At 36.1% G+C, this 72089-nt stretch overlaps 1 long non-coding RNA gene across 1 annotated transcript; it reads right to left on the bottom strand.

The window, feature by feature from the left end:
• Positions 1 to 14711: 14711 nt before the first annotated feature.
• LOC143679473 (uncharacterized) lies at positions 14712 to 68247 on the bottom strand. Its single transcript, XR_013173791.1, has 4 exons — positions 68088 to 68247; positions 65235 to 65507; positions 19573 to 19649; positions 14712 to 15601 (listed from the first exon to the last, which is right to left on the bottom strand). It is a non-coding gene; the product is annotated as an uncharacterized LOC143679473 (long non-coding RNA).
• Positions 68248 to 72089: the final 3842 nt, after the last annotated feature.

Here is a 72089-nt window from a genome sequence, read left to right as displayed (position 1 = left end):
TAAATAAACAAAGTGCTAGGGAAAAAAATCTTAAAACCGTGGCCGATTATTGGTAAAGACAGTTCACTAATAGGTCTTTGGTTAATGTCTGTGATACTTTGGGCTGTGAGTTTTTCAAGCATGGATGATTGTCTCAAAATCAGAGACAAAGATGAATGCTTTCGAGAGTTTCGATGTTAATATGCCTAGTTCTTATTGTTTATTTGTCCCTCTGATTTTTTCAGACTTTGCTTAATGATCTATAAATCTAAAACTGAGTTTTAAACCAAAGATCTAGCAATGCTCTTTCAAATTTTTTTCTTCTGTATCTGTCCCCTTCTATGTACCCCAAAAACCAACTCCTTCCCACTCTCCCTTCCCTCTGCCTCAATGGTAGAAGTACAAGTAGACCTTGCCCAGTCTAGCGCCTGGAGGGGAGAAAGCCACTATCGTTTGTGGAGTGCTGTGTATGTCCAGGCACTGTGCTAACCTGTTACATATGTGGTGGTATAATATTTCAAAGTGCTAATTGCCCGGTATAACTGCCAATTCTCCCCAGCTTGGCAGCTAAATGGAAGAGCAACATGGCCACGGGGACAATTTACAGTGGGGAACAAAGTTCTTTAGCTTTTGAGTTCAAAGGGCACCATCTGGGTGTGAGACAGGAAAATTTTTTAAAAAAGGAATGCATTCGGGGAAAACAGGTTTTTCTTCCTAATTTGTGACTAAAGAGATAAAGGAGCCTTTGCTGGCCACCAAACTATCCCCAAAGTCATCTAGTTTCTGAAACACTGGACTTGGCATTATATTCTACTTCCTCTCCTTGAAATGTGTTTAGCTGCTGCTTTGTTTCAGAGGCCACCCAGAATCAGCAGTTTCTCAAAGGATGACAGACCCGAAGCTGCTTCTTTGGGATTTGTAAGAGAAAAGGAATTAGCTCAGAGAAACAATCGAATACAACTGGACGTTTACTGAAGAAGTGATTAAGCATTTTACTTGAATATACATTTTAAGATATGCGTTGGATAGTGAACCAAAATTGTCCTATTTGAGAGTTAATTAAAAACAGATCTTAATTCAGCCCTACCCTTCTTGATCTTACTTGCTTTTAGTTTTAGAGGGCTTATATGCTTCTGTCAAGATACCGTCTCCAAGGAGTATCACTATTAGGGTTTTCTAGGCTCTGTGGTATATCTTTCTTAAGTTCCCCATTTTCTTTAAACTGCACGCTTGTCTTATCCACCCTTATGCCCTCAACTGCCTGCCATCTGGCTCTTAGTCTCCCCCTGCTCCCTCTTTTTTCTACATCCCTTGTCTAGCAGGTGTGGGCAGGCAAACTCCCCTGGGTTGCAGTTTGGTTTCCGTGTAGTTTTCTGGCACTATGCCGGATGGAAGGAGCCATTTATTTCCTTTAGAAAATTGTCATTTTGGAATGAAAAGTTCGACTTGGAGTGAAAAGTTTGGCAAAGTACCAGGAGGAATCCTCCCCACTTCCTCCTTCCCCAGAAATAAGCCAAACCCTTTCATGTGATTTCCTGAGTTTCTAATTTGAAGTGTTCCTGCAACAGCCATCATCAGAACAGCAGTGCCCACAAGCCACTGGGATTATGGGAGGGATATGTGCTTTTAACACTCTACTGCACATGATATGTTGATTACTTTAATGATGTGGCCCCAGTGAGTGAGCTGGGACAGATGTTAGGCTCTTAGCTTCCTGTATAGTTCCTTGCGCTGATGTCACTTTGGATAAATCATTTGTTTCTGTTTCAGTTCTCCATCTACACGATGGAATTCTACTGCCACTGGATTTATTAGGATAAAATGAGATGGAAGATATGCTATCATTTTCAAGATAAAGATGCTGTTAAAAGGCAGAGTAGTGATATTATCCTATGGAAAATAAGGTGATTAAAAGTACCCACTATCTTTCATTGAAGACTAATAGCCTTAAAATATATGTGCTATTTAGATTGTACATTGAAGCAAGTCTTTTTTAGAAGACAAATAAATTTTGAACTGTTTCTGGCATCTTTATGTGTGTAAAATTACTTAAACAGAGCAAGGAAAGTGAGTATGAAGAACAATGACTGTTAGTTTCTTGTTATTTAATAAGAGTCATTGTTTGGTTCCATCCCTTAGAAAAAGTTTTTATATATGGCACAATCTAATGCAAGAAAACACAATTTTAAAGGAGAAAGTCTACATAAATATTTTAAAGTTTATACAGATCCATTTTCATTTCAAGGTGGAAATATTGCCAAGGTGGTTATCGTATATATATATGTATGTATCTCAGTCTGAACAATCTGAGTTGAATCTTTCCTACTTTATAAAAAAAAGTGTTAATTCAAAAAAAAAAAGAATGCTTTCCTGTCACACTGATGTCCTATGTGGCTTACATTTCAAAACTGATAAATGATGTATATAATCTTCTCATATAATCTTCTCTATCTTGTCAAAAACAATAATCAAACTGTTAGTTTGTTTTTCTTCAAATGCTGTTGATGAGGCAGGAAAACAGTAGACGATTTACTCAGGGATTACGGCTGAAAGATTAATAAAGTCCAGATAGTTGCAACATGAGAAGAGGTAAAAAGGTGAGACCATCTTGATTTCCAGAGGGAAATGATGAAAAGTGCATGAAAATCTCATTTGTCTCAGAAATGCAAAGACATCTCAGGACTCCATTAAGTATGTCCTGAGATTTAGAAGAGTCACATCTCTCATGTCATTCTCTACCCATAAACATTTGCAAAGCTGTGATGGAATTTTAAAGCTACATGTATAATGATACAAAATTTCAATTTGGAATTTTACATCTGGCTAAGGACTCAGCACTTCTCCCTTCCAATTTTTCCACCTATGATGTTTTCTGCTGTGCGTGTGTGTGTTTCTGCTTTGGTATATATTTCTATTTCTTGCATAGGATTATGAATACTTTGAGGTTTTAATAGTATCTCTGGTGAGACTTTGTCCAGTGTTTTGCACTGTGAGGCCGTAATAAATGCTTTTAATTAAAATTTAAGAAATTTGTATCCAGGTTTATACAATGCTTGTTTTACCGAACAAAAACTATAAACACATCTTTAAGATGTGCTAGATCTTAAAACATTAAACGTTCTGCCCTGCAAATACTAGAAGTCCTGAATTAGTTTGATATAAGATCAGAAGCTTAACTGCTATATTCTGCAAAAGAGTAATGTATATAAGGAAACAGCTCCAAGATACAAGATAAAAAGAGATACAAAAGTCCTTATTACTCTCCAGAATACACAGGACAATGAAAAGGAGCAGGAATCAGTAGACCTCAGGCCAAATTCAGCCTCTGGCACTTCCTAGCTGTGTGTTAATCCTGGCTTGGGTAAATCACTGCCTGAATGTCCACTCCTTCTCATCTATCTCTTCCAAAAAAATGAAAATGAAAATGGGAGGGCAATAATACCTGTCTTCACAAGGTAATTATAATCCTTGCTTCACCAGAATGTTGAGAGGGCCAAAATGAGTTACTGTAAATGAAAATGCATTAAATACATAGAAAAGTACTATGTGAACAGATGGGTAAGCAAATTTCATAGAAATGGGTTTTGCAATCAGACAGTTGCATTTATTCCTACCAATTTTCCATTACTGAAAATTTTTGGAAATTCTCTTTTGTCATGATATTATTTTGACCAGTTTCTGTTCCTTGTAAAAGAGTCAATTTTATGATGTTACAGGTGCATTTCCTCTTTAATCAGACTACCCTTACTTGGCTTAATCACACTGTTATACAACCCAGCTCTTGGAGAGCGTGGGTCAGGGCAGCCCAAAGCCCAAAGGACACGTCAGGCACAGAGTTAGACATGAATTTTACTAGGACTTACACCACAGGAGAAGATTTTCCACAGTGGTGACTGGCCATGTAAAATGAAGGTTAGCACCCCGTGATGGGGGGTTAAAGGTGGGAAGCATGCAAGGGCTTATAATGCTTTAGGACCAGGGTGTGAGAACAGTTTCAGCAAGGTCTTGTGACACAGGGGTTTGGAGATTTGTTATCAACGGTGCTCAAGGGAAGGGAGATTCAATGCTTTGGTTATGATGCCATCTGTACACACTTCACCTTGCTGAGGAGGTCTGATGACCTTCAATGTCTGTCTAGTCATGTAGGTAGTAGCCACGTGCAATTCCCTGCTGTCTGTATGGTGGGATATCCCGGGTCCTGGATCCCCACAATCCTCTGTTCATCAGATGGCTTCAAAATTACCTTTGACTTCTTATGAAAAGTTGAGTCAAATTCTCAAAGAAGAGAGCATTTGCCCTTACCGAAGATAAGATTTAAGGGAATTTGCCACAAGCTTTTTTTGAAAGTCAACTTTTTCATTTAAATAATATATGGATAAAGAAGCCACACAAATCCTACAGCTCAGTGACTTTTCACAGAATGAACACACTGGCTAACCACAATCCAGAGCTGGAAATAGAACACGAGTGGCATCTCAGAAGCCCTCTTACAGTTAGTGTTAGTAAGTTATCTTTCTCCCTAAAAGTAACTCTCTCCTGATATCCATTAACATAATTTATAGATATGAACTTTATATAGACAGAATCACAAAGTATTTTTCAATTACTCAAAATTAATAGTCATCCAAGTTTTTGCATGTATCAGTAGTTCATTAATTTTAATATGTTAATGTATTGAATAAATATATCATCAGTATCCTTTCTAATAGTGATGATCATTTGTGGGGACTATGATCAGTTTGGGGCTATTTCAAATAATGTTTCCTTAAACATTTTTTGCATGTCTTTTAGTGAACATATGTATACATTTCTGTTGAGTACATTCTTAGAAGTGGAATTGCTTTATACTTGAATGTGTATATTTTCAGTTTCTTTAGATGCTGCCAAATGGTTTTCAATTGGAGGTACCAATTTAGATTCCGTACCATCAGAACATGAGTTCCAGTTTCTTTTTTGATGATATATTACTTAATTTCCAAACGTGTTGATTTTCTAGTGATTTTGCTATTATTGATTTCTGCCTTGTTATCATTGCAGTCAGAGATGATATACTGTTTGATTTAAGTCCTTTGATATTTTCTGTGGCTTGCTTTATAGACCTGCACATGGTCAGTTTTGATAAATGTTCAATGTTCACTTGAAAAGAACGTAATTCTACAGTTGTTGGATGCATTGTAGTACATACATCAATTAGGTAAGGCTAGTAAAAGGATTGAAATAATCTTACTGATTTTTCATCTTCTTTTTCTTTTCATTAATGAGATAAGTGTATTAAAATCTCTTAGCATATTTGGGGATATTTTTATTTCTCCTTATAGTCTGACAATTTTGCTGTATGTATATTTTGATGTTATAATATTAGGTGCAAAAATTTAGAATCGTTTTATTGTCTTGTGAACAAATGCCTCTTTTATATTTAATAATGTTTTTTATACTGCTAAATTATGCTCTGATACTAATTTATATATGTCATACTTCCTTGGATTAGTTTTTGCATGGGGTGACATATTTTATCCTTTTACTTTCAGCTTTTTCTTTAATGTGTCTGTATAAATGTGTCTTGAAAGCAGAATTTATTGTTACTTTTTTAATAAACTGATAATTTTGTTTTTTATTTGCAGTATTCAGACTATTCACCTTCCTCTATATGCTTTTTGTTATTTGCTTTTTATTTACAGTATTCAGACTATTTACCTTCCTGTACATGCTTTTTGTTATTTGCTTGCTTTTTAGTTTTTATTGTGGTAAAATTTACATGCAGAAAATTTTATCTTAAATATATGATATGATGAGTTTTGACAATTGTATATGCCCATGTAAACAACACTTTAATCAAAATGTAGAACATTTCCATCCCTCACCCTAGCCCTTTAAAATTCTCTTGGTTACTTTCTTCTAAGTCACCATTCCCACAGGCAATCGTTGTTCTGAGCTCTATTTCCGTAAATTAGTTTTGCCTGTTTTGCACTTCTTGTAAATGAACTCATACAGCATGTAAGCTTTTGTATATGGCTTCCTTTGCTCCATGTAATACTTTTTAGATTCATCCAATTGTTACATGTGTTCCTCTCTCTCTCTCTTTTTTTTTTGCTATGTGGTGTTCTATCGTATGATTATTCACAATTTGTGTTTCTATTCTCCTGCTGATACAACACAGAATTGTTTCTAGTTCTTCTGTAGTATGAATAAAGCTGCTATAAACATTTGTGCATGAGTCTTTGCATTTACATATATTCTTATTTGTCCTGGGAGAAATTCAGTGAAGTGGATTTGTTGGATCATAGGAAAGGGATGTGTTTAACTTTTTAAGAAACTATCAGAAAGTTTTCCCAAACTGTTGAAACATTTCACACTTCTACTAAAGCAAATTTATATTTGATCATTCATTGATACATTTGTGATTAAATAGATCATCTAATTTTTTTCTATTTATTCTGCCTACTCTATATTTCTTTTTCTTGCTTTTTTGCGTTCTTTGAAATTAATAATAAATTTTAATCATTTAATTTTCCTTTCTTTAGTTTTTTTTGTTACACCTTAGCTAGTTACATTAGATCTCACAATATGAATTCTTGACCTATTAAAATCTAATACAAATTATTTTTTATCACTTCTTAGACAATATAATGACCTTAGAACACTTTAATATCATTTATCATTGTTCCTTGCTTTTTGGGTTAGTGCTGTGATGCGTTTTAATTCTATAAATATATTTTACCACATAAGGTAAAATTATATTTTTGTTTATAGTCAATATTTATTTGCATTAACCAGAAATTAAGACCTCATTGTTTTTCAGTATTTCCTAGTATTTCTGTGCTTCCTCAGTTATCATTTTCCTTTTGCCTGAAAATTTTATTTTAATATTTCTTTTAGTGCAGTTCTACTGGCAACAATTTGCTTATCTAGAAATGTTTTTATTTGTCTTCATTTTAGAAGGGTATTTTCACTGGATGTGGATTTCTAAGTTGGAAGGTTTTCTTTTAGAATCTGAAAGATACCATTTCATTGTTTTCTGACTTTCATTTATTTCTGTTGAGAAGTCAGCTACTGGAATTACTTTTACTCTTTGAAAGTAAAAGCTTGAAATTTTTCTTGGTTGCTTTGAATGTTATCTCTTGTTTTCAGCAGATTTTTATGGTTTATTTAGGCATGTTTTTCTTTATTTTTATTCTGCTGTGAGTTCATATTGCCTCTTGAATCAGTGACTTGATGTTTTTTGTGTTTTTGAAAAAAAATTCTTGGCTATTATCTCTTAAAATATTGCTTCTCTCTGTTTTACTCCTCCCCCCCCCCCTTTTGGTTTCTAATCACAGTTTGGCATGTTGTTACACATTCTCTTAGTCTGTTTTCTCTACTTTCTAGCTTTTCCCCACCTTTATATGCTCTAGTCTGGATTTAATTTTTATGGACCTATTTTTCAGATCACTGTCCTTTCTTCAATTATCTAAGCTGACATTATAACTGTCTATTACATTCTTAATTCCATTTCATTTTTCAGATTTAGAGATTTTATTTTGATTCCTGTGTTGAAGAGATTTCCATTTCCTAATGAAATTCTTCATTTTGTCAAAATTTTTCTTGAGTTATTTTAGTCTATGCTTCCTAACTCTACATCTGTTTATCTTCCTTACATCTACATCTGTTTATCTTGTCTATTATTACAACATCTGCATCTGTTTATTTGGTCTATTTTCTCTCTAGGTCTGGTATCTGATTATTGGGTTCCTCTCTCTGTATTTACCTTCTCTCCAGGACCTTGGCCTCTCTTATTGTGTTCCCTCAAATAGATATGGTAAAGTCCTAACGTCGGGTATACCAGAATGTGACCTGTTTGGAAATAGGGTAATTGCAGATGGAATTAGCTCATTTAAGTGAGGCCATGTTGGAGAAGGGTGGGGCCTTAAATACTGTGACTAGTATCTTCATAAGGAGGAGAGAGGAGACACTGACAGGCAAAAGAAGGGAGAATGCCAGGTGAGGATGGAGGTAAAGATTGAAATACTGCAGTTGCTATCCAAGGAATGCCCATGACTGTCAGCAAACACCAGAAGCCAGGGCAGAATTCTCCCCTCCAGGTTCCATAAGGGTGTAGCCCTGCCCACAACTTAGTTTCAGACTACTAGTCTTCAGAACTGTGAAGACAAAAAAATCCTGTGGCTTTAAGCCACCTAGTTTGTGGTTCTTTGCTATGGTGGCTGTAGAAAATGCAGACAAACCCCTCAGCTCCTGAACTCCTGCTTTGCCTCCCCACTGATGTGAGACTGCAAAAAACTCTGCTCAGCTTCTCTGCCTCTCTGCGGCCACATTCTCCTAAACTTCTCAACCTTTCTGACTGTGCTGCTTATAAAGGACAAATATCCCAGGGCAAAATATGGCATAAAATGTCAGGCTTACCTCAATGAATTTATCCCCTAACTCTGGACTGCTTTGGTAGCTCTCCAAACCCCCCACAGAGATTTTTGAAAAGTATTTTGTCAAGCTTTTCTGGTTGTTCTTGGTGAGATCTACAAGCTAGATATCTCTACCTCACGTTTGGATGGCAATGCTAAAAGATAGAATGGCTATGAAACACTGGGGTTGTACTTTAGTCCAAAAGCCTATATGACCTTTACCTTCAGAGGTAAGCTGCCATCAGGAAAACCCCCAGTCAGTGGTTCTTCTAGTCAGCCACAAGCAAAGCTCAGAACAGATCAAAGAAGCTTGTCCCAGCCATTCTGCCTCCCTAGACAAACAGCCAGAGGACCTGACACTTGATAAAGTCTACTCGAAGGGGCAGTCCCGATCTCTGCATGAGAATTTCAAAATACTTGAAGTTTTAGTCCCGAAGAAGGCAAATCCAACTAGAACATACTGTAATAGCATAGCATGAAACTAACTTAGAAATACTTTGGGACAGAAACACATGATACACAAGGAAACAATATTTTATTATATTATAGAAATATTATAAAATATGAGACAATCACCTTTCTACTTCCAGACAAAAGTAGAGATAGGTATACTTTTTTCCATCAAGCTGGGCAACATATATACTTTTTTTTACATGGGTATGCACCAGGAATTGAACCTGGGTCTCTGGCATGGCAGGTAAGAATGTTGCCACTGAGCCACTGTCACACTGCCCCATATATGCTCTTAGTTGAAATATCTTAAAATAAAATCATGCCCCTCCTCAAACACACACATGCGAAACGATAAAATGGTTTATAGTCTACATTTAAATCCCAGAATACAGCAAGAGAAACACCACAATTTCTGTTTCAATATTAATTGAATTAAAAGACTGCAAGAATCACTTTTTGTTTTCTGAGGATTTAGTATTTTTTAAAAGAAAAATAAAAAATGGAATTATTGTGACTAAACTACTAAATGTACAATTAAAATCATTGATTTCTATAATAAATAAGAATAATGGAATTAGGTAATGTTCATAAAGACAAATACTGTTCACTCATTTGCTTTCAGTTATAGTGAACTCCGTCCTTTACTATCCTACATTAACACATTCTAACTTCAAAATTTTTCAATTTTCTGGGTTCTTAAGATTAACCATAAAATTCTTAGGAAAAGAAAATGAATAGCAACAATAAAGTTTAAAACTCTGTGAACCTTTAAACTTTTAAATATACTTTTGAAACAAGCATTTACTCACAATTCTGTGCCCACTGTTTACATGGAAACTGTATTAGAATGCATTTCTGCACAGGTAATTTGATTTTTTTCTTTCTATTTAAAAATGAAATCCTATTTTAATTACAGTAGGTACATCCTCTATTGAAACAGTGCTACAATAAGTACATAAGGAAATTATTTCCTTTGGTAAAGTCAACTCTTCTTTTTCATGTATGTTTTCCAACTTCAAAACATTCTTAGGGTTTTTAAAATGGTGAATCATAACTCTTTTTTTATATAGGTATAAATAAGGAATTCTGGTACCTTGTATTCAAGAAAATACAATTGTATTTGAGGAAATATACAAAACTTTGAAATCATAATTGGAGCCTTTGATAATATAATCCTACATACGTATGGACATATATTGTACAACTTCATGTTGCCAAGGGTTAATAATGCATATTTACCTAAAAACATTTGGTATGTATATAATCCTTTATGGGTTAGTCATCAAGAGAACTACTCCATTGGAAGGAGACCTTTCTGCCTAAGGTTCTGAAAGGGAGTCCTCTATACCCAAAATACTCTTAAATGTGATAATACAAACTCATGTTTTAATCAGAAGGTTAAATGTAGTTTTATGTGTTTTCTAAGCCTTCATCCTCTTTATCCACTTCCTTTTGGTAGTTGTCTAAAAGCCAGCAGACTGCAGGTTATTTTGCTCAGAAGTGTTTGAGCCAGACTGCCAAAAATCTTTTCCTACAGCTTTTTAAAAACCATTTCTCAGATGCCTAGGAATTCTTATTTGTCGAAAATCTGCATAAATCTAAAATTAAACACAACAACAGCAATTCACATTGAAAAGAATTTATAAAGAAGGAAACCATAGCAACACAGCCATTTATTTTTAGCCACACCAACCCTCATCTCTACCTTCACCCCAAAACTAAGCACACTTAAGCCATAGCTTTTCCCACTGCTACCTTATTCCTATTGTAATTCTGCAGGAGTCAAAAATAGCAGCATGAGTTGTCATATTTATATTGCTATGTACTGCATAAGCCATGCTGCTCTTTACACTTACTTGTTCACTCTATCCTGCACATGGCCTTTGAGGAATTTCTGCGGCTTCAAGGGGAAGCTCAGATTTTGTATGCTGAAGGGTCAGTGCTGCCTCTAACTCTAAGGACAGGCTCTCCAGTGGTTAGAGTAAGGTCTTGATTTAATTTCCCAAGGATTCCACAGCTTATCAGAAGTGAGCTGCCCACAAAGGACAAGAGCAGGTGTAACTGCAGAATATCCCAACATCACACCCCTTGGCTCCTTGTACATGGTATCTGCAAAGCTCTGTTCTTGCTACATCACTGCCTTTTATATTCCAGGTCTTACATTAGCATGCCAGTGGGCCTTACCCTTATATATGCTTCCCTTAAGCAAAGGTTTACAAACTTCAGAATGTTGTGAAAATGTTTTAAAGGTGTTCATAAGAAATTTTCATGTGATCGGTAACTCCTCTGAAAAACATACGCATAATTTTCCTGCTGATAATCTTAACAACAGAAGGAAAGCCACCTCACTTTCAAGACTAGTATATATCTGAAAATCTAGTAGCCTCTTTAATCAGTTCCTTTGTCTATTTTGATTTCTGCTAGCTCAGTTGTGAGAGGAACTCAGGACGTCCAAAGATAAGCATTCGTTCCTCCTTGACTTGGTTGAGCTGTTTGTGCCAAAGGAGCCCGAAGAGAACTGCAGACTTTATTTTTCAAGATCAAAGACTTATGTAATAGAAATAGACACACGAATATATCTGAGGACATGAAGGGCAATAACCCAATAACCCAATTGAATCACATGGAAAACCGGTCTTATATTTTCTGAAATAAATGGAAAATACGATAGTTATCAAGGCACTGGCTGGACTGCCTTGAAGCACCGTTGGGTTAAATGAGAGAATGCAGGGAGGTTCTGTCTCATAATGTACTGGTTACAAGACTAGAGCTGAGGCTTGGTTCTCTGTTGGTTCATTTTACCTTTTCTCTTATTTCGCTCCTTTGTTTCTGCAGCCCATTTCCCAGAATTTCCCTTCATTAGGTCACTCCAGAGGACAATTTGCCTGTTTCACTGAAGGCTTTCTGTGGTGTGAGCTCAAGGTTGCCAGATATATTTGCATAAAAGCGTTGGCAAATTCTCACATAGAAGCTTCAAGAAAATAGTGAATATTTACCAATGGTATTAAGTGCCTCATTTTCTCTGAAGTAAGGGAAAACAAGAAAATCGTTGTTTTGAATTATTTATTTGAAACCAGAAGAAGCCAGAACTATGTTCTGTTTCAGCTTCTGTACAGAGAAAAATCTTCCTCTTTGGAGGAATTATTAGGAGGGAGACAGGAATATCATGCAGTTTCTCTATTTCCACAGCTGCAGTTACTTTATTTTCTGTGATTGCTTCTTTGTTTCCAACGTTTCCCATTTTGGGTAGCAGCCTTGAGGATTTATTCAGCAAATATTTATTTTGCCCCTACAAGGTATGAGTCATTGCCCATGATAAATGTTATCTGGAGAAGTCTGGCTGCAGAAACATGGAAACATGAGGGAATCCAGGTGTAAATAAGGTTTTGAATAGCCATCCTAGGGAGGCACACAAAAAAGAAAGCTGCTTATTCAGCAAGGAAAAAGAAAAATAAAAGCACAAAAGTAAAGAAAAAGGACATAGACTTTTTTCTCCATTTTGTAGAATATTGCTAAATGATATTCTTGAAACAAACCAAATTTTGACACTACAATTCAACCAAGAAATAAGAGAAAATATATCAAAGGTGATTTATTCTGAGCCTATTGAGAATTATTCTTTATAAATATGTGCAGCTTTTTGTTATGGTAAAGATGTATTAATTTGGATGACTTTGCACGGAAGAATTCTTAAGTTGATGAAGTCCAGGCTAACAATTTTCATTCTTTGGATAAGAAAATGGAAATCTGCAAAACATATTAATTAGGTGAGTACATGCCAGGAGATTTTTTGAAATATCTAAACAAATTGTTTATGGGTGTCTAAGGAGCAGCCATTCTTGTGAGAATGTAAGCATTTAAACCCATTTCCACAGTAAACAAACATTATAATGAAAAGAGCCCCGAAGTTATCATCAGGAGAATTATTCTTATTCTTAAAAGAATTATTCTTATACGAATAATTATTCTTATTCTTAAAAGAATGTTTTAACTTATTCTTAAAAGAATGTTTTAAAGTGATTAAGATATAATCGAACAAAAATAACAAATATGTGGGCAATTAAGGCAAATGGAAAAGCAGGGTAGGAAATGATTTGGATTAAATGAGGGCAGAGAGAAATGCAAAAGGAGAGCGTGTCAGGAGGTGCAGCAACCCTCGCCACCCGAGAGCCTCAGCTTTGGCTCTGAGCTTTCTGGCTGCCGCCCAGTAGCAGGCAGTTGTTACATGATGCACGTGTCCATGAGCTAAGTCCAGAGCAGTCGTCCAGGAGAAGCTTTCCCGGTCCGTAGACTTGAGAAAAATTCTCCTTCCCATGGGTCCTCATAAAAAGCCAGTGAGTCATCTGGTGAAGCCCCTCCAGAGCGTGCTCACAGGGGGCCCGGCACATTTCACGGAGCTGCCTTGGAGCCAGTCCCTGGGGACTCCCATCCACTCTGCCACTCAGTAAATGAAGTCACTTAACCTCTCGGTGACCGGGATGCTGCAACTGAAAAACGAGGACTTGAGCGACCTCTCAGGCTCCATCCCGCAGCGTAATTCTGTTCCTCAGATACTGATCATTACTGTAGGTACTTAAAAACTCTGCTCCGTAACATTTTTCAGTCTAGAAATGCAGAATATTCTTTAAAGACTGTGTGTATGCTTCATGTGTGTATATATTCAAACTTTTTACTCACTGTCTACTGTACCAGACAGGATCCAGGAAGAAAATGAAATCCACACCAGTAATTTGAACAGGTAAAATGTAATATAAAGAATTGTTAGTTGGTAACAGGTGAGTAGCCATGAGGAGGGGAAAAAAAAAGAGCGCTTAAAGAATACCCTAGGGCTGAGAGATAGCACCCGATGAAGGAACAAACTTGGGGTGCTTCCTTCCCAAGGCGGAGATTTAGGCTTTGCTGGAGGTAGCAAAGGAGGGCAGAAAATTGTCATTGGATTTGCCCGGGGCCTCATCTGGTCCACAGCCATGAGGCCAAGCCCGGTCATCTGGAAAACCTGGCAGTTAGGAGGTCTCCCACACGGGTCCTGGCAAACCTTGCTGGAGGACGCGCTTCTATCCCAGGTGAGCAACTGCAGTCCAGAAGCAAGGACAGAGGAAGCAACTGTATTGAAAGAGATGCTTATTTTTATTAATTAATTTTTAGTTTTATTAATTTTTATTGCCAAGAGACACTTGGCAGTCTCTGGGGACATTTTTTGTAATCACAGCCAGGGGGTGGGGGCGGGTGGGCACGGGGAGGGAGGTGGATTATAGCATCTCATGTAGAGAGAACAGGGATGCTGCTAAGCATCTGACAAGGCACAGGGTAATCCCTTTGAGCCAAGAATGATCCCATTCAAAATGTCAGTAATACCAAGGATGAGAAAGCCTGTGCCATCAGAATGGATAGTCACTGAAATAGCTGAAGCAGGAGGTGGAGGAATGGTGTGGTGGGAGGGGAGGGAGGTGAGAGTGATCATTTGAATTTCAAAAATATCTTATTCTGGAGGAATATCAGAGTGGATAGACAACGTGGTCAGTGGGGTCTAAGGAAATATTGTATTGTCTTGTAAAAACTTCAGTAAAACTTGATTTTTACTATAATTCATAGTATTTTTCTCTCATGGCTACAAAAATTCTGGACCCCATCCTCCATAAGGAAGGAGAATATAATTAATACCATTATCCAATTGGTTTAATATAAGGGAAAAAATTAAAATATGGATAATACGCATCATTTAATTATCTCAGTCAAATGACATGTTTTATAGAGTTCCATGATATTAAGAACCATTAATTAATTTCTGTGAAATGAAGAATCCATTTATTTTTTATTGATTCAACTTTTAGAATTGGAAACATTTTCAGGTTAAAAATGTAACAAAGTTCCCCAAATTCCCTTGTGATTTAGCTTTATTGAAGCCTAACTCTATAGGAAGTCATACATATTCCAGTGGAAAGGTAATGAGAACTAAATTCTGAGAGTTTTAATTTGAAGGCTTAGGAGAGATCCAAATGCTACAGGAAGTTTTTGGTTTTACAGTAACAAATATGAAATAAATGTAATAAATATGAAAATTAGGAAGAAGCACATTCAAATGGCAGAGGCAATCCCTTACATTCTTTTCAGTATCAGTTTCAGCCCATTCATTTTGTTATAGCTCTAACTCAGGAAGGAGAATATTTAACATTTGGATATCTTTTTGTCTAATCCTGTTTTTCTGGACATCAAACATGGACTGCAGATATACTTTGGCAAACAAAAAAAGTTTCGTTTTCTTCTATCCTTAAAATGAATTACAAATACTGAAAAACTTTGTTGCAAGGATTTTAACTAAACTTGTTTATGAGCATTTGGCAAACTTTTCATTTTCCCTCTGATTGAATCAGGTATATTGGCCCATCTAGAGCTACCTTCATCAATATGCCAATTTTCAGTTTATTTTCAAAGTATCAAACACTTCTTTTGAAGCTCAGAGGAAGAGAAAACTGGCAGAAGAAAAACTTGGTGAATTGTGTGAAAGAATGCCAAAAAGCCAGTGGAAATAGCTGAAAATAAAAACTTCCCCTAAAGTAAATATTAATACACTTCTTTCTTGATGTATGAAAACAGAAATAAAAATCTCTATATTGGCTGGGCAATAACTATAAAATAGACCATGAGTAGACAAATCGTAGAGAATTACAATTCAAGAAACTGTATCTGTTCACTTCTTGGTGAAAAGTATTGTTCATTCCTTGTCACGTTGAATTTTCTAGACCCTTTCATTAATCTAGATCTTCAAGCTTTTCTTCCTATTATTTGTTTAAACAAACAAGGAAACAAAATAGAATATTAGAAATCTTGTGAAAACACAAATCATTTGATTGCTACCAATCAACCATGTGCACTAAACACATTCCTAATATTATTAAATATACCATATGAGATTTGGAACTTACAATATAGGTAATTGAATATTCAATCCAGAGGGCTTTCCTATACATTTAAAAAAATATGCTACCTGGCTTCTTCAATATTTACTTGAGTTTGCTCCTACACTACATTTTACTTCCAGTGTTTATACATTCTAGTCTTTCACTCACAATCCTGATAGGAGGAATTGTATTTCTCTGGAGATAAAAGCAGTCTAGATAGCGGCTTAGAGGAAGTGTTGATGAGCGTACAGCCACAGAGGCAATCCTGCAATTTTTAATGATGGGCGTGCAAAGAACCAGAAGCACAATTTACAGAAGCATTAATCTTCCCTACCTCTGGCTACATCACATTATAAAGCCAAGAAAGATTTTAAAAAGTGAACATGTGGCTAAGTGTTAACACTGTAGTCCCCTGAAATCTATCCACTTCACTGGAGGAAACTTTAAATGTTAGAGCATTTTCTTTCATGCTTTGTGATTTTTTTCATACTATTTTTCTTTGCCTTAGTGTTGGCTGACAAATTATTTTCAAACATTTATATGACTTCTGCTTATGTATTCCAGAAGGAAAAAGACCTTTTGTTGTAGGTAGTAAAAATCAAGTGAAACAGATAGTCAGGGTCGTGATTTGCTAAAGGTCACAGGTCATGACAAGTGAATGACTCTAGAGGCCTTGAGGTCAAAGGTGCAACTGGGATCCCATAACCTCCACTCCGCTCTTTACATTACAAAGGAGAGCAGCTCTTTTCTAACTGCAGTAAAGGAAGCTTTATCCATGTTCACATTTTTCCTTGAAAAATTATTTCAAAATGAGTCTGCCCATGATTATTTTTCCCCTTGAAACCAAGTGGCATGAAATAGGCTCTTAAATAAATTGAATGTCTCTTTAGCCTTTTATTAGTATTCTATATAGGCAGACTAGAGGAGAAAGAACAGAGATTAATACTTGTTTTTAAATGGAAAATAAGCCCATTTTTTAGCAGATCAGAACCAAAACCAAAGAAGTATATTTGTCTTTTTATTTTCTTTTTCAATCCTACATGCATTTATTGAATGCACCTAAAATTTTGTTTGAGAAACTAGGCGCAATAGTGATATCTCTTGGCTTACCATTTGGGACATAACTTTATGCTAAATTTTTAACATGGGCCCCAAATAAGATTGTGTAATAGGAACCATTCTGTTATGATTATAATAACTTGTTGTTGTTGCTAATTTAAGACAACTAAAGCTTCCATGATGCCAGAGCACTTTAGGTCAGAATGTCTGTGGAAGAACTCACAATATTTTAGTAGCTCAGATATATCTATGCCGTGTGAGCTGTAGGAAAAAATGCAGAACCTTATTTTTCAACTTCATTGGTTTCTAACCCCTCATGAGCACTTAATTCCTCATAGAGAAGGAAATAGTCATGGTGTGGTATGGAATCCTGTGGCCCATGAAGGGTAATTGGATAACATCTTTTGAAAGATTTACAAGGCTGCCAAGGATTTTGCCAGCTTTAAACCTGATTGATTCAGTGTGAAAAGATCTGAACAATTCTGACCTAAAAGTTTAAAGACAGACCTTTCCTGTGAAAGTATAATTTAGAGCCTGTAGTAAAATTGTATTGGAAAACACCACATTGAAGAACACAGCCGTAAATAGCGAAACTTAGCATGATGTTAAAGACCTTTATTTTTCCCCTTAAGTCTTCTGAAAGAACTTTAATTGTTCACCAGATATTTTAATAATGAGGTGTTCCCCCTCCTCCCCACCAGAAAAAGTCCCTAAAGGAAATGCAAAGCAAGCCTCTCTAACCAAGAAGTTTGACTTTTTGGTTCAACATACAGATGGAATTTATGCAGCTTTTTTTTATTAGATGAAATAAGGAAAAGAAATTTCACTTATCTTTAACAAAGAGGAGACCAAACAGACTCAGTCCCATATTTTGAAAATTTTAAGTGGTGATTCTCATCATATATCAATCTCCACTTCAACAAAGCATATATACTAAGAATTAGTGCAATATTTTGTGGGTGGGCTCAAATACTTGAGATGACTCACATAAATGAATGATTAAAGATCTTCTAGCTAATTACTTCAGCCCATAAATTATTTATCCACATCCATAAACCTATAGAGCTATAGTAGCTCTTCTCTGGTACTGCCCTTTGTCGAAAACGCAGGTTTAGAAAAACCAAAACAAAAATTTCAAGTAAAAAGTTGAGTGCATTTTTTTTCTTTTCTCTAGAACAAGGGGAAAATTGAAACTATAGTATTTAAACAAAAGCCTATTTACTTTTAAACAGTACCCCCTTTGTAACTAACTTAGGACTTCATCAAATTTCAGTTTGGAGAGATTTAGTGCCATGTGTCCACTTACCTGTGATTTGGGTGATAAGCCATTTGCTTTTTGAAGCTTTGAATAAAATGAACTAGGTTTTGATGTTTAAAGCAGAAAGCATTATATAGGGGTACTTTGTCACTATATACATATTTACAAGTGACCAGAAATGATTGCTTTTTATGTAGGTTTGTGATAGTACTAAATTTTCAACAAATCGAGAGGCTTCTTCCCTCCCATCCTTTAACAATAAAAATAAATCCAGAACCATGACTCTAAGAAAGCAAAATTCAATTAAGACATATTTAAAGGAGAGCGGTCCTTGCAGTGTAAATTTAAAGGAGGAAGCCCTCTTCAGTCTTAACCAGTTTGCATTGTGACAGGCTTTCAGAAAGGAAGGAAGAGACAGAAAGTGCTGGGCTCTCACATTTTTTTTTCCAGAAGAATTAGGTAATAAGTTAGCTCAGATTTTCACTCCGTTTCATATTCTTTAGTTAAGCAATTTAACAAGCCACCTGAAAATGCACCCTATCTTGTGGACTAGACACATAGTTCTCCCTTTATTGAAGTTATCAAAGTTCAAATAAATTCTGCTATTATCAACTTCCATCTGGTCAGTAGCATTTTCTGCAGGATACTTTGTTTCTTTTGTTGGTCTACAACACATCTCTAAATTGGCGCCCACCCCAGGAGTTCTTCTTTGGAACACCGCAGTCAGTTAAGCTGGAAATCATGACTTCTGGAAAAGTACCCCAAGGCGAATGAAGAGGCAAAAATAGAAATAGATAATAAAAAAACTTCAAAAATAATTTCTCATCATATCAACTATCTTTATACAAGTCATGCAACCATAAAGGCTTAGAGTAGTGAGACAGCCTTTTAGTGAGTCCTGATTTTGGGTTCTGGTGCCACCTAGTGGGAAAGGGGAGGAAGAGATGATACAAAAGAGAGACCTGAGGGGTTTAAGTAAATAAAGAAAGAGTGTAGTCTGATTAATTTCCTTCCTCTGCATAAACATTTTTTATTGCTTTCAGGGCTCATCAGTCAAAGAATAAAGACCAACCCCTATTTTGCTGACCTTCCAGGCCTCCAGATTGTGATTCCAGATAGTGGCATTACTTGCAGCTATTCTCCATGAGCTTTCACCAGCCATTGGTTAAAATAGACAATGCATATTGTCTACTTACAGACAACATGCATTACCTTTGCTCTTGTTATCTTCCCATCTGGAATAGGTTCCTCTCCTTATATAGAATCTTTTATTTGGAAGGACCTTATGATTGCATTAAATGCCCTCCATGCTTGTGTCTCCCATAGAACTCCCATTAAGAAGCCCCTCCCTGTCTTCTCTAACATCTGCAGGGGCAGTGAATTCAATATGATCTGAGATGGCTTATACTTCTAGATCTTTCTGGCTGAAAGTGTTTTCCTATATTGGGCCCATACCTCCAGCTCAAGTGCTGGGTGAGTGCTAGTTATTTGTGGTGGTTCAGCACACAGACCCTGGAACCAGATGACTTACGTTCACATCCCAGCTTTGTAACTTTCTAGCTGCATGCACTGGCACATCACAGTCTTTCTAGCCCTCAGTTTCTCCACCTGTAAAATGGCAATAATAGAGCCTATTACTGGGGTTGTCTGTTAGCTCATGTTAGAACGTACTTTACATTTAGTAAATGCTTTAAAAGTGTTTGATCTATTATATTTATAACTTTGTGAAGTCCCCAGGATATGGATGATAGTTGTAATGGAAACAGACAAAAAGAGTATATCAAACAATATATCTTCAAGTATGTTCTTAGAACACCAGACCTATAAGATAGTTATATCTCCATGGAGGCTTACATTTGGGAAATGCTGCATGCTGTATACAGCTATATGCCATACATATACAGCTATGATTATTAGAATAATCAAGGCTGTTAGGTCCTGGCATGTAATGACCTCCATAGACTTTTTCGATTTGACTTATTAGACCCAAGAACCCTTTTTAATGTAACATCTTAACACCTCATTACACGTTTTTGTTTTCAGAGAGAGATTCCATATTCAAAGTCTTTAAGGACAGAGCAAATAATATAAATCAGGGAAGAAAGCCAGGTAGAATATAATATGAAGGAGTGTGAATTTTGGGAAACTAGAGGATACATGTGCCATGTGAAAAACACTGTGTAGGCTAAAGAAGAGATATCTACAAGTTGAATCTGGGCCATGTTCATCAAATTTATGATTCCTAAGAGAAAGGAGAAGTAACTATACAACCAGTTTTTAGAGATAATAAAGAGGAGCTAGCAAAGGAGATTGCGAAGGAATAGTAAGAGGATGAATTAGATTTAGGAAAGAGTAGCATCCTGGAAACAAAAAGAGGCAAAACAGAGGTCAAGAAAGAGAAAGGGTGTTAATTTCCTATCACTGCTGTAACAAATGACTACCAGTGCACGTTTATTATCTTATAGTTCTGTGGATTAGAAGTTCAATGCAGGTCTCACTGGACTGAAATCAGGATGTTGGTAGGATTATGGTCCTTTCTGAAGGCTGTAGAAGAGAGCCTTCACCTCTTTCTTCCAGCAATGATCTTCCTTAAATTAGAGCATCCTCAAATGGCAACATTCTGGCCTCCCCTTCCACCTCTTTTTTCCACTTTTAAAGACACTTCTGATTACATTCTGCCCATCCGGATAACCTAGGCTAATCTCCTTATTTTAAAATCAGTGCATTAGTGTCATGGTCAAGTTCATGTGTCAACTTGGCCAGGTGGTGGTGCCGGTTTGTCTGGTTGGGCAAGTCTGTTGCAATGAGGACATTTCATAGAATTAGATCATGATCACATCAGCTGCATCCACAGCTGATTCCATTTGTAATCAGCCAAGGGGAGTGTCTTCGGCAATGAGTGATGCTCAGTCTAATCACTGGAAGGTTTTTAAGGAGGATTCAGAAGGGACAGTCTTTCTTCCTGCTTTGGTCGGCGAGCCTCTCTTCTGGAGTTCATCCAGGCCCTTCATCGGAGTCGTCAGCTTTACAATCTGCTATATGGATTTTGGACTCTGGATTCCCATGGTTACATGAGACCCTTTAAAAATGTTGTGTCTATGCGTATCTCCTGCTGATTCTGTTTCTCTAGAGAACCCTAGCTAATATAGTTAGCAACCCTAATTTCCTCTCTAGCGTTAATTCCTCTTTGTCATGTAACCTAACATCCACAGTTCTGGGGAGTAGAATGTGGACATGTTTGGCAGCTATTATTCTGCCTAACAAAGAGAGTAAATAGAAAAAATATGGAAGAGAAGCCACTGTATGCTTCAGACCTTCCCCTCACTTGCAGTATCTGTCATCTTCATGCTCTTTCTCCTCACCTCCACCTATTCAGTACTTGGTTTACAAGTAATAGCCAGTAAATGTTTTTTGGATATTGAAATAAATTCTTGACTGGCATCTACTGTATCCAGCCCCTTATTTTATAATAGTGAGTGAGAAAGTTAGGAAAGGAGAAGGAAATTGAAACCCATTTGTCAAGAAATCATGCTCAGAACTCATGGTATGTAGCTCTAAATAAGGGCAGAATGTCTTTTCGTTCAAAGGAAATGGTCAGCTACCAGTGGTGTCTGTGTAAATTAGGATAAAGGCATCCCTCCAGATAGATGGATTAGAAAAGTGGGCCCAGAACTGGTCTAGCCAAATTACAAAAAAAAGCTGGCGTTCTTCCTAACTGGGGGTGGACAAACCAAGATGACACCTGTCTTCCTTCCCCTTGCGAGACTGTTCCTGGAGTGCTCTGTGCCAGGCACAGCTTTATAACCATGAGAGCACATGGGAGACAACCTTCGTTCTGGGCCCTTCTGAGAACTCAGAGACATATATCCTCCTTGGCCTTTGTACTTCTTGGGGTTTTCTCATATTTTCTATACAGTTTTAGATTAGCCCACCACACATGTTACATTGGTTTCTTAAATATCTTCCTTCTTGATAGTGAGCTCCCTGAAAGCAAAAGACATTTTTAATATTTTTCAACTCCTAACTCAGTGTCACTGTTATAACATATTTACCACTGGCAGGGTATATAAGATGATTTTTGGTAATATGAAGATGAATTTTAAGACAGTGCTCATTGAGTATTTAAATGTACATTAGAATAAAAACAATATCTATGGCTTCCTATTGAAAGTGTGGCTCTCAGCCTCATCTGGCAGTTTGTGAGAAATGCAGAAATGGGCCCAGCCACATCCACTTCAACAGAACTGCATTTTAGCTCTATCCCCAAGTGACATTTGTGCACATCAAAGTTTGAGAGACACTTATAGAGCATAAAACTCATGAATTGACAGGAAATATTATGTAGATTAGGGCATATTTTAAAAAGGTGTGCCTGATTTGAGCTTCATTTAAAGAAAAATGTTTTTTTCTATTTTTCTATTTTCACCATTTGCCTAAATACGGCAAATGGTGAAGAGTAAACAAGTGATTCAAGTGTGGGAAACAGTGAACTAAAATATGAAGTGAACAATAAATGCATGTTGAATTAGTTGGATATTTAATTCCCTATACATTTTGATACCACATTGATAATGCTAATCTAATAATTACATAATTTTTTCTCCCTTTCCACCTCAACCTTGAGTCATTGTTTTTTATTTTCAGTCACTAACATCAAGACTGCTTTATTCATTTCTTCCCTCAGTTAGTCCACAAATATTTATTAAGCAATCATCTAGGCCCTTTTCTAGATATTAGTAAATGATATATATATATATACATATACCTGTGTATCTATCTATCTATCTATCTAGGTATTATATAATGGTTGGTAGTAATACCTATGATCTCCAAAATTCCTTTAGGTACCTAATTACTCTTTGCCACTGACTACTTGATTAAGGATAAACCCAACTTTGTTTAGGGTTAAGTTAATAATGTAGCACAAAGAACACATGTACATGCTACAAAACTCAATTAGTAAATGAAAGTCAGCTTAGTTACATGACACAATTCTAGCTGCATATAAAACAAAATCATCAGAACAAATGGCAAACCAAAATCCCACCCTCATTCCACAGGTTCTAGAAGTGGAATCTGTGCCATATACATTCTAAACTGATAAGCCCTATCTACTGCAGATTTGGACACTTTCAGGCAAGGATCAGTAGTCATTATAAGTAAGCAAAGAGCCCTCTGAGGAATCCTGAATTGCTAATTGCTGGCTGTTGCTTTCGGGTTGCTACTTTGGACAATACAATGTTTACTCTTGGTATCCCAGACATTAATTATTCAAATATATCACCCTTAATATAACTCTTTCTAAACCAGTGATTATTTAGAGGCAAAATACTTGACCTGTAACACTGATTATTTTCCTCAGACTTTCAAAATACCCATGCTTTATGGTTCACATAAAAGAAAATGCTTATCCTACTTCTGTGTTGTCTATTTATGAGTAAATGTTTTTTATGATTTATCATAAGGGATATTATTAAAGTGTGTTATGCTGGTTTGACACTTCAAAAAGACTAAATGAAGTGATTCCTGAGTGGTTTGGAGTGTGGATTTAAGATCAAGAGATGTTAGGTCTTTGCACCCATAAGAGCATTGTTTAATTTTAAGAAGTTCTTATTATTCAAAGATTTAAGGAGATTGGCAGTCGATATTTTACTCACTGGAAAACTGATTCAACAATCCAATGCAGACTTAGTATGAACTGTGTACAACTGAAGCAGCTTTGTAATCTAAAGGCATTCAAATGATCGCTTCTGCATGTTATGTTGATATAAGGGCTACAATTTCATGTTTATCAGATGCCTTTAAATGCTGTATCTGGATGCTCTCGTTTATGGGAGAGAATGTTGAAGCAGAGTTGGTTAACCTGGGATTTGAATCCCAGCAGTCCGAGGATAAACTTCTAGTTTTTAATCCTTCCAGTCCCTCCTTCCATTAACTTAAACAAAATTTGTGGGTTTTTTTAGTTAATAGCATCAGTGAAGCATGAATCTGTAATATTAAGCAAAAAAACCCAGCCTAACTTGAAGAAAAAATAAATTGAAATGAAAAGCAATTATTTTCCCTTAATGTGAATAAAGGATGATTTAAATATTTGCAGAGAAGTGATTTCAAGTAAGGAAATTAACAGGGAAAAACCTGTTTTTCTGAATGTGCAATCATGGAATTAATCCCTCTCTCTTTTAATCTTTCTGTTTACATTTTCTACATCTTTTCTCTCAAAAATTGGTATTTCCTACCCAAACCACTAGGACATCATTATATATGTTTATTCTCCATATGTATAGGTATAAAGATATAATAGAGACACATTTATTTATTTCATTACTTATTCATAAATGACTGAGAATCTTTTCATGGGCCCTCTTTAACCCTCTTTATAAAACTCTCAGTTCTCCAGTGTTTAGAAAGCACAGTAAGGAGAAAAAGCCTGCAGTGAAAAGGCCTTTAGTTCAAACTCTTGCCCCCCACTGACTGACTGTCTGTTTGACATTTGGTATCTTTATCTGCAATGTAAGGACTGTAACAAACCTACCAAACAGGTTTATTGTGAAGATTACATGCAAGGAGCCATGTGCGTGGTACTTTCAAACTCTGGAGGAACCTTAGGAGTTGGGCTGCCACTTATTTCTTGATATGCTGGTGAAAAACTTAACCTAGAGCATGGGATGTGCTGGTTAAAATTCCAGCCCTCCCCCTGTGAGTCAATAGTAAGCCTCAGGGTAAGCCCCACCAAACTACCCTCCCTGTTCTATGCCTTTTGCAAAGGCTGTGTTCCTTCCACTGTGTGGTGGGCTTGAAGGAGATTGAAAGAGGGAAAAAACAAAGATCTAGTCAACTTTTCTGCATGCCGCTGAAGTCATATGTGGGGAGTGATGTAATCATTGTATCATAAGATTAATACACACATTTTAGTTAAGGTTAGTATATTTTCAGGTGTGGATTTTTTTCTCTTATGGTTATGACCATTGCTGCAATAATTTTTTAGTGATTATGTGCTTTATAACTGGATTGTTCAGATTGTTTTCTTTTGTGTCTTCGGAAAATTAACCATTATTCTTTTAGCATTAGAAGATTCCTTAGAGAAATATGAAAAGAGAGACATCGAAATGTCCCAAATAACTGTTTTGCATTCCTACATTTTCTATAATTAGCATGTACTGGTTTATTGATCATTTTAAATAAATTCTTTATTTAAAAAATACGCTAGGTGCACTTAGGCTACCCATTCCCTTCCCCCAAACACATCCGTTAGTTATTGAACTTTGTAATCTGACATTGAAACATTTTGACAATATTTTACTGCAACAATTTTTAAAACTTTTACAGTCTAAAGTGTGTTTTTTTTCTGAAGCAAATCAAAAGTGAATTTCTCATGACTCTTGCAATCTGCCATAGCAGCATTTGAGGGAGAAAAGAATCTCTTATATACTTGTAATAGATGAAAATAAACCTAATTTCAAATCCTTTTTTTTTAACCTTAAGCCATGTACCAAATTTTTGGTTCAAGCAGTGTAGCATCAGTTAAATTTAAGTTGCTTCCTATTAACTAGTAATTGTACTTCTGTAAGCATAGTTATGTTGGAATAAACTTTAAAAAATAAAAAAATACATAGAGTAATATTTTTTGAAATGGCTTTTTGTAAGTTGCTTTTTAGAATGACTGTAAGCATTGTGCAAAGCCAGGATTAAAGAAGGATTTTACACTTTAAAAAAATCAAATACTTTTGGCGTGTGAAAAGTCATTTACAGCCACACCTCAGACTTTAGCTGTTAATATTAACAGGGGTAGTTATGGCTGAAAGAGCCCTTATAGATGTATAAGGGAAATTTCATTAAATAGAGTCAGCATTAAGAAGTATTGAAAATAAAACCTCACAGCAACTTTTTTATTTATGATACTATTTTTGTGTGTGAGTGTCATTTTTGAGGAAACTTACACTTATCACAACGTAATGAAGAAATGAGGAAATAAGCCAAAGAAAATGTTCCTTAGCCCATTGTAGCAAGAGAGTCTTTAAAAAGACATGAATAGCCCATGAGACAGCTAGAGGTTTTCATTTTTGTCACCCTGTTGGTCAATTCAGGTCAATAGTAAGGTTGGGAAACTTGCTATTTCCAAATTGACTACAATACATTCTATTCTTACAAGTTTCAATCAGATTATATTAAAAATTATCTTGTCCTAGTACATAATCAGGATTTTCTTTACTGTAAGGTGGCAGGCTTAATATTCTTACAAATATTATACCAAAACATAAAAATTGTTTACTAAAAACATATCCCCCTTGAAGTCAAGGACATAAGAGAAGGTAAATGTTTGGTCTCTTTACCTAAATGAATGCTTTACAACAGTGTATTTTCTAAGTTTATATATGTCTTCTTTCAGCACAACCAGAGGTAAACCTGGAGGCCCCCAACTTCTAGAGAAGATAATATTGCCAGTGTAACGATACAGTAAAATCTTCTATACCAATATTCTGCAAAACACAGAGAACTCAGTAGCTATTTTTTAATTGCATTATAGAATAACAATATTTTCCTAATTGTGCTGAATCATCAAAGAAGGTTAAAGTTATTCCAATATAAATTGAGTTATTATACTCACTACCTCAGGTTTGGACTCAGAGGAAATCAGAGATTCAATCCCCGTGGCACTGCATTTTAGCTGCAAAACATTGGGCAAGTCACTTAATCTTCTCAGAGATGATGAAAGGATTAAATTGGGTAAGCTATATAAAGTCTTATAGCAACCATGGTTCATGGAACGCATTCAGTAAATGATGCAAGTTACACACATATAGTAGTGATTTAGATAGCCAAAAATACAAATTCAAGAAAAAAAATCCCCCTGCTGTATTCTTATGGACATATCATCAGTCTCTGAAATGTCCACAGTCTACCCTAATTTTTTTGAAGTGCTAAATATTTTTTTTATTCCTTGGTTTTCACAATGGTTGCAGTCATTCTGAACCAGGAATACTGCTAATTTGAATGACTGCAATGATAGAATTAACATGGAAAACTATCAATTAATTGGATTTCATTCATTCATTCAAAACATATTTAATGAATGTGTTATAAGCCAGACAATGGTCTGGGTGATGCAGATATAAAAGGTGGACAGTCCTTGCTTGTTTGGAGCTTACGTTCTAATAATAGGCAGAAACAGACAATAAATAAGTAAATAAATGATTGTCCAAGATAACTTCAGATAATGAGTTCTTTGAAGAAATTCAACCCGGGTCATATGTGGAGTGATTGGGGGTTATATCCACCAAAGATTGGGGGGCCAGGGAAGTCCTGGCTGAGCTGAGTGACATCCGAGCTGACAACTAAAGCATAATAGGACAGAGCCATGCAGAGGAAGCTGCAAATGCAGAAGACTCTAAGGCAGGAAAGAGCTTGCTTATTTGCAGAACAGAAAGAAAGCTGATGAGGCTAAATAAAGTACAGTAAGTTAAAGGGAGAGTGGGAGGAGGGGAGGCCCAAGTCATGGAAAATCTTCTTGGTCATGGAAAGATTTGGGGGGTTTTAAGCAGGGGAATAAAATGATCTGATTTATGATTTAAAGATCACTCTGGTAGCTGTGTGGAGAATAGCTGCAGGAGGGTAAGGGTAGAAACAGGAGACCGCTTAGAAGTTGTTTTGATCCAGAGAAGACATGATGTGTCTTGGATTAAGGTTATAGCTGTGAAGATGAAGAGAGTGGAAGGTAGAGACCCTATAACAAGTATTCCCCATCAGGGTGTATTTCGGAAGTAGAGTTGGTAAGGTTTTCATCTGAGGAAGACTGGGAAAGGAATCAAAGGTAAGAATTTTGGCTTGAGCAATTGGGTGACTTGTGATCCCATTTACCGAGATGGGGAAATTTGTGGAGGAAGAAGATTACGTAGGAGGAGATTTTTCAGAGCAACATAGCCAACATTATGCATGGATGTAGTCCATTTCTTTAAATGTGGTGAGATTACTTGAGAAATGAGAAAAACTGCCACTTTATTCATACCTCTAAAACTACACTCAGCTTCCAGCAAGCCACAAAAGCTCTATGCAAAAACTAGATACTTTATGCCTAATGTATGTCTACAACCTCATGCATGCAATTCTGTATTCCTTTAGATTTAAAACCCAAAAGATTTGTGTAACTCACTTGATGTTGAATGGACCTTTTTGATGTAATTTAATGACAAAATCCAACTTGAATTTAAGTGAGGCCATTTATGGTCTTTATTTATCACAATTAGTAGGATTATTCATGCATTTCACTCTAGAAATATTAACTTGATAACAGGGTATTGCCCTAGACTCATGGTGGTACCATGGGATATGGTACATGTACCATATTACCTTATTAGAATAAAAAATAATTATTAATTCTGAAACACATCTGTCCTAAGTCTTAGAGAAGGGATTGCGGACCTGGACTCTTCAAATTTAAATTGGACAGTATTTTATAATAATTTTTAGTATTTGGTATAAAAAATTGATTTCTTTATTGAGAGAAGAGGAGAGGGTTTACAAAGTGCACTCCAACATAGTGACATTTGAAGGGAGGAAGGCTAGTATTCTTATGAAAGGAAAGGTCACATAGATCAAATTAATCAGCAGTTGTTTCACTCTAATGACTAATGAATTGTGTCAAAACTACTCACTTGGTTTGTGCAGGATAACTCAGAGCAACCCAGATGCTTAATTTTACTGATTTTAAGCTACACACTTTCCACATTTTTGACTTTCCTGAAGTTGGATTGTGTCTTAAAATTGATGGAATCTTAAAATGGACTCTGACTCTGCAGCTATTGTCTCTGGCTGCATGAGGGGACAACTGCAACCTTGATATTTTAAACTGTCTGAGGATCTTAAGAGGAAGGGTTGTGCATCTTAATTTTTACCTGAAACTTTCCCTTGTCTATATTGGTTAAGACCAGCAAAATAGCAGCATCAAAACTTACAGAATGTTAGGGGCATGGATGAAAAACCCAAAGACAATATTGGGGTATCTAGTTTCTAAGGGCCTCGCTCTGAATGGAACAGAGGGTGATATTTTGTGGGAAAATATGGCTATCAGCTATCTGAGTCAAATGATTCAGAGTTGGATGTGATGTAAAAGAGTATCTGAAGAAATTTTGAAATACCATAACCAATTTATTTTAATTCTAGTTCCCTTTTTTTATAACAAAAGAGTGATATATGAAAAGTACTATATGTGCATTTCTATACAATTTTTTTCATGTATGAAATAAACATTCTAAGTGATAAGAAAGATTTGTACCATGGTTTAATTGGCAGGTTTGTTTTCTTTATTAACTGTAAATGAAACATTGGTGCATCTTACAATTAACAGTATCAGATTTGATGAAACACCATTCCTTTCGATAAACAGAGATTAGATGGATTTTGGAGTGGGGAGGGTGAAATGTACAAGGTAAAGATTCCAATCTCAGATTCTCTTGTTTTGCTTATTTTCTGAGCCCAGGCATTGATTAATCTCTTACTTTCCATGGGAACTTTTCCTGGGACTATGCTGGTGGTACTTGAGTATCCACTTCATTAAATCTAAATGTTTCCAGGAGAAAAACCTTTGATTGCAGGTCTAAGACTGGATTTTTGGTTAGACACAACTTATGTGGATGTTTTCCCAATGGTGGTATATATGTAGAAAAGTTAGACTTCATTTTTTTTATGAGAAGCTTTTACCTAGTGCAAAATAATCTTTAAATTTATTTTTCCATGGTCTTATCCAGCCTATAGGGTATTTATTATATAATTTTCATTACAAAAAAAAGAGTATTATACCATTTATAAAGGTTTTTAATATACAAAATCACATACCTATGAATTTTTAAAACTGCATATTGGAATAGATTTTTTTTGCTGAATTTTCAGCTTTTAGCCACAGCACATTAAGTAGAAGATTCATTCTGTATTTAATTTTCTTTGAATGTCATAGTGACTGGCTGTTGGTTTTCAGATTGTTTTAATTTGTTTAATCGCAACAAAACTGGGCTACATTGAGGCCAATTCTAACATGCTAATGTTCGATTTGCTAAAACCACAAATCTTAATTAAAAAGTTTTGAGAAGTAAAATGTCTTTGTTGGTGTTTTCTGATGTTTTGCAATGGCTGTAAAGTGTATTTTGTAAGTAAAATGTCTACAATATAATGGTTAAATGAATAAGCTTAAACCACATTGTCTGGGTTTGCATTTCAACTCTGCCACATGTTTTAGCAAATTGATTTTACACACTTATCTTCTGTGTTCCAGAGTTTTCTCTTGTGTAAAGTGGAGGATGCTAAGATTATATTACTATCACATGGGGTTGTTAAAATTGTGTTACTCTCTCATGGGATTGTTGTGAGAATTAAATTGAATTCATACATGTAAACCATTTAGGACTATACCTGGTGCATAATAATCAATACATGTATTATTACTTAATAAATACATATATATATAGGGCAGCTATGGCTCGAATTTCTTTTCCTTGTGTGTCTCAAAAATCTAGCCTACCACGTAAGCACACTTTCTTCCAGATCTTACTTTTCTTCATGTTTGTTTTCTTATTATTTTTCTCCCAAGTATAGCTCTGATCTCTCTTGTATAAACCAATTGAGAATTTATAGGCAAAATTTCCCATCCATTACTCTAGTCAGCCTAGTAAAAATCAAGATCTCAGCAGGTAAATCCGACATTCTTCTATGGAATGAAAGTGACTGGTACACAAATGTGAGGCTGGCTAGTATTGAGGAGTGACTATTTTTCCTACATTTTATATCATGTTCATTTTGGTATGTATTCTTGAAGGAAGTTTCTCAATTCTATTTGTAAAAGTTACTTTAATGTATATAGACTAGAACATGAAGTCATTCAGTCTCTCTTACAATGATTGACGATAAATGCTGACAGTTATTTTTTTTTACAATTAATGGAATGTAATTTAATGGTTCAAGTCTGGACTGGAAGGCAGGGTATATTATTGATTTCTTGTTGAGGCTGCCAAAGTATTTTCTTTCTTCTAGACTACAATAGGGTAAAACATTTAAAAATGACCTACAGGAAGATTTTGAAGGTTCAATGTCTAAAAATTACCTTCTATACATTAAGGACAAGTCAAAATATATTTGTACTATGTATTTTTGCAAATTGCCTTACACATGGTGGTATGCTGGTAAATATTTAACAGTTGGCTCTTCTGCCCACAACCATCCCTTTTAAATTAAAAAAAAAAAAATCTCCAGACCTGATTTGTTGCATTTGCTGATTTCCATGGTGTAAATACTCCCACCAGGGCTGATTTCAAGCTACAAACCCAACATAACTGAACATGAGGTTGGGAAGAAATACTCAGTAGGATACCATATTGGAATATTTCCATCTTACAAATAAATTAAATAACCTCAGAAACATACAAAAATAGTAAAATGCATTAATATATTTAGGAACATGAATTTTGAATACTTTCAACTTTTACTTTTAATTTAATTTAAGTATAAGTTTATATAATTTAAATTTTAATATTGATTGTGGTTGAAAATTGGCTTTCAAGCTTCCTGAAATTTAAAAATCGACTCTTAGGATGCATGGGTGACTCCATGTGGGAGACCTGGGTTCTATTCCTGGACCATACCCCACCCTCACCCCCCCCCCCCCAAAAAGAATAAATTTTTGTAAGCCTGTATGAGCCAATTCCAGGATGTCACTGAATATATATATATGATATTTAACTTTGCCCATTATAATATCATTCAAAAATAGTAAAACTTAGTGTGTATGGGTGGTTCAGTGGTAGAATGCTCACCTTCCATGAGAGAGACCTGTGTTCAATTCCCAGACCATGCACCCTCTGAAAAAAATAGGGAAGCTTAAACTCATGTGATGCTGTGGTAGCCCTATGCGAGGACCTCCTCCCAAAAGCCCATAACAAACCTGCTTTAGCCAATAACAAAGGTCAAGAATGTAAGCAATTTCCTCAGAAGGGGAAGAATGTAATTAAGGATGTAAAAAATGATTGACTGTATCTTAGTCTTAAACACTAACCTTTGTAAACATCAGTTCTTAGGTCCCTTTAATGATTATAGTAGAGACCTGATGCCCTCATACTATATGGAATGTCTTTGTTCTGAAATCGTATATTACTTTGTGCATTTCTGTGCATTTTCACAGAGTGCTAAACATCCAGCTGGACATCACCAGAAAATTCCTTCTGATTATAAGTCCCAATAGACCCATGTTCACTTCTGTGCCTGGTATATTTTACGCTATAGCATCTATCCCTTCCTTTGCTCTGTAGGAGTTTGGTCTGGGCCTGAACAATTGGCGAGCCAGCCAGGAGATTGAAACATCACTGGTAGCAGTAGGCATGGGTCAGGGGAAGGGAGAATCTGTGAGGAAAATTCCAAATTGGTCTATATCATCCATGTATGGAGGGGTGGCTGTCGTGCTGGATGAATAGGGACTGCCCTCCTGACCATATCGGAATGCCCAGAAAACTCCAGTGGGGTTACAAACTGTTTTGCAGCAGAGAGCAAGACAACTAAATCTTAGCAAAAGGAAAAGAGAATGCCAAGTAGTGGCAGCTATGGTCTTGCCTTTTTTAGGAACCTTACATATGGTCACAGAGGCAGAAAACAACAGGCTGTGATCTAGGGGAAGAATTAAAATTAGAAAAAGACACATGGGTTGCTCAGGTGGACAGGAAAGATGCTTTAACCAAGCACTTGCATCATATGGATGATCAATTAAAACATTAGCCTGCATATATGCTTAAGTCTGTGGTAGAAAATTACCCTGAGTAATTACCCAGAGAACACTAACTAATCCAGGATGGGACTCAAAAGCTTGGAATCTCATAGATTCTTCATCTGATGATAAAGAGGAGGAAAAGGAAGAGGGTTGGGGGCAGAGGATAAAGTAATGCTACCTTCGTATGCAGTGATTCCAAACATAGCCTCTTTACTAGAAGGAATTAGCACTGAATTATGTTGTTATCACTTTGTTTTAGATTTAACTGATGTTTCTTTAGTAGTCCCATAGAGAAGGCTGACTTTTGTCTTCACATGGGAAGGCCTATTTGCAAAAGCTTCACAATCTGGATGGCAATCTGGAAACAAGAACAGTGGACAGTCATTGGTTGCCCCCTATGGGAAAAGAGCTGTGGGAAGACATCTGGGATGCTGCCAGTGACAAAAAGCAACTATCTATCATGTCCCCACCCATACTCCTAATATGCTACCCTGGAAAGTTGAGGCAGATATCCTCTTTCAAGTCCTGAGTCACACTACTGGAACTTGAGAAACAGCTGAGTAACTTCATTGAAAGACCGGACACTGAGGGTATAAAACCTTATGACATTTAACCCAGCAGTTGCAGCTACCCATCACATGCCAAAACTTATAGACTTCAGACAGGAGTGCCCATTGTGCTCCCTGCAACAACCATGCCAACTACCCCACTAGATGGGATATATCGGCTGATCACAGACTCCAGTGACCCAGGGGCTAGTGGATTACATTGGCCCCCTTCCACTCTCAGAAGGGGCAAGATATGCATTCACTGCAGTAGATACTGCCACAGGACTTCAGTTAGCTTTTCCAATGGGGAATGCTAATCAGTGATCCACCATATGCAGTCTGGAAAGGGTAAGTGCTCTCTATGGAATACGTACACAAATATACAGTGAGCAGGAAACCTTTCACTGGACAAATTATCCAAGTATGGGCAATGGACTATGACGTATTGTGGACTTTTCATTTACCCTATAACCCCACAGGTGCAGGCCTTATAGAAAGAATGAGTGGGCTCTTAAAGGAACAGTTGAAAGGTGTTAAGAAATCCTTACAACAATGGACTAAAAGGCTTTATCAGGCTCTAATATACCTAAATGCTGTGTCTGGAGCTGCAGCTTCAGCTCCTATTGAAATGCTGATGCAGGTGCTGAGAATACAAATTAAAGAGCCAGCCATTTTACAGTTTAAAAAGGGGAATGATAAATAATCTATTGTTGCCTATGCTTCAGACCATACATATGGGGAGGGGGGTGGGGAATGAGGTCCTTTGGCCTTGGTGCTGACCTATGTAGCCACATTAGTTGGGACTCTTAAGCCCACAGTGAATAGGAGTCACCAAAAATATTGTAATAAGACTACAATTTATACAGAAAAATATCTGTTAAAATCACCAATGTGAGGTCTCCTATTCCCATAGGAAACTTATATATAACTATGTAGATCCATCTTATGCCTAGACTAATAACTGATGTCATAGTAGAGGACTCTCAAGATTTACAGGGAAAGAATATTTGGTATTTAAAACCACCCCACAATGTCCCTCTGCCTCATACCTTACTATCAGCCAATTGAACTCTTGCATGTATATTGCTAGATTAATAAAATTTACCCCTTGTTGTTTCCCATAAACATTTTTCTTTTTGCCCATAACATTCTAGCAAACATCTTTTTATGGTGGGCTTCAGTGGTAACCCATGCCCACAATTGAACCCAATGTTGGATTTGCATGGACTTGCCATCTTTAGTTGCGACCAGCCTTCCCTGGACCATAGCTCCTTTTAATTGAACTATGCATAATGCCTGTTGATGTGGAAGAATTTGACACACTAACAAATTTGGAGTGAAACTTTCTCTTTTAAGACTGAATCCAACTCCCCTCTCATCATAAGATTCAGGCTTAATCTTTTCCCTCATGAAGCAAGAAGTAAATAAGCCCCATCTTAAATTAGGCTGTGTTGTTCATGATGGAATAAGATGGCCGACAGTGGAAGCAGTAACTTTAGATCATATCATCCTTGTCTGTATGGAACATCTTAATGGGAACTGCAATATGGGTTGTTTACCCTCAGAAATGTGTAATTTTAGTGTTAAGCTATAAAATCATAACCATTTCAATGACAAAGCATCTCCAACAGACACGGAGCATATGCCTCTCCCGTGGGGTGGATGTGGACCTATGGACCTGTGGACAATAGGGATGGACCTATTTACCTTACAATTGGACAGGATGCTTCACATAGTGACAGCTGTATGTCCCTGTCACATTATATGATTCTTTGCCAAACACTCCTAGCAATTGGGAAATGGTTAAATCTAGATATTGAATGAAGCCTATCCCCTGGTGATTTGAACTTTTAGCTATTCTTGTCCCAGGGGGAGCTGTGATGGTTACTGAAAATCATATTGCAGCCTTAGTTAACCATATACCTCAGGCACTAAATGTATCTAAATTGGCAATACCATTGTTAAACGACAAGACCACTCAATTACAGAAAGTAGTCTTACAAAATAGAATGGCCTAAGACATATCAACTGTGGCACGAGGTGGAACCTGTGCCCTTATAAACATACAATGTTGTGTACACAATCCTGATCATTCACATAATATTTCACAAGCTTTAAATCATATGCAAGAGAACATATACAGTGTTGACCAATTATCTACTTACCCCCTTTCTACTTGGTTTAATTCCTTTATCCAGCCTTGGCAGCATTTCTTTATAGGATTATCTGCCCCATCTGTTGGATTATTACCATTCTGTTGTCTTTTATATTGTTGTTGTGGTATATGGATGCAATGCTTGTCCTATAGGCAATGCGCCCTGTTACAGGAGGGTGGCTTGTGGTGGCTCAGGGCCCAGGCCCCCTCTTAAAAGCCTATAACAAACCTGTGTTAGCCAAGGACAAAGGTCACGAAAACAATCTCCCCAGAGGCAGAAGAATGTAATTACATATGAAAAAAATATGTTGATTGTATCTTAGTCTTAAATACTAACCTTAGTAACATCAAGTGTTAAGTCCCCGTTAATGATTATACTAGAGACCTGATGTCTTCATCTATATGGAATGTCTTTGTTCTGAAATCATATATTGCCTTGTGCATTTCTGTGCATTTCTGCAGAGCACTAATTGCCTGGCTGGCCATAACCAGAAAATTTCTCTTGTCCATAAGACCAATAAACCCATGTCCACTTCTGTGCCTGGTGTGTTTTATGGTTGAGCAGCTGCCCCCTCCCATGCTCTTCAGGAGCTTGTCTGGCTCTGAGCAGATGCCTTTTATTTTTATTTTTGGTTCTTGCAGATTTGCTGAACATGTCAAAAACTTAAATGGGCTGAAAGAAACTTAGACAAATTAAATTATAAATAGCTCATTTATGATATTGATAATGGGACAGAAATAAGTGACATGTCATTAGAATTCTACAGAATGCACATTTATAATATGCCATGATTGTGTGTGTGTACTATAGATATGTGTCTAGATATGGTAGGCCTTCTACTATATCTAAATATAGTAGGCCCTCTACCTTTGTTTCTATGAAAAACATATTGAAAACTGTGGAAAGAGTAGATAAAGGTGAATCACCAGGAAGGGGTATAAGCAAAAACTGTGAACAGCTGAGATAAAGAATGTCAGCTGATAGATTCGGTATTCCAGTTGATTTGCTAGCATCTTAATATTCTTGGACCACTTTAAAGAAATAAAACTGGTAATTTTATATATGGCATTTTTGTGTATGGAAAATGTGAATCTGTTGAACTACTAATTAAAGCAAAGACCTCAAGCCTACATCTAAAAAAAAAAAGACAAATACATGTGTGCAAATTTTGTGTTAAAATATTTTAAAATGATATTTAATTACTTATAATGATTATCTGCTTTTGCTCTTTGTTTTTCATTAATTGATAAACTTCTTTGCTGGAATTAAGGTTCTGATGTGCCTATTCCTTTAGATTCTGATGTGCCTATTCCTTAAACTTCTATCTGGCTAATGTCATGACAGAGTTCATTTGAATGCAAGGAACAAAGAGAGTAGGGGTAAAGGAAAAAAAGAAAATACCTGTGTGAGTGCTCTCCTTCAGGGTTTATCCATACAATGAATATAGAGAATAGCTCTATACCAATGTGTAGGGGCCTCCCTGATCGTTTTTACACTTTTGTCTTAGGCATACACATGTGACACTGGAATTCCCCTTTGTATGGTTGGGAATGTCTCTCCTTCCCAATAAAACAGTTTCCCCATAGTCCTGGGCACTGCACTGTTTGTTCTACAGCAGCAATCTCTTGCCCCAGACCAAATGACTTGACTGCTCTCCCATGAAAGGCAAGTTCTGGGACAGTAAGCTCTTCAGCCACACCAGACAGTTTGGGCCAGACATATATGCTCCCAGCATGCCCATGAGGGTATAGGTTTGGTAATCTAGGGGATAGTGTTATGTAAGAGTTTGGTGTAAGGGTTTTATATTATTTTTGTAGCTGTTCTGTAAGTTTGAAAGTATTTCAAATTAAAAATTCAAAAATTTCATTCTCTTAAATGTAGTTTTAAATATTTTTGTGTTTTTGGTGCACAAACGATTATTTAGATTTTCTTTGTCTAAGAATTAATATTACATTTACTGAAGTTACAAATTTTAAAATTCAGTCCCTGTTAGCCTTATAAATCTTATTTTGTGTGAATTTAGCAAAATTTAATGATATTTTCATGGAGTCTTTGATGAAAATTCCTACTATTTATGAACTTAAATACTATTAAACATTTTAAACTACACTCACACATATAATATATTAAATGTACTTTTTAAAGTAATCCAATTTCCAGACTGATCGGTTTTCCAAGTACGCAAATAATACATAAAATCAAATAAATTAAAATTATTATTATGGCAGTTTGTAAGTTCCATTAAATGTTCTAATACTTTCTCATTAGCACTTTGCTTATACTCTCCAAATTTAAATCAAAAGTGGAAATCAATTAAAAGTGACACATTTAAATTAGAATCATAAAGCAATTTGTTATTCTAATAAGACAGATTCTCTTGAGTAAATATTAAGAGCCCATATATTTTACTATAAAAATATTAATACTACAGATTTGATTTTCTTAGGCCTTTCTGTGTTTCGTTTTACATCTTCCCTGGTTTAAAATAATCTTATTTGCTAAATAATCAATTGTAGCAATTCTGGGGGATAACTTCTCAGTTGATTATGATTGTGAAATGATCAGAGACCTTTGACAGTCATACTCACTGGACTCTCTTTTCATGACAATGATTGGACACCCTAAGCCCTATTTTAACCTCATTTATTTAGAGGTACACAGACCTACCAGCCCAGAAGTCTATTTCTCAGGTCAATTCATGAAATCAGAAATGTGTACCCAAGGTGCTGCATCATTTGATTGGATTATGTATTTCCTTGAACTTGGCATTTAAATGGCCCCTTTTGTAAATTATGAAGACCTTCAAGATTCTTGCATTCATTGCATATTCTTCTCATCTCTTCAGTGCCATACAGCTTTTACAAATACAAAAGTAGTAATCTGATTACATTTTGAGTATCTCTCACGGCTTTATCTGACGGTTTGGTGATAGCTTCAAAGATCTTTCTACTGTCAGAAAGGCATCTGAAGCTTCCAGGTAGTTGAAGATCAGAGTGGTTTTTCTATGACTTATTGCCTTAAGAATGGAGGAGATGCTTGCTGAAGGGATTCATCAGAACTGCTTTCACAATCCTCTTCTTGATTATGCAAACAAAGGGTCTTCTCTATGAACTTAAAAACTATGCTTATCATCAGAAACTAGAATACAGATTACCAGTTGCAGAGTGTGGGCATGGAATAAAGTTAATGGTTAATTGGTACAGTTTCTGTTTGGTGATGAAAAAGTTTTGGTAATGGATGGTTGTGTTAGTAGCACAATGTTGCAAATGAAATTAAACCACTTGAATTATATACCTGAATGTGGTTAAAAGGAGAAATCATAGGTTGTGTATGTGCTACTAGAATAAAAACTTAAAAAAATGTCATAGCACTGTACAACACAAGCAGTGAACCCTATTGTAAACTATAGATTATGGTTAGTTAATAGTATAATAATAATAATATTATTTCATCAGTTGTAACAAAGTTACCACACTAATGCGAAGTGCCAATAATAGGGAAAACTACGTGTATGAGGGAGATATATTGGAACTCTGTATTTTCTGTTAACCTACAACTTCTCTAATAAAGTAATAAATAAACTATGCCTATAAAGTGAGAAAACTGAGAGCATTTGTACATTTTTAAACTTCTTAAATTGTAAATACTTCTTGTTGAACTATAACTTCCGTTAAACTCTCAGCCTCCTAATTCCTTTGGGAAAAAAAAGCATCATTGATTTCTCATGGAAATATATGGAATGTAAACACAGTGGGCACACAGATCAAATAGACTGCAGCAGCAAACCTGTAGTAAAAGCATAATATGACAGCAGGATGGGATATGACACATGGCCATGGCCAAAGAGCAATCTGGTATGTGCAAGGGAGAAGAAACGAGAAAGGAAACCATGTGAAATGAAGGATTATCTCAATTCCACTTTCATATTTACTTGTATTTAGGTGGAGAAAGTCTTAAAAATAATTTGTCTTTTGCTTTTGAGTACCTGCACCCTACATATAACTAGAATATTCATTACACAAATCAAAAATCAAATGGCAAGACAACAGCTTGAAACACATTCATAAACCTTAAAAATATTTTTCCTTGGTGAGACTTGTGGTGGGGTAGGCAAGTTTTCACAATCTGGGGCAACTAGGCATTTTAAATCTATTTTAAAAGGTATTTTCAGAAACTCTTACCAGTCTACTGCATTTTGTTACTTTTTATAGGACTCATGCAGTTATACATTTCTTTGTGGCTATCCTTGCTTGCCATATAAATTGTCCTATTTATTGCTTCACTTTTAATATACTTTCCAACCAACATGTATTTTTATCGAGGAGACAATTTATATGTCCACAAACCATATGTCTACCTACACACATAAAATCAAGTAGAAAATTGAGCACTTTAAGTCAATATTCTTTTGACTTCGCAGCATGGATATTTTCGCAAATTAATGGTTGTGTCTGCATTATCATGATTCCAATTACACCTTTGTAAATGGTTTAGCTTGAAACTAGTTTAAAAAATGTACAAGTCAGTAAAAATTAACTTTGAGGGAGGTAAACTTTCTTTTTAATCAGTATTTTCTCTTTAAAATAGTTCCATTTTGTTGTTAACATAGGTGTTAACAACATCCCCTATCCCATAAATTTCAGGACACAGCTGAAAGTACCAGCTCAGGAAATAGGAACTTGATCATTAATCTAATTTAGAATATTTTCTTCCTTGTGTATAGAAAGTAAAATGCTACATGGACATGAGTCCATCCATGACTCACGTGTAATAACTAGAAAAATTCATGCACCATAGAATCTTGCTGATGAACCAGGAAAGAGTCAGGGCTTAAAAGAGAAAGGAATAAACAAAAAAGATAAACGTATGAATGTTATGTGCATTATGTGTGTGTGTGTGCACAAATTGTTGTGTGTTGTGTTAAGTAAAATAAAACGGCCTCCTGCATGGGGGCATTGCCAGAAGACTGCTTTCTAACAAGGACTTTTCTAGAAGACAACATAATTGACCATTAGAGATTTTCTGAGAAAACAGAACACATCCAACAGGGTTGCTGATGAACAGGGCTTGGCGTAAGGCTAGTTTCAGTCCAGTAGAGATAGCTTATCAGAGGGGGCAAGCCTACCATACTAATGAATGCTTATCAGCTTCCCTTGTAAGACCCTTCCCACCCCTGTGTAAAATGGGAACAATGTCTGCCTCACTTTGTAAGATCCTCCACTAAGTAAAATGCAAACTTAGTATCAGCCAATTAGAACATTTCCTCACTTGCTTCCTTTTTTGCTCTATCTGAGCTTCTCCTTTCAACCACCTTAGTGGAGTTTCCCTCTGTTTCTTGGATGGGATGCTGCTGGATTTTTGAAATTCTCAATAAAGCTGTGAGATCCCAAATTTCATGTGGCTAGAAGTTTTCCTTTTATCAGTTGAAAAGAATTAAAAGTCTAGTGGTGCTTTTATTAAATTACTTTGAAAACATCTTAGTTTTCCTTCCATGAGAAAAGAATTTTTTTTCTGGATAATTTCTTCCTTTCGCTACACATTTTCCTGAGCCTGAGCAACTCTAAACTGGTGTTGTCTATTCATTTATCAGTTCAGTCAGTGGATATATTGTTATTTATTCATAATGCACACTATTTTCCTAACGGTGAGCTCCTTATATATGTATGCATATGCTTCACAAGTATTTATTAGGGTCTATAAAGTTATTGGAGAAAATTTGACAATTGGGAGAGATCTATGTTATCAAAGTGAAGAACTGAGTAAATTATGACTATTAGGGATAGGAAAAGAAACAGAGGTGAATATTCCTACCTTAATTCAAAGTTCAGGCAAAAGAAAGTCATCTATAGAATTATCTGGAAAATTCTAGAAATTCAGATGGTAATATAAACTTTGGCCTCAGATATTTACATTCTGTATGTAAAAATTATGATCAAATCCAATAAATCTGTATTTCGGTAAAAGTGACATTCTTATGACAGAAAGCCTCATATTCCATAGTTTTCATCATTTAAAAAATTCAACATTCTTTTTTGGTAATCACTGAATCTCTGCAGTTATCTGCTGTGTTTTGAATTTATACAGTGAGTACTTAACTATGATTCTAATCAAGTGTGAAATTGATAAAGGAGCTGGGTTTGCTGTGAAGTCTCTGACTAGCTTCCCACAACCTAAAAAAAAGTATCTGAATTATGGCTTCCATTAACATTTCTTTGTGAGGAATTTGTTCTCCAATCAGATTTGCCTGCAGCCTGAATCAGCAGAGTCAAAGTAGTAACTCTGGTTGCTTTTCATTTTGAAACTTAGACACACAAGTCTCACTGCTGATTTTGATGTGTGCTGCTTGATAGCCCCTATCCAGCTGCTGTGATTGTGGCTAAAGTAATAAAAGGCTTAGAAAACAAAATAGAGCCACAGAAAGACACTTCACTAGAATGAACAATTATGTCAACTTTCAGAGATTTTTTTTTTCTCATTTCCAAGTAAGCACAAGCTAACACCATATTCACTGTAACCCATTTTACTGTAGGAAAACACTTATTAAAGAATTCAACCCTGGAGGCAAGTCAGTGACTTTGATAATAAATGCATTTTGCCAAATTGTAAATATGCTTTTGTGTCAAAAAAGGAGCCTTGTAATTTGCATTTTATGTTAGAGAAGTCTAAAGACTAGTGAGAGGACTCTGTAGCTCGTGAGTAAACGAAACAGGAGTGGGAAATAACATTATTCTTCTAAAAAAGTATTAAATGTATCCATCTGATCTGCTTTACTTAAAAAAAAATCCTCTCATCTGCCATAGCCTTTGAAGTATGGAAGTGTAGCTCAACGAGTCTGCTTAACCCAAATTGCAGTGGGTTTTTCTTGTTATTTTTGTTGTATTGATGTTTCCCCAGTGAGAGCTATTGCAATTGGTTTTACCCTTAAATCACTTCAGTGCAGAACATCGTCCTCCTCTGAGAGAGCAATATTTTGACTGAAGATCTCTTTCAACATTGAAAGTTTCGGTTAAATTTTACCCCAATAACTAGCTTTATTGTTTGTGTTGCCTTGAACTGTGTTTCAAATAATGGGTCTCCACTTTCTAGTGTGAGTGGCTTTTGTTCTTCCTAGCAGAAAGTGTCCTGAAGGCAATTTAAAAAGTAATTTCAATTCTTTTTTCCAGAATGAGAAAAATAAATACATAAATATAAAATAAGCCTTAAGCATCATCATTGTGACTATTACCCTCCAAGAGACTCACTTTTCATGTCTTAAAAAAATAATCAATTTTGTTGGGAAAAAGCTTGACACCTCATTTTTACCCTTATACAGAATTCAGTTGTCAGAGTGCTGTGACTTTATAACACACGAAAGGGATATGATAGATAAGGCATTTTAGCCAAATCTGTATCTGTGCTTCCATAATGTTTTTCATTGAAAACGTTCATGTTATTAACAGTAGCATTAGCTTCTTCTCCCTTCTCCCTTCTGCTTTGTCTCCCCTGAAAGCAATTATTAAAATTCTACCACTGAGAGCTTCAATTCCACCTTTGATATTTTCACTGTCACCATAATTCCCCAATCTTTGAAAAGGAAACTCCTCAGGGAAGTTACCTTTGTCAAAATAAACTTTAGGTCCATTCATGAATAAATGTTAGATCCATTCATGAAATTTGATGTTGATTAAAGAAGGAAAATAATGCAAACAGGAAAGTGGAGAAGATGGAATGTGACTTCAGACTCAAATGATCAACATTATTATTCATCATTTTATCCTATTGCAGCCAGAAATCTTAAGACATGTATAGGAATGGTGCGTAGCATGAGTTTCCTCAGAGGAAAGGTTTCCTCTTGCTTAGGTTGTAGGCTGGGCTTCAGATTTAGCATGACCTGACATGGTGTTTCTTAATGAAAAGTGATGTTGGCAGCACCAAGATAGAAACTTCAAACCATTAACCTGCTATTATTTTTCAGCCACATATACCCCCACTCAGGTAGCATGAATCTCTTGTTTCTACTAGAAGACCGCTGAAGACAAAGCCCCATTCCATGTTGCTGGTCTCTTTGGAAGGGTAGTAGGAAGTTCTGACTAGGGCAGAAACATCAACACTTTATAGCAAGTCTTGACATTTCTGGGTGCTGGAGGTATTTGGATCTTTTCTCTACCTTTATTTCTTCTCTTTCTGAATGATCTCACACATTTGCATTCCTTTAAATACCATACATGTGCTGATGATTTCCAAATTAATATCCTAGCCAAGACATCTCCTCTGGTCTCAAAAGTAACATATATAGATTTGTCTACCTGTACATCTAGTGGATATCTCCACATGAACTTATCTAAAAGTGGACTATTGATTTAATGTCCACCCCCAGTTTGGTTTTTCTTCTTGTTTTCTCCATCTCATGAAAACATCAACTTTCACCCAGTTTCTCAAGTCAGGAGTTATTAAAGACTAGTGGAAACAACTGTATAACAAACTTACTCCAGCAAAAACCAAAACCACAAACCAACCAAAAACAGAACAAAGCCGAACAAAACCCAAATAATAAAATTCTAAGCTTTTAAATTCTGCAGTATAAAATTAATGCTAATAAAAGTGATTGCTTTATTTAAATCTATCCAGGTAGAAATAAAACTCTTTTGATCACCTAAAACTAATGATTAGTATCTTGCGTCTGTCGATTTAATATGGCTGGAGTGAGGAATGTTTATTCAGCCATCCATCAAACATGTATTACACACCCCCTAGGCATATAAGAGTTTGAAATTTTGATAAGAATGGTGTAGGTGATCAACTTTTAAAGCAATTTAGCAGCTCAAATATATGGATATTTTGATTTCCAATTCACTTGTTTGGTGGAATCATCTGCATTCACATACCAATGTGAACAGAATTCACACGAAATGCTCTTGACTGCTGAGATTTGAAAGAAGAATTTTATGACATCAAAAAATACAGTCTGAACACAAAACTCACTGAATAATTCCTGTTTCTTGCCCCTAAGGAAGACTTACATTATAGTAAGTTGTGAAAAGTGTCTGGAATTCATTTTCATTCATAGACACCTATTAAAAAATTATATCATAGGCAGGCATAAATATAATCACTTCTTCATTTTGTTACATTTATCCCATTTATTCTCTATGTTCTCTATTGTACAATAGAATATTAGATGGTCTTTTTTTTCTTAATTTTTAAATTTTAACATTTCCCCCCTATTATTTATTTATATTCTATATGTTCTACTCGTCTGTTGACAAGGTAGATAAAAGGAGCATCAGACACAAGGTTTTCACATTCACACAGTTACATTGTGAAAGTTATATCATTATGCAATCATCATCAAGAAATATGGCTATTGGAACACAGCTCTGCATTTTCAGGCAGTTCCTTCCAGCCTGTCCATTACATCTTGGATAACAAGGTGATATCTACTTAATGCGTAAGAATAACCTCCAGGATAACCTCTCGACTCTGGAATCTCTCAGCCATTGACACTGTGTCTCATTTCATTCTTCCCCCTTTTGGTCGAGAAGGTTTTCTCAATCCCTTGATGCTGGGTCTCAGCTCATTCTAGAGTTCTTCTCAATCCCTTGATGCTGAGTCTCAGCTCATTCTAGGATTTCTGTCCCACATTGCCAGGAAGGTCCACACCCCTGGGAGTCATGTCCCACATAGACAGGGGGAGGGTGGTGAGTTTCCTTGTTGTGTTGGCTGGAGAGAGAGGCCACATCTGAGCAACAAAAGAGGCTCTCTTGGGGGTGACTCTTAGGCCTTATTTTAAGTAGGCTTGACCTATCCTTTGTGGGGTTAAGTTTCATATGAATGAACCCCAAGACTGGGGACTCAGCCTATAGCTTTGGTTGATCACACTGCTTGTAAGAATAATTAGATGGTCTTTTAACAAATAAAATAATTCACATGAAAATACTTATGACACACTCTCGCCTCCCTTCCTGTTTTCTCTAAAGGTCAACATGACCTCAATATTAAACAAACATACACCTGGTGCTTACCCAGAAGGAGCACTCATGAAATTTTATAGAACTACTTGAAATACAACTCATTACTCTGATTCAAACATAGCATTTGGATAAAGATAAACTCCAAGTGTTTGGAACTTGTGAACTTCAGAGAGAACATATTACTTTCAAAATTTGACCACTTTGAATTTAATGCAATAGAATGCAACTGTATTATCATTGTCTTAAAAATGATTCTTGAGATACTTTGTACATGTAATGAAGAAAATTGAAAGCCTTCATAAATTCAATAAATCCTGTTGGCTGAAATTTGGAAGGCATAAAGTTAAAGTAAATAATTCAAGTTGTTGTATTTTATTGTGTAAAGTATGGGTAAATATCATTATTAGCTCACTTTTCAGAGTGCTTTTTATGAGCTAGTTGTGATATACTTTAGTTTAGAAGAGTGCATAGCAAAACAAGTGTTCTCTGTTACTATATAACTAATCTATGCAACAGCTGTGCTTTTACCATTCTCAGCTGCTCCAGTTACAACAATCATCCTTTTAACAGCTTGACACCTGTCTCTTATTATATTTGACTGAAATTGTTAATTTCCTTAAATTTTCACCCTATTTAGTGCCTTTACATTGCTTTATTTCTCTGATGCCCATTTACATGGTCTATTATACTAATTCTTTCATTTAATCTTGAGAGCCTAAAAATTATTAGGAAGTTAATTGTGCAGGGATCAGAGGTTTTTCTCTCTTACCACATAACTCAGTTAAATGACACAGTTTGTTCCAGCTTCTTGCTGACACTGCAAGGGATTGTCTAGAATGAAGAGTTCAATTACTTTCACAGTGCTAATCATATATCATTATGTAGAGGCATGAATCCTTAATTCCCAAGCCAGCGCTCGAAGCAGCATGGCAGCAATAAAAGGACATATTCCAAATTCCTCTGTCCACCACAGCTGGCAGGTAGTAACTGAAGAATACAATAATTGTGTCTACTTGGCTATACTCTTTATTAATTTGAATGTTTGATGCCCATAATGAATCGTGTTCCATTAATTTTTATTCACCCATGGAGGTGGAGTTTTGTCCAAATTGATTTGAGAAGTATTGCTGTTCAAGGCCAAATATATATTTACACTTCTCTGAGAACTTTTATTTCACAATTTAGGAAATGCTTACTTTTGGGGCACATGTGTTTGTAACTTTTCAAGGTACAAATAAAAGTCACTAAACGACACTGAGCCAGGTCTCGTGGTGGAAAATTCCTTCAATTTAATAAAAAGCCTGACTACTCCTTTTCCCCACATGACCTTATACACCCAAGTTAATGTGTAACACGACTTATTCTCTTGTTCTACTTTCCCAAGGTCAGTGAAGAAATGGAATTGGGGAGAAGAATATTTCGTTTGTGTCAAGGGCAAAATGGCTCATGAAATCTCAGATCAGGGCGTTCCTCATTAAGATAAATGTAAAAGTAATTCACCAATCACAGGTTATGGAAACAGGAAATCTAAGCCTGTATTTCATAACAAAGATACTCTTACATTTCTGGTCATAAAAAGCCTCTGTTAACGCTTTCTTTTTCTCTTACCTCCCCCTCCCGACAGTTCTCCCGGGCATGAAACTTGCTGGCTCCCTCTGCTCCCGTTGCCTGAGGCCCCTGTGTGCTGTAACCCGCTCAGCTGTGGCACAGGAGGCTGACCAATTTCCCCTTCAGTTGGATGAATAACTTCCAAATCAGGCAGGAGTTTTAATCAATTTGTCCTTTTGATCAGAAACATAGCACAACCCTTACTGTTAAACGTTTTGTTCTTACTAAAGCTGCTCAGGATTTTACTACCTATTTTACACACTGTTTTGTTGACTACGCTTAAGTGTGAGAGCATTGAAGGTGTTCTATAGTTGCACACACATCAATTTACTTACCAAACAAACAAAACAAAAACAAACAAGCAAACAAATGGAGTTTCTGATACAATTATTTCAACCAGGCGGTAAGTTTGGCCTGCAAACCAAACCTCATTTTCCTTCTCTCCCTCCCACCCTTTTCTCCCTTCCTTCCCCATAACCTCTTTTATATATTTTTTTGGTAAAAAAGTCAGTCTTGTGCCCCTTTTGTATTCCATGCACGTAGCCCTACACTGGAACTTCGGTAGGTATTCAGTTAATATTTTTTTCTATGAGTGTTTTAAAATCACTTTGTAAATACAGCTTAAACATCATATCACTTATATTAAAAATGCATTTTATTTTTTAAAGGTGGAGTACATGACATGGGAATTCTTTTCCATTGTCCATTCTCTCCCTTCGGGACTGAAGGTGAACTCTGTTTCAAAAAACTTGAAACTAGTACTTTTCGTGTAAATAATTTCTATATCTACAGAAGCTTCTTTTCTGTGTTAATCGCTAATCTTTTGCCTTTATGTGTATATTATCCTCTTTGGGGCTGCTTGGAGATGCAGCTTGAAAAAATGCCACTGTGTTACTTTGCTGATTATTTTACAGTGTGACATTCCTGCAGATGTTGATGATCAGAGTACAGACACCAATCTGGTCCAATGCTGTGAGGCTGGGAACAGCTGGGGACCTGAAGCGCTGGGAACCATGACAAATGAGTCTGAAATAATTGACATACGTATACTTCAGATGGATTAAAAAGGTGATGATTATTCATCCTGTTTACATTCTTAAATCACAAAGATATGTTTAAAAAAAAATACTAATATCCAGGCCCTAACCAGAGCAGCTGAAACAGGAGTACTTAGGCCACAGTACCTCAAGAGCACCCCAAGTGATTCCGATACAAGTGGAGGCTGAGAATCCTGAGGCTAGAATCTCTTAATATCAGTGAAAAGACAACAGCTTGCTGTTACTTTGACCAAATCATCAAATTGTTGATTTTTTCCTCCACCTTCTCATGACCCTCTAACTTACTGTTTTTTTTTTAAACAACCATATGATTATTTCCTCAAATGAGGCTAGAAATGTGCCCTCCCAAACTGCAGAAGCTTAAAACAATTAACACACTTTTGTAGACAGCAACATTTTTGTGCATGGAGGAGGATGGAGGTATGGCAGAGAATATTGTTTAAGGGAACTTCCTGATATCAAGTTGTTTTTTTGTTGTTGTTGCATGGGCAGGCTCCGGGAATCGACTCTGGTATGGCAGGTGAGAATTCTGCCACTGAGCTGCCATTGCACTGCCCCCTGATATCAGTTTGAGGCCTTTTATCATCAGATTATTTCCTTGGTTCTCTCTCTTTTTACCCACAAATTAGAAGTCCAGCATTTTTAAGCCTCATGCTATTGTCCAAGACGCCGGTTCTTCTCAAGAAAAGCTATTTATAGTCACCTTTTTTTCCTTCCTTGTCCTTTAACAGAAATTGATTTTTTTTTTGTTAATTATAGAAGTTGTAGATTTATAGAAAACTCAAACAGAAAATACAGAGTTCCCATAATTCCCACCTCATAGACACAGTTTTACCTTTTCTCACTTTGCATTAGATACCTTTGTTTCAATTGATGAAACGATATTGTGATTGCACTATTAACATAGTCCATAGTTTCTGTAGACTTTACTGTTTGTGTTGTATAGTTTTGTGGTTTTCTTAAAAATTCTTATTCTAGTAACATACATACAACCTAAAATTTTTCCTTTTAACCACATTCAAATATATAATTCAGTGGTGTTAATTACATTCGCAATATTGTGCTATCACCACAATTTTTCTGTCACCCCAACAAGAAACTCTGTATGTTAATTAAGCTTTAACTCCACATTCCCTACCCCTACCTCTTCCCCTGGTAACCCTCATTCTAGTTTTTGACTTCACGAATTTTTTTATTCTAATTATTTCATAGCAGTGAAATCATGCAGTATGTGTTCTTTTGTGTCTGGCTTATTTCACTTAACCTGATGGCTTCAACATTTATCCAATTGTTGCATATTTCAGAACTGTATTCCTTTCACAGCTAAGTAATATTTAAATATGCATATACAAATTTTATTTATTCACCTCTTGAAGGACACATGTTGCTTCCACCTTTTGGCAATTGTGAATAATGCGGCTATGAACATCAGTGTGTAAATCTCAGTGTGAGTCCCTGCTTTCAGTTTTTTTTTGGTATATGCCTAGAAGTGGGATTACTGGGTCTTATTACCTGTTTGAGGAACTGACAGATTGTTTTCCACAGCAGCTGCATCATTTTACATTCCTACCAACAAAGCATGAGGGCTCCTATTTCTCCGCATCCTCTCCTACACTTCTTATTTTCCATGTTTTTTTTTCCTTTTTTTTAAAAGGGAGATATAACTTTTTTAGAAAAATTGAAAAACAAAATAAACAGGGTGAGTTGGTTCTCAATGGATGCCTTAGTGGATCCATTTGATTTTTTTTTTTTTTTTTTGACATGGACAGGTTCTGGGAATCAAACCCGGGTCTCTGGCATGGCAGGTGGAAAGTTGACCCACCATTGCACCATTCTTCATTTGTTTTTCATTCTTTTTTTGTTTTTGTTTTTTGCTTGTTTCTTTATATATATATGCATATATATATTAAGTTTTATTATTTCCCATTTGTTTTTAATAGTAGCTGTCATGGTCAGGTTCATGTGTCAATTTGGCCAAGTGGTGGTACCTGCTTGTCTGGTTGGCCAAGTGCTGACTGTTGCAATGAGGACATTTCATAGAATTAGATCATGATCACATCAGCTGCATCCACTGCTGATTCCATTTGTAATCAGCCAAGGGGAGTGTCTTCTGCAATGAGTGATGCTCAATCTAATCACTGGAAGCCTTTTAAGGAGAATTCAGAAGAGACAGGCTCTCTTCCTGCTTTGGCTGGTGAGCCTCTCCTGTGGAGTTCATCCATACCCTCCATCAGAATCTTCTGCTTCACAGCCTGCCCTGCGGATTTTGGACACTGTATTCCCATGGTCATGTGAGACACTTTTATACATTTTATATTTGCAAGTGTTCCCTGTTGATTCTGTTTCTCCAGAGAACCTTAACTAATACAGTAGCCATTCTAGTGGATGTGAAATTGTGTCTCATGGTGGTGTGGATTTGCTAATGATGTTGAGAATCTTTTCATGTGCTTCTGGGCCACCTGTATATCTTTTATGGAAAAATGTCTATTCAAGTCTTTTTTTTTTTGTATGCTGTATGGTAGGGTCGCTATTTCATTGTTTTTCCATGTGAGTATCCCATTATTGCAGCACCACATGTTGAATTTTGTTTGTTTTGGGAAGTGCATGGGCTGGGAATTGAACCCAGGTCTCCTGCATGGCAGGTGAGAATTGTATCACCGCACTACCCTTGCACCACCTCTATTCAAGTCTTTTGACCATTTTTTAATTGGCTTGTTTGTTTTTTTGTGTTGGATTGTAGGATTTCTTTATATCTTCTGGACATTAAACCCTTATCAGACAAGTGCTCTCCAGATATTTTCTCCCATTCTATAGGTGATCTTTTTACTTTCATGATGAAGTTCTTTGATGTGCAAAAGCTTTTAATTTTGATCAAGTCCCATTTATCTATGTTTTCTTTTGTTGCTTGTGCTTTTGGCACAAAGTTTGAGAACCATTGCCTAATACAAGGACCTGTGATGCTTCCCTATTTCCTTTCAAGAGCTTTATAGCTTTGGTTTTATATTTAAGTTTTGGATCCATTTGAGTTAATTTTTTTATATGGTATGACGTAGGGATCTATCTTATTTTAAAAAATATATTGATAAGCAGTTTTCTTAGTACCATTTATTGAAAACTGTCTTTTCCCACTAAGTGAACTTGGAAACTTTGTCAAGCATCAATTGGCCATAGATGTAAGGTTTTATTTCTGACTTTTTTGTTTGTTTCTATTGGCCTATATTTTAGTTCTTGAGTCATACTATGCAGATTTTATCACTGTAGCTTTGTAATAAATTTCGAAATTGGGAAGTGCAAGTTTTCCAATTTTGCTGTTCTTTCTCAAGATGCTTTTGGCTGTTCTGGGTCCCTTACCATTTCGTATACATTTTCTGATTGGCTTTTTCCCTTCTGCAAAGAAGGCTGTTAGAATTTTGATTGGGATTGCATTGAGTTTATAAATAGCTTTGGATAGATTTAACATCTTAGCACTATGTAGTCTTCCAATCCATGAACACAGAATGTGCTTCCATTTGTTCAGATCTTTGATTTTTGTACGTAAGTCTTTCACATCCTTGATTAGATTTATTCTTCGTATTTGATTATTTTTGTTACTATTGTAAATAGAATTTTTACCTTGTTTCCTCTTCATATTATTCATTCTAGTGTATAGAAACAATTCTGATTTTTGCATGTTGCTCTTGCAACCCACCACTGAATTTGCGGAATTTGTTTACTTGCTCATTTGTTGTAGATTTTTTTTTTACTTTCTATATATGGGGCATATTGTCTATAGATAGGATAGGCTTTACTTCTTCATTTCTGATTTTCCCTCTCCAATGCCTTTTACTTCTTTTCCTTGACTATTTATTCCACCTAGAACTCCCAGCACAAAGTTGAGTAACAGTGGTGGTGGCGGGCATCCTTACCCTCCTCCTGATCTTACAGGGAAAGCTTTCAGTCTCTCAACACTGAGTATGATGTTAGCAGTGGTTTTTCATATAGATCATTTATCATGTTCAGGAAATTTCCTTCCTTGCCTAGTTTTCTAATTATTTTTATAGGAAGCAGCTATATTTTGCCAAATACCCTTTTCTGTGTCAATTGAGATAATCATATGTTTTTATATCCTTCATTTTGTTAATGTGGTGTATTACATTGATTTTCTTATATGGAATTGCCCTTGCATAACTGGAATAAATCCCAGTTGATCATGGTGTATGAATTATTTTTAATATGCTGTTACATTTGGTTTGCTAACATTTGGCTGAGGATTTTTGCCTCTATATATGGAGGGGATTTTGGACTCTGTAATTTTTCTTTTCTGGTGGTATCTATTGCTGAGCTTGGTTTGCATTGATGTTGGCCTCAAAAAATGAGTTGGGGATTGTTCCCTTCTCCTCAATTTTTTGGAAGAGTTTGAGCATGATTGGCATTAATTCTTGGAATGTTTGGTAAAATTCACCTGTAAAGCCATTTGGTCATGTTTTTTCCCTTATTTGCAAATTTTTGATGAATGAGTCAATCTCTTTTCTTGTTAATAAACTGAAAATATCTCAATTTCTTCTTTAATAAGTATAGTAGTTTGTGTGTTTCTAGTAATTTATCTATTTCATCTAAGTTATCTAATTTGATGACATACATTTATTCATAGTATCTTCTTATAATCCTTTTTATTTCTGTGGGGATGATAGTAATGCCCCTTCTTTCCTTTCTGATTTTGGTTATTCCCATCTTCTTTCTTTTTTCTTTGCCAGACTAGCTAAAATGTTTGTTGATTTTACCCATCTTTTCAAAGAACCAACTTTGGTTTTGTTCTTTCTTGATTTCATTTATCCTCACTCTAATCTTTATTTCCTTCTTTCTACTTTATTTAGGTTTAGTTTGCTTTTTTTTCTATATCCTCCAGTTGTGAGATTAAATCTGATTTGAAATCTTTCTTCTTCTTTACTGGAACTATTTAGAGCTATAAGGTTCTTCTCAGCAGTGCTTTGTCTATATTCCATAAGTCTTATTATTTTCTGTTTTTATTTTCATTCACCTCATGATATTTCCTGATTTTTCTTGTGATTTCTTCTTTGAACCACTGCTTTTTTTTTTAGTGTGTTGAAAAATAAATTTATTTTACATATTTGATTCTCTATCCATTATTGAAGGTGGTACATTGAAATCTCTTGTTTAAAATACAGGTTTCCCATTTATTACCCCTCCATTAGCACCTTAGTTTGGTGTGGTACATTTGTTACAATTGATGAAAACAGAATTTTATAATTGTACTTTTAACTATTGTCCATGGTTTAATTTAGGGTTCACAGTTTATGTAGGCAGTTTTATGTTTTTTATTTTATTTTATTCTATTTTTTATTGATTAGCATGCATTGTGAATTAAAAACACCAAGGCACTAGATGAGGTTACCTTCCATGAAAGGTATTACCATTTCCTCTGTTCAGCAGATAGGATTTATACCTTAATATTCCATGTCTAAGCTGAGGTTGATTTTTAAAAAATTCAGTCTCACTCTGTTTTTTTCTTCGCTGCCCCCAGACCTCTACATTTTCCATTGAAAGTGAATTTTATTCATTGGCATTCTTACCCTTGGAAGGTGTTTCCGTCCTTTACAATGAGAAGGTACAGACAATTCTGGCATTACTTTTGGCTTCTATCTTCAGGCATCTCTAGAAGTCATCAGATTTCTTTTGGGAGAAACCACACGTCTGTTTGAAGCACCTGAAGTCTTCGATTTTGTCACACCAACCATGTGTGACCACTAAAATCTCTGCTGGTGTCTGTATCTCAGACTTTTGCCTGGAATAAATATGGATTCTTTGCCTTTTCCTTCCTTGTTTAAAAAAAAAAAAATGAAGGAAAATACAGCTGTGGATCACCAACGTACCACTCCTTCCAGGACATGCAACTGAAAAAAATTGGGTTCACTGGGGCTACTTCACTTGGAGAGTCCTTCCCTTTCGGCATCACAATACTGTAGGACAATCTGCTTTGCTTTTCGTGGGTTTGTTGTTTAGTTCTTTTACCTCTTTTCCATGTAGTCTTAAAACCAGGCAGTATTTTTTAGGGAATCAGGCTATGTGTTTGAGTCTACTTGAGTCTACAAACTTGTTTTTCCGGCCCCATACAATCACAAAAACTCTACTATTCTTGCTCTCTCCATCCTGGCTCTCTGCTTAGGCAAAACCAGATTCCAACTCTTTCTGTTGCCTCAAATTTGCAAATGTCCCAAGGGAAAGAATGGCTGCAGATCATTAGCTTATTTCTCCATGGTTCTCCCTTGTCTGATTTATTATTTGCTAGTTTTTGTTCCTGCTATGGCAAGTGAATTCTTTACACAAATGATTTTTGTATTTTATCTGCCTTTTCTAGTTGTTCCTTGTGGGAGCTTTGGTCTGGCATGAAAAGCTAAATCTTTCTCTCAATTTAGTCTCTCTAAATTTCATTTTTGTCTAGACAGGATTTTCAGAGAATAGAGATTAGTGTACATGTGCCATGGGTTTAGATATAAGATGGTGAATTATAATTTGTAAAATTGCTTTCAAAAATAAAAAAGAACATTAAGAAAGCCTTCATAAAACCCTGAAATATGTAAATATTCTAAATGAATTTTATGCTTTATCTCATTATTTAAGATAAAATTCTATGTTGCCCTTTACAGTGCTGTGTGTCTTACTATGTTGTAATAGGGAATGAATGAAAGAAGACCACAAATGTGAAAGAAAAATTATTTTTGAAGTTTTATTAATGTTTTGCAAACTCTTTTTTAGGCATTTTGAACTTGCTCCGTATCTGTCAATGGCAACCTGTCCTCAACTTTGCTAGTTTGTCTTCATTTTCCTTAGATTTTTGCCCAGAAACAACGTTTATTAGTCAAACTAATAGCTATGAATTGTGGTTCATTAACTGAAGCTTCAGATTCACTGGTTTTGATAAAAAGAGCCCATAGTCATGCCTTAAATCACTTTCAGATGTAGCCGATTTCTTCTAATTGCTTTTTTTGTTGTTGTTGCTTGTTTTTCTGTCTTTGAATGAAGATAACTTGCGGCAGCCGGTCCGGTCCGGTGCTGCCGCTTGGGGTCTGTCTCTCAGCGAACGGGGCTGGCACGAAGACGGAGGGGCGGGAAGGAGGTTGCTAGGCCTCCCTCCGAGGGGGTCTTCTGCCGCCAGCGGTTGGGGGAAGCGTTGGCCTACGCCTCCGGGGGCTCGGCAGGGATCGGAGCGTGCGCGAAAGACAAAATCAAACCGCGGGACCAAGTGGAGTTAGCAAGACTGCGCACAAGGACCTTTATTCAGGGAAGTACACTTGTTTATACAGGGGTGGTGGAGGGTAGGGGAGGGTGGCTTTCCGAGGGCACTGTGATTGGAGGAGAGGGCTTGATTACTACATATAGGTTTGAAAAGAGGGGCTGGGGGAGGAGGAGTGTTGAAAGAAGAGGGGGTTGTGTGTTCATCTGTGGCCATGCAGCTGGAGTGTAGCAAGAATGTTGCAAAGAGGAGGAGGAGATAGGTAGAGGCCCAATGAGAGAATTTTTGTGGGGTGACGTGTCTGTTGCCGGGGAGAGGGCTGTACAGACGGGGCTCGTGGGGCAACTAGGCAGATTTAAGGTTGCGGAGAAATAGGTGCCACAATAACTAATAGAGGTTTGGTTCATTAATAACAAACAAATAGTTGAGTTTCCACTATCAATAAACTAGATAAAATGAAATGTCAATATTCCTTTCAGGTGATATTGTTTTTAAATGCTCCACTTAAGATTAGGATTAAAACATTAAAAAAATTTTGATAATCTCTTTTTCCTTCAGCTTTTGAGATTAAATAGTAAAATATAAGGGGGAGCCAATTATTTAATTTTATGAAGATTTTAACTATCAAGGTAGCATGATGTAGTCTTGAACTACAAAATTTCTTGATGCTATAACAATAATTTAAATAAAAATTCAAAATATAGAAGAAAAATGTTTTAGATGTAACACAGAATTTTAATATGTGTGTGTGTGTATATTACAAATAGAATCATAAGTAATTTTCCATTAAAATCACAAATGGCAAAGAATATAACTTTCAATCACCTGATATCTTGTCATATCCTTGAGAAAGAATGTTCTTTATTATGTGGTCAGCTTTTAAAGTGAGTGAAAGTTTACTTGATAGTTACAGTGTTTGAAATCTCATGTAATTGAATTAGGTTCTACAAAGCTCCCATGTATTTATTGGAGTTAACAAAATGGCATGATTCTATACTACTTGGGTACCAGCAGGAAGCATCCCCTGAGAGAACGATCACAGCTGGGAGCAATTAAGACTGATTGGTTTGTGGCTGAGAAAATAAAAATGGAAAGAGACTTCTCTTCAGGGGAATTAGGGGGCTGCATTCCCAAGCATTTATGAGTTGAGTGCAATTCTCAGAGAAACTTGAGGCTGAGGAAAATGTGAATTTCAAATATCTGTATGTTTTCTCAGTTTATGTAGTGTCTGCATAAGCACTATGTATCCACTCCATTGGATAGTTCCAAGAAAAGAAAGTTCAAGTTAAATGACCAACTTTTCTTTTTACTCGTTTCCTTTCCTTTTTATATATCCCACCATTTCCCTAATATTTTCATTTGACCTTATAGATAGAAGGTAGATGGTTTCATAATTTCTTACTATTCATTTTATAGAGGTTGGGATAGTTGTGGTTTCTGAGCGATAGCTGAGACTCAGCATCAAGGGATTGAGAGAAACTTCTTGGCCAAAAGGGGGGAGAGTGAAATGTGACAAAATAAAGTTTCAATGCCTGTGAGATTCCAAACAGAGTCGAGAGGTTATCCTGGAGGTTATTCTTACGCATTAAATAGATATCACCTTGTTAGTCAAGATGTAATGGAGAGGCTGGAGGAAAGTGCTTGAGAATGTAGAGCTGTGCTCCAGTAGCCATGTTTCTTGAAGATAATTGTATAATGATATAGCTTTCACAATGTGACTGTGATTCTGAAAATCTTGTGTCTGATGCTCCTTTTATCTACCTTATCAACAGATGAGTAAAACATATGGAATAAAAATAAATAATAGTGGGAACAAATGTTAAAATAGATTTAGATTGAAATGCTAGGGATCAATGAGAGGGAGGGGTCAGGGGTATGATATGTATGAATTTTTTTGTTGTCTTTTTCTTTTTCTGAATTGATGCAAATGTTCTAAGAAATGATCATGATGATGAATGTGCAACTATGTGATGATATTGTGAATAACTGATCATATATGTAGAATGGCATGATCATAAGTTAAGAATGTTTGCATTTGTTTGTTGTTATATTTTTAAAAGAAAGTTAAAAAATTAAAAAAATATCAGTTCTCATTTTTTCTAGTTTCTTTTGCTTTACATTTGAATTATAGATATGCACTGAAGATGCATGATGTTTGTTTTAAATAGTCTATATTGGATTTCTAACAACTTATGAATATAAATGAATAGGAAGTTATTTTTCTAGATTATTTTAGTAATCTATTGGAGATTCATTTATTCTCACTTGTATTTGTCACATGATGCTATCTCTGTTTTATGTGGACATCCTTGTTAGTACATTGAAACTTTGTGGCAGGAATATTATGAATTGATATTAGGATGTTATGTGTAATATTTTTATGTCTCTTAACAGGTAAAATGGGTTATGTTATATGTAATAATTTATTTAACATGATAGACTCCTCTATCCAGATTTTCATGATAATCCTTTTTACTTTTCTTTACTTTCTTTCCTTTCTTCCTTTTATCTTTTCTTCCTTCTATTCCTCCATCCCTGTCTCTCCTTCTCCCCTCCTTTTGCTCTCTGTGATGGTTAACTTTATGTGTCAGCTTGACCAGGTTTTGGTATCCTCCAGTTAGATCAAGCAAGCACTGGCTTGATTGTTACCATGAGGATATTTAATGGATTTAAATCATCCATTTAAATTGATGGCTGATTAGATCTACAATCAACTGAGATTGCCTTCAACAAAGAGAGACTTCTCATCTAATGCATCAAGGCCTTTAAAAGAGAGGTGATGATTTCAGCAGTCAGAAGACAGAATTTCCATCTCTAATTCAGCTAGCCAGATTTGCCTGAAGAATTCATCTAAAACCTTCACCAGAGTTCCCAGCTTGTGGCCTGCCCTAGGAATTTGGTCTTGTACACTCCAAAGTTATGTGAAGCAATACTTATAAAAATAATATATTTCCTGTTAGTTCTGTTTCCCTAGAGAACCCAGACTAATATGGCCTTGGTAGTGGGAGTGGTTTTTAAGAAACAGAATCTTAAGGATGAGATTTCTGAATTGTTCTCAAAACTGATTGGATTAAAAAGCACTAATGACTCGATTTCAAAGTAATCAAAATGGTTCTGATAGTCCATGATGTGAGTTAGCAACAGAGATACACACAATATTGCCAATATGGTTATTCAAATGCTTATAAGAGGCAAGGCTCAGGGTGAGAAAGGTTTTGACATTTTAACAGAATTTTGTGGAGTTAAAAGGTATAATGAAGTTGGCTGGCTGTTACTAAAAAGCTAGATACAGTTGAAAAGAAAAGGATGAGCTCAAGGCCTTATATTTCCAATTTCAGAGCCATGAAAGTTTCTACATGTGCTCTGAAAGAAAATCTTATTTTGGGTAGCTGCAGACTTCAGATTTCTGAGAACAAGAACCAGAATCTCATTGTGTAAGTAGCTGAATAATGTAAATTAAAATTCCAACCTTGTCAGGGTCTGTGTTAAAGTGAGGGCATTGATCAGAAAGGAATGAGATCCTGAAAATTGGAATGAGGACATATAGCTCAATAATAACAGTGGTCGGTACATTGAAACCCGAGATTCTGCTGTGTATTTGCCAGATAAACCTGTAAAGGTCTTCCCTGAGGACCAGTCTTCCTGACCTCTAGTCTTACGTGTGGTATCTGCCATCCAATCTCCACCTGAAGAGATTAACCCTGCTACGCCTGATGAACCTGTAACCACCCTTCTTGAGGAAAGAGCCCTCACTCCTCTTCTAAAGATATTAATCCTATTTCACCAGATGAAACTGCAATGGAATTCTCTGAGGTGGCTGGCTTGCAAGATAATATAATTCTTGTGACCCACCCCCACCACCCCCTTTGTTTTTCCAGGCTTATAACTAAATTGAAATACCAAAGGCCCAATAAGGTGAGGTATAAAGTGTGGCCCATGAGGAGGTATGCTGCACTCCAAAAGAACTGCATGATTTTTCTAGCTCATTAGACAGAAATCAGGGGAATGTGTGTGGAAATGGATATTAAAGGTGTAGAATAATGGTGGAAGGAAGGTAAAGTGGTAATAGGCTGAATTTATTGATATGGGTCCATGAAGCAGAGATTCTGAACTCCATGTTTTAACTTGGAGGGGTTAGAAAAGTCTCTAATGGTTTGTTTGGATGGTTGGTGAAGCAAGGACTGAAAGGTGGCATACATTGACTGAGGTCAAAAGGCCAGAACTGCTCTAGTGTAATGTAGATGAGGGGCTCCAAAGGTTTGGAGAGGTTGGAATGTTAGAATGGATTTGTCATGGTAGGGCTGCTCACACACCCTAGGGATGTCCACAGGGCACACATCACCAGCACTATGAGGAACTAATTTGTGAGACTAACACCAACATCCCTGAAGAACTCTGTGCTTGCTCTTCTCTGTGGGTCAGATAGCACTGTGGGAACTGTTGTCACTGAACCTGGATCCTTAAACTCAATGGGGAAGATCAGATCCCAGGTTGTAAGAAGCCAAGTAACAGTATGTAATTGCCAAATACAAGGTGAGCATGGCTACCATAGTGGACAGTAGACTCAAAGCAGTAATCAAAAGAGTCTGGTCACAGAGACCTATGGCATTGGGTGGCGGATAATGGGGTATCTAGAAGTAAAATAGATGGGCAGTCTACTAAATTCTTACCTGCTCTGTATAAGCAGAAAAGTTCTATGTCAAGTGAACAAAGTGTCTATCTTGAATTACAAAAATAGGGAGTCATAGTCCCTTAATCAGTTTCCAGACCTGATACAGTTTACAGACCCAGAGTCCCTTGAATAAAGGAAAGACGGGGTACACTTGGGGAAGGACTCTGCTACACTGTTAAAAATTTCTTCTGTTAATCTTCCTCTCAGCTTTCCCCAAAAGAGACCTATGGCTTTTTACAAGGTTAACTGTGTGATCTGACATTTCAGGAGTCATTAGACACTGGCTTGGAAGTGACGTTAAATTCAGGAGACCCAAACATCACTGCAACCCCCCAGTCAGAGTAGAGGCTTATGGAGGTCAGGTAATCAATGGAGTTTTAGCTCATGTCTGTCTCATAGTAGGTCTAGTCAGTCCCTGGACTCATCCTGTAGTTGTTTCCCAAATTTTGGAATGCATAACTGGAATACACAGTCTCAGCAACTGGCAGAAACCCCACATTAGTTCCCTGATATGTGGAGTGAGGGCTATTATTGTAGGAAATGCCAGATGAAAGTCAAAAGAACTGCCTCTACCTAGCAAAATAGTAAATCAAAAGCAATTCCTGATTCTGGAGGGATTGGAGATATTAGTGGCACCATCAAGAACTTGAAGGATGCAGGGGTGATTTCTACTATCTTCATTCAACTCTATTTGACCTGTACAGAAAACAGATGGTTCTTAGAGGAAGGCAGTGGATTACTGTAAACCTACCCAGTTGGTGACTCCAATTGCAACTGCTGTTCCAGATGCGTTATCATTACTTGAGCAAATCAACACATCCCCTTGTACCTGGTATGCAGCTATTGATCTGGCAAATGCTCAAGTGCTTTATTCTCAATTGCTGTTAGTAAGGATCACCAGAAACAGTTTGCTTTCAGCTGGCAAAGCCAGCAGTACACTTTTACTCCTCTACCTCAGGATTATATCAACTCTCCAGCTCTATGTCAAAATCTAGTCCACAGAGATCTTGATCATCTCCCCTCCCACAGAACATCACACTGGTCCATTATATTAATGATATCATGTCAGACTTACTGAGCAAGAAGTAGCAACTTCTCTAGACTTATAGGTAAGACATTTGTGTGTCGGGGGTAAGAGAGAAATTAAGAAAAATACAGGGTCATTCCACCTCAGTGAAATTTCTAGATGTTCAGTGGTGTGGAATATGTTGAAATATCTCTTCTAAGGTAAAGGATGAACTCTCCTACAAACAAACAAACAAAGGCACAATGCCTAGTTGGCCTCTTTGGATTTCAGAGACAACATATTCCTTATTTGGGTATACTACTCTGGTCCATTTACTGAATGACATGAAAAGCTGCTGGTTTTCAGTGGGGACTGGAACAAGAGAAGGGCCAATTTTTGAAATATATTCCAAATCTATCACTTTGCGGGACTGATGATTCTAAAGAACATAAACAATATAAAAATAACATAAGTATTATTAAATTCAAAACATGTTTCTTGGTGAGATGATCAATTGTTGAACCAAATATTGGCTTAGATTTTATTTCTAGATAAATCAGTATATCTCTACGTAGCCTCAGTTAAGTTCCTTACTTCGTTTTACTACTTTAACCACTGCAGAAAGTGATTATACTAATCCTGTTTTTCAGATGATTATATACCTTATTATTAAATACTTAGAATAGCTTTATTAGAATTATATTAAGAATAATACACTTTCTCTTTTTGTTTGGGATAATTATTAACTAAATTATAAGAATTCATGTTTCAAGTTTTAGCAAATACTGACCACAGATTATAGGAAAGGGAAAGAAGTAAATTGATTTTCTATATCCTAAACCACTGAATATGTTAGAAAAGTTTAATCATGATGTCTAAAGTAAATTGAGTTATTTCTGCTTTTTATACTTGATTGTTACTTAACTAATCTCTAAAGTTATATCTAAGATTTTAAGACCTCCACAGAAATATTTTCGAAAGCATACAATAATATATATTCCCTAATTCATAAGTAACTTTACTTTTCAGTACATTTTGCATATTCATTATATATCTTAATACAAAGTAAAGGGAAAATGTAAGTTTTTCTACTCACTTTTTAAAATTATTAATGTGCATAACTAAGTGTATTTGATTTGTATCAGTTTAATTTTGATGAGACAACTTTAAGTAATAAATATTACAAGATAATTTATTTTTTTATAGAGAGCAAGTTAGATACAGCCAATTGTGTGGTAATAAGCAATGTTTTTGCCAATGAGGCTGTATTGTGAACAATTTCCAGAAGTGGAGCAATCAAAATCTGCAGATCCAAGGTGTAGGAAAAAACATACTTAAAGCATACTTTAAAAAAATGGATATGATTAACAAAATTATCAATAATTGCTACATTACAAAAAGTGTACAGAAATTAACTGTATTTTTGTTTTTTTCAACCCTTTCTAGTATTATCTCATTTAATAGGTTGTATTATTCAGAGATACATGCATAACTATAAAAATGCCCCAATTTTCACTTTAAGAGATGCATTTCCAATGAAATTTACTTTCATGTTTAATTCTTTTTATAGATTGCATAATGTATTCATCTTATTTATTAAGCTCATTTGAAAGAATTTGGATGTTGTAGTGGTTTAAAGCTGTATGTGCCCCAGAAAAACATGCTCTTAAATTTCATCCATTCCCATGGAGGCGAACCCATTATAAGTAGGACCTTTCGATGAGGCTACAGCAGTTAAGGTGTGACTCACTTCAATCAGGATGTGTCTTAATCCTATTACTGGAGCCCTTTACAAGTGAATGAAATTCAAATAAACAGCAAAAGCCACTGGAGTCGATGAAACCCGGAAGAGAAGGGAAAGACCAGCAGGGCTACGTGCCCTCCCATATGGCAGAAAAGTCAGGGATCACTGGCAGCCAGTCTTCAGGGAGAAAGCATTAGCTTGATTTAGACATTTTCCTGGCTTCAAAACTGAGGTCCAATAAATTCCTATTGTTTAACCTGACCTATTTCATAGTATTAGCTTTGAGTAGCTTAGGAAACTACAACAGATGTCAACAAAAAGGAGCTACATGAAATTTCAAAATACTTTTTTGATGTTAAGTGAGCAAAACAGAGGTGATGGCCTCTAAGCTAAAAGAACAACTTGCATAAACCATGGTCATATAATTAGAACTGACCTGAAGAACAGATAGGAAAGAAAATAAGAAATGTCTGTAATTAAGGAGATATGTAAGAATTTCCCAGAGGCTGCTTCTGGATGGAACTTGTCTCCTGCCTGAGGTGCACTTGCATCTTCTTGCTGGCTGCTTTATCTTCTCCTGACCTCTCAGTGGTATGTTAATAGAGCTGAGGATTTGACTTGGGCTTAGAGGGAAGGAGAAAACGCTCTGCTTAGGCTGTTATGGACAGTGGCCTGCATGTAACCTAGGATGGAGATCCCTGTTTGCACCTGCCTAGCTTGCCTCTTAACTATACTATTATAAGACACCAAATTAGGGTCTTATAATAGTATAGTTAATAGTAGATTAGGGTCCATTCAAATCCTTTTTTTTTTTGATGAAGCTCATGGGGTAGGGTGACTCTAAACAGACGCAATCAAGTATTTAGGAACCTATATTTCTACCTGGACATCATTGTGTGTATGTGTGTGTGTATGTGGGGTGTTGAGAGAAAGTAAAGGGGAACCTTGAGATCCTCTTAGATACCAACCAAGTATGTACCCCTACACAAGTATCTTTTGTTACATGTACACAAATAAGACTTGCACATTGAATCCTTTTGTTTTCTTTCCATGCATTTGTTCAAACTTTCATTCAATAAATATTGATTAATACCAAATATGTCCCAGACCCTATATTTGTGCTTAGGATAAAAATATTAAATGAGACACCACTCCTACCTGAATGAGTTAAAAATATATTGTGAGAAACAGGCAATGGCAAAGTACTAAGTGATGTGATAACAGTCTGAACAGAGAAATCTGGATTAACTAAGAGGGACACCTGAATTCCAAAGGAGTTGTAGAAGAGATTGGAAGGAGTACAATATGTTCAGGTTTGGACAGCACTTCTTGGAAGATGTTCATCTTACCTGCACTTATTCTCTAAAGTTTAAAAGTACACATGGAATGCCCTTCAACTAGGGAATGAAAAAGCAAATTGTAGTACATCCACAGAAAAGAATATTGCTTAGAAGGAAATGGAATGGACTGCTGACACATGCAACAACATGGATGAATCTCAAATGTGCTAGTGAAAGAAGTTAGGTTCAAAAGTATCACTTTATTTATATGACAGTCTAGAAAAGACAAAATTATAGGGACAGAAAATAGATTAATGGTTGCTAGGGGATTGAGTTGGAGGGAATTTGGAAGGTGATGGAATTACGCCATGATTGTATGTGTTTAAGTCTCATAGAGTGACTCACTAAAAAGAGTGACTGTTTTGGAATGTAAATAACATTTTTGCAAAAGAAAGTGATAGTTTACAAGTAATTAGCTGTGTATCTACAACCACAGATGTGCATACATGCACATACATGCCTACTCAAAACTGCTAGGGGGATTCATTCCTTACTCATATTTCCCGGTGGAAGAGTGTTCCTAGTAGTGTTTCTTAACAGTACTATTGGATTTTAGGCAGGAGCATTCTTTATTGTCTGGGACAGTCGTATATTTTGCAGAATGTTTAGCAACTCTGGTCATGATCTACTAAATGTCAGAAGCATCTCCACATATTTCCTAAAGTTTCCTAGGGAATATATCTGCACCTTCGCTGGAAACTACATGCTGGGGTAACACCCTGGACAGTCTCCATGTGAAAAGGAGTGAATTCTCTACTTCATCAATTAAGATGATGTGTTTGCCTCTTTTTTTTCTTCTTGGGATTTCCCTGTCTGCAGAGAAATGTACTTTCCCATGAGTGATGAGTTTAGTGGAGTTAATTGTGTTTCTGACTATGCCTTGGAGGAGAGGAGTGTAAAAGTCAAATTCACATGAATGTTAGCAAGTTGTCTGCGGGGACACCTACCACAGGTCCTGCAAGCTAGCATTTGCCAGTCAGAGAGTTGATGTATTACTCTTGCATCAGTCTGACACCTGAGTCTGTCTTTCTTGCATCCTGGGAAGGTAGGAGAGGACTGTTGCTTATAGACTAAGTCTACTCCCCGAAATTGATATGTTAGCTGTAGAAATATCAGATGGGTTAGTTCATATGTGCTAACCTTCAGTTCCTGAGCTTGACAGTGATCAAGACCTTGAAACTTCAAGTAATACTGTAGTAATGTGAACTTTCTGGAATCCATTCCATGGGCATGTATTGAAAATCAGCACCATCTGCTTCTCACAGCACACCATTTTTCTAAGTTCTTTCTCCGCCTTTGAAGGTAGCAGGTCAAGGTAACACAGCAGCAGTCTCTGTCCTGGTAACCCAATGTCAGGCTCTCTAATTGTGTCACCGACAGATCCAGACTAACTCCCGCACCTCAATTTGTACTCTGCAAACAGTATAAATGAAAACTTCTATATTAGGTGAAGACAAGCTTTTCCTTTGAAGCATGAAAGTTTTTTTATTTTCTTTTTTAGCAAGAAAGTCTTTATTTTGTGGGATAATGGAAGTGTCATAACATGGAACATTATCAGATCTTTTTGTCAGTGACTTCAAAAGCTAGACATACTACCACATACATCGTGAGGTTGAAAATTCTTATTTTAAAATAGTATTGATGGCATTCTGAGATGACAGAGGTATATGGCCTCTGAAAAAAATTAGGTAGGTAATTTCTTCCTCCTGTCCTATCATAGAGCCCTTCCAGCACTCTCAATAGGATCCTTCTTTCTCTGATATAATCCTATAGAATGGTTGTAAAATTAGTTAACTAATATAATAAACTGTATAGCTAAAGTATTAATATCTATTGTTGTAATTCCCCACCTTGCTCGAAGCAGCTGACTGTGTTTTATATCATCCCATCACCTCTTTTTGCTGTTTAATGGTGGCCTTTTACAAAGACCTTCAATGTTTTAGCTGAAGTTGTAATGAGTCGGCTTCAGCACTAGAGCTGGGTTTGGAGGAGTGACATGGGATTCTGAGAACCCCTCCGATAACACTGCATATGCAATTTCTTGTAGAGTTTCTGAATTTATTACTGGCATAGAACCTATGTATGTATGAAATATGTGAATAATACATGCTACATTATCTAATGGGGTCTCCTATGTGTTGTTTTATTTTGGAGAGGCACTTAGATGAACAAATATTTACTGAAAGCCTATCATGCATTGGGAATAATGATAGAAGTAAATATATATATATATAGTGGGTGGGCCATGGTGGCTCAGTAGGCAGAGTTCTTGCCTGCCATGCCAGAGACCTGGGTTTGATTCCCAGTGCCTGCCCGTGCAAAAAAAAAAAAAAAAAAAAAAAATATATATATATATATATATATATATATATATACATAGAGAGAGAAAGAGAGAGAGAGAGAGTGAGAGTGAGTGTTGCTCTGATCCAGGCTTTCTTCTAAGTACATTGATTTATTTTAATCCTCCCAGTAATGCCATGAGGTAAGTACTGTTATAACACCTCCACTATTCAGATGGAGAAACTGAGACTCAGAGAGTTATGTAACCTGCCCAAGGTCACATACCTGTGAGTGGTGGAACTGGGTTTGAACTATTGCATCATACTCAAATCTGTGCTGTTAGGTTTAATGTTAGAGGATACTGATAAGGGTTCCATTTCAAAGATAACTTTGTATTTGCATATAACAAAAGCAGTAAACATATCTTAACTAAGATTGGGCAGAATGGCTGTATTATGAAGTGATGGCTTCCCCCCAAATCATCTCTTTCCCCCCCAAAATCATCTATTCCTACCATAACTTTTCCTGAAAAATAATGTTAATTTTGCATGTAGTTAGAAGCAAATGCTACAGAAATAGAATGCGCAGATATATCACAGGATAGTACAATATTTATGATTTTAATTTGTAAATAATTAAAAATCCCCTATTAACAGTGGCCTCTTTTATCTTGGAAAGGAGATATTAAAAAAATTTAAAACCTACATTTAAAATATGTGTGCTATTCAAATTAATCAAAAGACACAATCAAAATGTGATATCTTTAAATACTTTTGTAAAATATTTTTGAACTTTATATTTAAAGTTTGTAAAGAAACTATCATGCATTATGCATTATTACTGTTAACTTATAGTCATTAAAGTACATGTAAACTTCTTAGAAAGGCTTTTATAAATATGTCTCAACTAATCAAGCCAAACCAAAACCAAGATTGCACTCTATTTACAATAAATAGATGCCAGGACTTATTAGGTTTTAAAAAATATGGCATAGATGTGCCAGTGAAGATAATTTAGGTGCATGGATTTATCTGACTTTAAAATAAGAGTTACATCAGCATCATTTCATCTGTAGGTGCAGAAAGAAAACAATTATTCTTTCAATTAATTCATTCTAAACTGAGAATCTGCTTAGAAATTAAAGCAGATAAAATCATTCTTTCTACTCTTAAATGAACCAAAACTACAGAGAAGAAGTGAATTGGGTCAATATTTTAAGTTTCTTTTGTTGACTTGAGTAAAGATCTACATTTTTGTTATAAAACATGATTTTTTATGCTAAAAATTCTCCTCTAGGTTGTGGACGTGTTGGTAACATGCTGCTCCCTTCCTGGAGGGGAGTTGGGGACACTAAGAAGAATTGGCTAGGAATGGGTGAGTTATCCACACTCCCCAGGCCTTACTTTAAATTTAAGAAGGTAAACTTTCTAATGACTACAAATAATCTCAATCAATTTTGATAATTAAATGAGCCAAATCATTGCCCAACTTTGTAATATAATTGCAACAATTATTTGAAAATAAAACACAAAAGATCAAATGTGCATCTTTCTCAGAATGTTGAAAAATGTCTTGAAATAATTAAAGAAGTGGAATAAATACTACCAGCATTGGAAATCTACTTAATTAGAACTCTGGGTCTAAGTCCCTGCTCTTCCACTAACTAGCTGAATGGTTTTGTATAAACTAGTTAAATGCTTGGGATTTGCTCACCTCATTTGTCAAACTCAAGGTTGAAATAAGAAGATAATGATCTGTGTCTTTTTGGTCTCTTCTCTGTTCATTACTTTTTGTTTTCTGTCCATTACTTTGATTTGACAAATTTGCCTGCCTTCCTCTCAAAAGGTTAAAGATGCATCAGGTCTCAAGTACCTAGATGATGGAAAAATGGGATCAGGGCACCTCTCAATGTGTGACTATTCCATAAAACACCTACTTCCCACTCATGTGATTCTATGAAATGTCTGCAGAATGCGACCTCTATCCTTAGCAATGCTATACATACACGTCACCAATAATGTGGTCTCGTCAGAGTCCATGATTTTAGAATCTAATATTTCAGAAATGAAAAAGTGTCAAAAATGAATTAACTCCATATGGAATTTTTCATTATGTATCTATTTGCTTGTAATGCTTATGGAGGGTTTGTTTCTTTTTAAATATTTTTAAAAATTTTATTTTCTGATCCATTTCATGTGGTTGCTGACTTAGATTGAGCTACCCTGAAACAGATTCTGAGATGAAAGTAGTTTATTAGGAAATAAATCCAGCAAAAATGCATAGATGAGTTGGGACCTGAAACAGGGAAGGGAAGGAAAAGGAAGGAATCCAAGCTTAGTTGTAATCATATCCCTTGAGGAATAACTATGGTTCAATGTGGTAGAAACTCTCTAGGGACAGGGTAGGACACATTTCAAATATGTCCCCACTGAAGGTGAGGGAGCTCAAGTATTTATACCCGTACACATTCAGTCATTGATTTAGCAGCGGCTGGGGTGAGGGTGTGGGGGGATGCAAATTTCTAGTCACTTCCATTTTTTTTCTTGTGTACAGGCAAATGAATTTTGACGGCCAGAGGGCAGTCCTGCTGTCTTAGGGAATGACAATGAAAATAAACTGGCAAAGAGATGTGGGAGAATTGGCAGAGTACTAATAAGGTCTGCTGAAAGTTAGTTTTGTAATAACATTCAATGAGCAACCATAAAACTGATGAAAAATTATTTAACGAAGTGGCTTCCTATAAAGAACAGAGGAGCCGATTCTGCTAATCCATTTTACAGATAAGCCTTTGTATTAATGAAGGTCTTGTTGGGAACAGATGGGATAGCAACAGGGTAATTTGAGAAGGATTTAATAAACTATTTACAAAAGTGAGGACGGAGAGAATGGGACCCACATGAGATCAGTGCAGTAGTGGTGATGGGGTATATTTTCACACACCCTAGTCTTGAAAGCATAAGGAGAGGGAGCAAGAAATGCTGTGTAAAGAGAAGCTGTGCCTTCCTTAAATGGAAGGAAAGGCTAATTGTAGAATGCATATCTTAGCTTCACTTGCCACCCACTCCCATCCCTTTCCCCAGTGCCACCAGCCTCCCTGCTCTTTCCCCCTAGCCAAACAAGAAGCCAAAGGACTCTGGAGGCCCTTACTTTGGTTCCTTTTGGGATTCCAGACCATAGAGCAGGGTGGAGAAGAAGGCAGAGGGACACAGAGGCAAATAGAAAATATTCAGTACAGGGAGAAAGATGAATTGCTGAATTAATTGACAGCAAGTTAAATTGCCTTAGACCACACTGCAAGGGTTCTCCCCACTCCCCTGCCAAGTAAAATCATCTAAAAAGTTTTTTTTTAAGGTCTTCAAGATCTAGTCATCAAACTTGAACTTCCTTTTCTGCCCCTTACCAGCTTGCCCTATTTACCATTCTTGAATTGCTAAAAGAGCAAGAACCATATTTTTAGGAGTTTATTTCCTCTACCTGGAAAGAGATCTTTTTTCCCAGTGTTTCAATATTTGGCCTTTGATTCCATTTCATGTTCATCTTTAATGCTTGAGTCTCTTTGGTCCCTTTCTCAGAATAAAAATATTCTCTGGTCACATATATCTGTTTCTTTTATTCTTAGAATAAAAATTGCTTAGTCTCTCTCTCTCTCTTTTTTTTTTAATGAGATAGGCAGGCTCTGGGAATTGAACCCGGGTCACCAATATGGCAGGGAAGAACTCTGCCACTGAGCCACCATTGCCTGCCCTATATGTGCTTTTATAAATAATACAAACAATGCCAAAATTTTAAAAGTGTCAGTAACAATTTACCTGCAACCCACCAACCAACAAATAATAATTAACACATCGGTGTATATACATCCAATATTTTTTAATGTACACATATATCTGTATTTATAAACTGGGATCACTTATGAGATGATTTGTATTCTTTCCTTTAATAATTCACAGAAAATCTTCCATATCTAGGCAGATAGAGCTACATAATAATTTTTATCATTATATAGTGTTTGTTATATGAGTATCAAGTCATTTATAGTATTTAATGAATACCACAATGGTGAACATGTAGACAATTTCCAATGTTTTTGACATTCTTTGCTATGACAAAAAATGTCACTATGATGCACTTTTACATTTATATTTATGTATTCGTTGCTGATTTTCTTGGGCTAACTTTCTAAAATTAACTCTCTTGCTGGAAAGTTTGTGTTAATAGATTTTCTTCCCTTTCCTACCACCTTGAATTTTTTCAAATGCCAGTTCTAAGTCATATCTTCAATTTGGCCCCAATTTTATTTTATCTACTGGGCTGTTAATTAAAACAACAGGAATATTTCTACTAGATACTTATTGCTCTCTTCTGGTTGAAATTAATAAAAACCTCTTGAGGCTAGCATAAGTGAAAAACGGGGCAGGTATTATGATACTACAGAGGTGTTTCATGTAACTCGAGGTCAGTAGGCTATCAGAACAGTGTGAGCTGGCTAAAAGCTACAGGAAAAACTCTTTGGCTTGCTTGTGCTTGCTTTCTTCTTTTGTATTTAAGTCTGATTAAATCCCATCTTCCAGGTGGGCCATGGTGGCTCAGCCGGCAAGAATGCTTACCTGCCATGCCAGATGACCCGGGTTCGATTCCCGGTGCCTGCCCATGTGAAAAACAATAACAAAAACAAAAAACCCCCCATCTTCCTCAGTTTCTCAGTCTTTGTGTAAGCCTTTATTTGTTCCATTGAAAGAGAATGTTGATACTTCTCTGGTACTACTCCTAATTCCCTTAGTTAAAGAGGCTAAATGATTATACCACTCTGAGTTTATGTGCTTATTCCTGATTGCTCCCAATTTGTGGGTAGCAGGTGGGACCCAGTAACATTGTACAAACATGGGCACTAGAAGTCTCATTGCTATAACCATATGGATACTGAATTTATGATTGTTCTGTCAAAAATAGGTGACAGGGCAGCCAAACCAAAAGTAATAAGAGGTTAAATACTTCACGCTTAATAACAGATAAAAGCATCCAGGCAGAATATAATAAGGAAATAGAGGTCTTCAACACTGCCGTGAACCAACTAGACCTAACAGACCTAAAGAGAATACTCCACCCAACAGCAGCAGAATACACATTTTTTTTGCAAGGTACATTCATATACTACAATGGGGTATTATCAGAAATCAATAACCAAAAGGAATTCACAAATATGTGCAAATGAAACAACATAGTATTAAATAACAATAGGACAAAGAAGAAATCACAAGGGATATTAGAAAATACTTTGGGATAAATGAAAATGAAGATTCAACATACCAAAAGTAATGGAATGAAGCTAAAGCACTGCTTGAAGGGAAATGTATTACTTTAAATGCCTGTATTAAAAAAAAGAAAGATATAATTTAATACCCTAAGCTTCCACTTTAACACAAAGGAAAAATTAGAGCAAATTAAACCAAAACAAGCAGAAAAGGGGAAATAATAAATATTAGAGCAGAAATCAATGAAATAGCAAATAGAACAACAGTAAAGAAAGTCAAAGAAACTAATAGTTGCTTCTTTGAAAAGGTCAGCAAAATTGACAAAACTTGGCTAACCTGACCAAGAAAAGAAGAGACGACTCAAGTTACTGAAATCAGGGAAGAAAGGGGACATTATTGTTGATCTTACAGAAATAATGAAAGGGTCATGAGACAATGCTATGAACAATTGCATGCCAACAAA

Source organism: Tamandua tetradactyla, chromosome 4 (genome assembly GCF_023851605.1).
Source record: "Tamandua tetradactyla isolate mTamTet1 chromosome 4, mTamTet1.pri, whole genome shotgun sequence".
NCBI classification, from domain to species: Eukaryota; Metazoa; Chordata; class Mammalia; order Pilosa; family Myrmecophagidae; genus Tamandua; species Tamandua tetradactyla.
This window is presented reverse-complemented; position numbering and strand designations above follow the sequence as displayed.